The 72,089-nt window shown below is 45.5% G+C and overlaps 1 protein-coding gene across 4 annotated transcripts; it reads right to left on the bottom strand.

Moving 5' to 3' along the window:
• Positions 1–41,368: 41,368 nt before the first annotated feature.
• Positions 41,369–63,441, bottom strand: LOC143940612 (uncharacterized). Of its 4 annotated transcripts, XM_077462184.1 has the most exons (6): positions 62,060–63,439; positions 56,241–56,447; positions 55,201–55,398; positions 54,157–54,354; positions 51,106–51,183; positions 41,369–41,652 (listed from the first exon to the last, which is right to left on the bottom strand). In XM_077462184.1, the coding sequence occupies exons 1-6, from the start codon at positions 63,087–63,089 to the stop codon at positions 41,642–41,644; spliced, it is 1,722 nt and encodes a 573-aa protein (XP_077318310.1). In that variant the 5' UTR covers positions 63,090–63,439; the 3' UTR covers positions 41,369–41,641. The 4 variants fall into 4 exon arrangements, with proteins under 4 accessions (XP_077318310.1, XP_077318318.1, XP_077318292.1 ...); XM_077462192.1 differs by lacking the exon at positions 51,106–51,183 and having other exon boundaries at positions 62,060–63,441; XM_077462166.1 differs by lacking the exon at positions 41,369–41,652 and having other exon boundaries at positions 49,980–51,183; positions 62,060–63,425.
• Between the last annotated feature and the right edge of the window lie 8,648 nt (positions 63,442–72,089).

Below are 72,089 nucleotides of genomic sequence, written 5' to 3'. Positions count from 1 at the left end.
AGAGGACAGGGGTCACCACTGGAAGGAGAGAGGACAGGGGTCACCGCTGGAAAAAGAGAGGACAGGGGTCACCGCTGGAAGGAGAGAGGACAGGGGTCACCACTGGAAGGAGAGAGGACAGGGGTCACCGCTGGAAAGAGAGAGAACAGGGGTCACCGCTGGAAGGAGAGAGGACAGGGGTGACTGCTGGCAGGGCACTTAGCATAGCTAAGCCAGTGGCTCCCTGCTGCTTGTTAAGAGGCTGAACCTGCTGCCAGTCCAGGCATGGGTAGATCTGGGTAGATCGTGGTGGAAAAGGTGGGATCTTTCCCCAGCCTGTATCAGCTGAAAAACGGGTCGCAGAAGTGCAGAATAAACTGCACTACTGTGATACATTGGAGAAGTACAGCCAAAAAAGCTATACTTCTCCTTTAATGTAAAACACTGCTTTAATGTCAAATTTTCTGATTGTTTTACAACTGTTGGCATTTTAACATATACTATACAGCTGTGATTTTTACTAGCCACTCTTTGCCCCTATTTAAACTTTTTATAGGTTCATTGCTCCCTCAACAGGTATGTAGGTGGGGGTGCAGTATGGTGGAGTGGAAATAACACAAGTGCAATTAAAGTGCGATTAAAAAACTTTTATTGAAATAATGCAAGGACAGTTCACAATTAACCCAGTGGGAAGGCAACCCACCTGGGAACATTCACAGATCAACAGCATGCAGAGAGCAGGTTTCAGCCAAACTGACAATGCCTGTTGAGAGGGGAAGAATGCGGCCTGGCCATCTTGTATCCAACCAGGATGATGTCCAGAGAAGTTGCGAGCCCAATGCGTTTCCTCCTCATCAGGAACCTTTCCCTGCCGCTAGTTCTGTCCCTACTAGGCGGGTAGCTGTCCCTACTCTACCCACTTGCAAAATGTGCACCAAACTTGGAAATCATGGCCCTAAAAGGGCTCTGCCTGAGCCAAGATGGCTACTAGAGTCACATGGGATGGCAGCATCCAATGGGATAGCTTCCCCAGTGACCCAAGAAACCATAGAGGAACCATGTTCCACTTGACTTCCTCTCCAACTGCAGTGCAGCTGCAGAAGAGTGTCACCTGCAGTGGACTGTTTATATATAAAAATATATCATTTTATTAGAAAGATCACAAATATGTAAAAAGAAAGTTAAGAACATTCAAATAGGTTGGCCACCCAGGTGCGTTTTCTGGTCTTAAGATCCGTTTGTTCTGGACCAACGCATTTTGTGGGAGAGTCCCACTTCATCAGGGCCTTGGATCTTATTATGGAACAACGTGAGTGACTCAGTGGTAAAAAGCCTGCCAGGTCCTTTGGGAGGCCAACTAAAACTCCTTAAAATGCTCCACATCCAGGGTAGGGAATGTAGATGTAGTAAATATTTCCAAAGCTTCCTAAATGGGGGGGGGGGGGGGGTTGTCAGCCCTTCCTTTTGTGAAATGCTTGACACGGCAGAAAGAGAATCATAAAACTTAGGCTTGGGCTTTCACATTAATCTCCTTGACCATACATCTTTTTGTTGGACACAAGAGAATAAAAAAAAAAAATTAGGAAGCTTTGGAAATATATATTTAATATTCACTACCCTGGGTGTGGAGCATTTTAAGGGGTTATAGTTGGTCTGCTCACGGACCTGGCAGGCTTTTCACCACCGAGTGACTCCCGTTATTTCAAATAAAGATACAAGACCCTGATGAAGTGGGATTGCCCCGTAAAACACATTGGCCTGAACAAAGGGATCTTAAGACCAGAAAGCGCACTATCCTGGATGGCCAACCTATTTGGTTGTTTTTAACTTTCTTTTTTAATATTTGTGATTTTTCTAATAAGATTGTATATTTTTATTTATAAATAGTCTGTTTTTGCCTGTATTATACCCAAGGAGGTGCACGCAAAGTCCTATATAATCTTCATGTCATTGCATGCAATATTTTAGGGATTGTACCTCCTAAGGGTTAAGATTCCATAACATCTCACCCCCACATACAAATGTATGTTCTGCAGTAGGGATGAGCCGAACGCCCCCTGGTTCGGTTCGCACCAGAACCTTCGAATGGACCAAAAATTCGTATGAACTTTAAAACCCTATTAAAGTCTATGGAACTCGAACGTTCAAAATCAAAAGTGCTAATTTTAAAGGCTAATATGCAAGATATGCAACAGACAACACCAGCAATACTGTGCTGGAGGCACACAACACCCACTAACTCCTGCAGATGCCTGTATTAGAGAACACCAGCATAAAAGGGTAGATACAGGTGTATACTGTGCTGGAGGCACACAACACCCACTAACTCCTGCAGATGCCTGTATTAGAGAACACCAGCAAAAAAGGGTAGATACAGGTGTATAATGTGCTGGAAGGCACACACCACCCACTAACTCCTGCAGATGCCTGTATTAGAGAACACCAGCATTAAAGGGTAGATACAGGTATATACTGTGCTGGAGGCACACAACACCCACTTTAACTCCTGCAGATGCCTGAGAAAAGAACACTGTCCCTGCCTATCTTGCTCTTTCCCGGCACGCTGGAACACACTACACAAGGCCGCCACGCTGGCGGCCTTATATAGTGTGGGGCGTGTACTAAACCCCCTGAGCTATAATTGGCCACAGGCGGTGGCGTAGTGCATTGTGGGCCGTTCGTGCCACATGAATTTGGTGCGAACGATCCACAAAGTTCTGAATTCGCCAAACAGACGAACGGCCAATGTTCGAGTCAAACACTGAGCTCATCCCTATTCTGCAGTGGAGAAAGTAGACTGCATATACTCCCCCCCCCCCCTTTTAACAGATGCTGTGCTCTGCATCACAACAACATGGAAACAACAATAACACTGGTGATAAAAACACAATCCGAGTGTACAGTAGTTAAGGCAGAACAATATACAAACAATTTCAAACAACATAGAATATCTTGCAGGGGGCTGCCTGTGGTTAGACCACAAAGGGCGGTGGTGCTCTTGATTCTCTGTAGAGTCTCTTGGTAAAGGTTTAGCTTCAGACAGTGACTCAAGGGCCTCAGGTGGTAGGGGATCAGGTGCGTCACCTATTTTCTCTTCACACGAGCCCAGGATTGATTCCTCGGTTTAATCCACATAGTCTGTGATACTGTATGGGTGGATGGGCCTTCTTGGCTCCCAACTCCAACGTCACCAGGCTCAGAACTGAGATAGGCCGGAGACTCAAGAATGAGGGGTAGAAGGAACCAGTCAGTTGGAGCTTCACGCACCAGGGAAATATCCACACGCCAAACACCTCCTGAAACATCTGCAGGTTTCCTGGAGCAGTCTTTACCCAGCACACAATGTCTCAGCATATATTGGTATAATTGCTTCTTTACTGGGTCAGGCCCCTCCGAGACCAGATCATGAATGAATGAATGAAATACTTGTATAGCGCACAATGCGAACTGAATCGCCTCTAGGCGCTGTGGCGAGCTTTGATCATCTGCTAAAAGAGGAAGGTCTTGAGTTTTTTCCTAAAAGCCAGGTGATTTTCTTCCAGGCGGATGTTGATTGGTAGAGCATTCCATAGCCGAGGCCCTTGGACAGCGAATCTCCGATCCCCTTTGGATTTATACCGGGCTTTGGGCACGAGGAGGAGGTTTTTGTTGGCTGATCGAAGACTGCGGTTTGGTGTGTAATGATTTATTTTCTCCATTAGGTATTGCGGAGCTTCTCTATGCACGCATTTGTGGGTGAGGCAAAGGGTCTTGAACGTGATCCGATTTTTTACGGTTAGCCAATGTAAGCTCCTCAGCGAAGGAGAGATGGATTCCCAGGGTTTTTTTCCTGTTATCAGCCTTGCCGCCGTGTTTTGGATCAGTTGTAATCGCGCAAGTGGATATTGTGGTAATCCTATGTAAAGCGAGTTTGCGTAGTCCAGTCGTGAATTAATGACTGTTCCAACTACCACTGCTTTGTCATTCTTTGGGATAAAGGGGATGAGTCTGCGAAGCATGCGCAGCAGATGGTGAGATCCACTGACTACTGCTCCTATTTGCACATCCATTGACATTTGTGCGTCTAAAATAACCCCGAGACTCTTGGCTTTGGTCTTTGGGGAGATAGTCTGCCCAAAGACGGTTGGTGGAGACCAGGAGGTTTTGGTTTAGGGATTATGATTTGGGTGTAAGATAAGAAGCTCTGTCTTTGATTCATTCAGCTGGAGGGAGTTAGTGGTCATCCAGTCCTCTATTGATTTGAGGCAGTTTTCAAGTTGTTGTTGGTGATCTTTTTTTCCATTGATCCGGAATTAAAGTTGCGTGTCGTCAGCGTAAGAGTGGAAGCAGAGATCTGAGCATCTGATGATTTGAAGGAGTGGACGAATGTAAATGTTGAAGAGAATGGGTGACAAAGGAGAGCCTTGAGGGACTCCGCATGTGACTGCCCGAGTTTCGGAGAGGAATTTTCCTAGTTTCACTGTCTGTGACCGATTTCCTAGGAAGGACGCGAATCATTGGAGATCTATGTCTTGGACACCGGCTACTTCTGTGAGGCGGACGAGTAGAGTATTGTGATCTACTGTATCAAATGCTGCACTTAGGTATAGCAGTACGAGGAGACACGGCTCTCCGTCATCTGCTGCTTCGAGGGCGTCATCCCAAATCTTGAGGAGTGCTGTTGTTTACACAGCATTTCCTCCATTCGGCCGCTCCGTGAGACGATCGCGGGGATGCCCGCGGCGATCGAGTCCGCGGGTCCCGCGACCGGACTCACGGGGGTCCCGACCAGCGCGGGAGTGCCCCGCCGCCGGCGCGCTCCCGATGGCAGGGCGGCATTGAATATTGGACGTACCTGTACGCCAATATGCCTGCCCGTGCCATTCTGTCGACGTACATCGTCGTGCGCTGGTCGGGAAGTGGTTAATGATGTTTTTTGCGGTGTCTACGGTAATTGTGGATAGTGAAAATGTTGGCGGTTGCGGTATGTTGATGCAGACATCCTCTTTATGTATTTGCTGGCTGAGGTCGGATATTTTCTTCTGACAAATTGTTTCTCTGATGGTTTTTACTTTATCAATGGAAAAATCCGACAGTTTGTCGCAGTAATCCTAAGATTCCCTTTCTGGGGGTTCTAGGCACACCGGATTTATTGATTGATTGACTAGTTTAAACAGTTCCCGCGGTTGGTGTGCGGCCATTGAGATTGTATATGAGAAGTGGTCCTTTTTGGCTTTGAAGATTGCTTTCCGATAATTCTCTGTGAGACCTTTGTAGTTAAAGTGGTTTTCCTCCGTGGGATTTCTTCTCCATGTTCTTTGCGCTCTTCTGTGTTCTTGCTTTAGTACGGCGAGGAAGCTATTAAACCATCCAGAGTTTTTTTCCCTGATGAGAGCCCTGCGTTTTGGTGCTACCGAATCTGCTGATTGCAGCAATGCCCTGTTTAGGGAGTTGAGTGTTTCATAGACAGGGGTAGGAGAGATTGGCTGCTCCACCACCCGGTACGGGGCCCGCTCCCACTTGTTATCTAGCTTGCTTCCTCGGGTGTGCTTGGCATTCTTTACCAACACCCAGTCCAGATGTTTAACAAGTTCTTCAAATGTCTTGGAAAAGATGATATTGTTGAGGTAAACTAACACAGTCTCAAAATTGAAGTCTCCAAGACATCTTTCCATTAAGCGCTGGAAGGTGCTAGGGGCGTTACTGAGGCTGAAGGGCATGCGAAAAGTTTCAAGGGCATGATGAAGGCTGTCTTCTCTCAGTCTTGATCCTGCACCATTTCATTCCAGGAGGCTATACCTGCCTGTCGAGGGGCACAGATCACTTCCACCCCTGGTTGGGACTCATAAATACAGTAAGAAGGTACTGCGTAGAGATCAGCCAAGATGGGGGTGTCTGCGCAGCAGCGCAGCGATATTGCCATGGTTTCCAGGTTGGAAAGTTGCACCAAGACTCTTCTTCAATGGACCCTGGATAGGGTACAGCCCACCAGCCACTCTCCTGACGTCACTGGATCCTTATGGGGTTCGACCATAACTTCGTATGAACCACTCCTACTGTACTTACTCCAGTTGCTTCTTGGTTGACCTGCGCTGGGCTTTGCAGGCCTGGAGTACTCGGAGCTACACAGCCCACAGGCCACAGCCATGCTCCCGCTGGCCCGAATGTTCATATTTGGCCAACAGGCAGGGTAAGTCCAGGTCTTTCAAGACATTTATGCTCAGCATGACAGGCACTGCTGAGTTGACTGGGGCACCACTACCCCTACCCGTTCCACCACCTGATCTTCAATTTGAATCATTACCCAGATCATGCCTTCGACTATGATGGGTTGATTATTGGCCGCTCTGAGCGATAGCCAGCAGGGGTCTAACTGTTCTCCTGCTCATAATTTCTGCACATAGAAATCATACTACATGACTGTGACCTCAGGCATAGGACTTCTTGCCCATCAGCTAAGGCAGCTACGACTGGGCTTGGTGTGACCATGTTCTCTGACTTGCTGGGGCTTTGGGTTGTTGGTCTTGGAGGTCTTTCCTCTGCCCTGGGAGTCAGTAGTTTAAAGATGGCCAGGAGGCGTTCCTGAATACAGACAGGCCACAGTTCTTGGATATATGTGAATAGCGGCCACACCACCAACATATTTCCACTTCCACTTCAGGGTCCCTGCACAGCGGGTTCTTGCCCCATGGGGTTGGGCCAGTCCTTTTTAGAGGGGGCTACCTCCTGTTTCAAGGTGTCCACATTCTGAGTAAGGATGAGCCGAACACCCCCTGTTCGGTTCGCACCAGAACCTGCGAACAGACCTAAATTTCATGTGAACTTTAGAACCCTATTAAAGTCTATAGGACTCGAAAGTTCAATATCTAAAGTGCTCATTTTAAACGCTAATATGCAAGTTATCTCTCAGAAGGTGAAAAAAGCAAAACTAACACTCACAATGCAAAAATCACCTTGTGGCGCTACAAAGAATAAACACTGTTAAATAGCAGTGTACTGCAATGCCCAAAACTGCGCAGCGTGAAAATTATAAACACATGTGCATAAATAAGTACAATAAACAATAAAGTAAATTGTGATTAAATAGCAAAAAAAATCGCAATCAAAAAATCGCATAAAAGTGATACAGTGAATATATGACAAAACATAAATAAAGCAAATAAACACAATAATTTTTATACTACAAATAGTGCTCTAATGGAAATGTGCAGTTCCAAAATAAATTTAAAGATTGATCTTCAATCAGACACAATTATTGAGGAGCAATAACTGTGATGGTAGCAATAGTTCAAAAACTCCTTTTCAAGTGAAAAGGAGTTTTTGAACTATTGCTACCATCACAGTTATTGCTCCTCAATAATTGTGTCTGATTGAAGATCAATCTTTAAATTTATTTTGGAACTGCACATTTCCATTAGAGCACTATTTGTAGTATAAAAATTATTGTGTTTATTTGCTTTATTTATGTTTTGTCATATATTCACTGTATCACTTTTATGCGATTTTTTGATTGCGATTTTTTTTGCTATTTAATCACAATTTACTTTATTGTTTATTGTACTTATTTATGCACATGTGTTTATAATTTTCACGCTGCGCAGTTTTGGGCATTGCAGTACACTGCTATTTAACAGTGTTTATTCTTTGTAGCGCCACAAGGTGATTTTTGCATTGTGAGTGTTAGTTTTGCTTTTTTCACCTTCTGAGAGATATATTAAATTTTTTAAGTGGCAGCTGGGGGGAGGGGGGGTTTGAGCGCTGTGATGATATACTAGACGGGAGGCCATTAATAGTGTATCTAGAGTTTTTTCTAATATGCAAGTTACTGTCCTAAAAAGTGTTTGGGGACCTGGGTCCTGCCCCAGGGGACATGGATCAATGCAAAAAAAAGTTTTAAAAACGGACGTTTTTTCGGGAGCAGTGATTTTAATAATGATTAAAGTTAAACAATGAAAGTGTAATATTCCTTTAAATTTCGTACCTGGGGGGGGGGGGGGGGGGTGTCTATAGTATGCCTGTGAAGGGGCGCATGTTTCCTGTGCTTAGAACTGTCCCTGCACAAAGTGTAATTTCTGCAGAAAAAAAAGTCTTTTAAAACGACTCGCGGCTATAATGAATTGTCGGCTCCTGTAATACAGAGAACACTCATTGAAAGTCATTGATAAAAAAAAATAAAAAAGTGGGGTTCCCCAAAATTCAATTACCAGGCCCTTCAGGTCTGGTATGGATATTAAGGGCAACCCCGCGTCAAATGTAAAAAAAAATTGACGTGGGGGTCCCCCTAAAAATCCATACCAGACCCTTTATCCGAGCACGCAACCTGGCAGGCCGCAGGAAAAGAGGGCGGATGAGAGAGCGGCCCCCCTCCCTCCTGAACCGTACCAGGCCACATGCCCTCGACATTGGGAGGATGCTTTGGGGGTCTGTGACCAATCAAAGCACCATGTCCCCATGTTGATGGGGACAAGGGCCTCATCCCCACAACCCTGGCCAGTGGTTGTGGGGGGCTTATCAGAATCTGGAAGCCCCCTTTAACCAGGGGACCCCCAGATCCCGGCCCTCCCTGTTTGAAATGGTAAGGGAGTACAAAAGTACCCCTACCATTTCACATAGAAAGTGTAAAAAATAGTTAAATAAGACAAACACACTTTTGAAAAATTCCTTTTTTAAAAATAAAAAAAATAAAAAAAAGATTCCAGCGGTGGTAATCCACTCTTGCTATCCAGCGATGGATGATCATCTCTCCGGGGTCCAGCGATGGCTGATCTGATCTAGCGACGGGTGATTTCTCAGTCCAGCGCAGTCCATCCATGCATCCATCTTCTGTCTCCACTGTCGGAGACACTGCGGAATGCCAGCGCCTGACGTTTCTTATATGAGGAGGGCGGGGCCACCCGTCACCTGACCCCGCCCCCCTCTGACGCTAGTGAGGGAAGCCGTGCTTCTCCAATGATATATGGGTGACCCCGTCCCCCTCTGATGTAACGGAAACCTGCGTTTTTTTTTTATTTGACGCAGGGTTCCCCTTAATATCCATACCAGACCTGAAGGGCCTTGTAATGGAATTTGGAGGAACCCCACGCTTTTTTTCTTTTTATCAATGACTTTCAATGAGTGTTCTCTGTATTACAGGAGCAGACAATTCATTATAGCGAGTGATTTTAAAAGACTTTTTTTCCTGCAGAAATGGTACTTTGTGCAGGGACAGTTCTAAGCACAGGAAACATGCGCCCCTTCACAGGCATACTATAGACACCCCCCAGGTACGAAATTTAAAGGAATATTACACTTTTATTGTTTCACTTTAATCATTATTAAAATCAACGCTCCTGAAAAAACTTCAGTTTTTAAAACTTTATTTTGCATTGATCCATGTCCCCTGGGGCAGGACCCAGGTCCCTAAACACTTTTTAGGACAATAACTTGCATATTAGCCTTTAAAATTAGCACTTTAGATTTCTCCCATAGACTTGTACAGGGTGTTCCCGGCTTTTCGAATTTGCCGCGAACAGCCCAAATTGTTCACTGTTTGCCGAAGCTCATCCCTAATTCTGAGTTAGTTTCTTCAGCACGGTTTGCATGGTTGATAGGAGTGAAGGTGCCAGGGCCTCCTCTTTGAAGTATGCAGGCTCAAATGTGCCCACAGCATCCAATGGGGCTGCAGCATCCAATAGGATAGCTTTCCCAGTGACCCAGGAAAACAATGAGGAACCATGTTCCTATGGACTTTCTCTCCAACTACAGTGCCACTGCAGAAGAGCACCACTGCAGTATACATAGTTACATTGGTCTGAGTTGTGTAAAAATATACCAGGCCTGGAAATCTTCAATAACTCATAGGCTACATGTACACTAGCCTACCCTGACCATGGCCATGGGAAAAATCCAAACGCAGAGAAAAATCAAAACGCGGAGAAAAATCAAAACGCGTTTTTGCTGTGTCAAAATGTTCCTATCCTGAACACGATTCTCCTGCATTCAGGAGAGGAAGATTTACCTTACCTAATCGCAGCAGCTCCTAAACTCTGCTAAAAGCCTCCTCTGTACATGGAGTCGCGATAGGCAGCAGACCAGGGTATTTACATGTCGTCATTGTGACGCTTTGCCTCGGCAAAATCTACCCAATGGGTAGTAATCAGTTGGCAGCAAGCCCACTGATTGCTAAACATTTCAGTGAACGGGGAAGGACTGCAAACACCCATGGTGCATTTGTCAGAAAAAAGAGGGTAAAAGCAAGCAGTGAATAGGTGTTAAATCGCCTCTTCACTGCCTGTCAATCCCCTCTGAAGCCCAATCCAAAATTGGATCGGCCTTCAGAAGAGAAGTAAATTTAGACGCACTTCTAAATCTACCCTTATTGTATGAATTTTGTTTGATCATCTCAGCCAGTAATGTTTTCTAAACACATCTCAATATGCTGTAGATGCCATAGGGGAGTTTATGATGCATTCGCAGGACGTTTACATTGTCATCCATTGAAGTATTTGGGCAGTGACAAAGTCTGGCAAACACATGTCTGGTCAATTTTGATGCGAGGCAACATAATGCAACTTGACGTCACAATGACGCAATCGTGTAAACAACACTGGGACCTGCAATTCACACAATTTGGACAGGCATTTGTGGAGCTTCAAATGCACTCATGAAAAGCCTACTTTTGAAGCTAGTGTATACTTAGCCTAAAGACAGTGAAAGAAAACCCAAACACTTATCTGAATACTAGTTCCAGATCAGTGACTCAACCTACTGAAGCAAGACGATCAGTATGACATCTAGACATCTACCTTTTTTAAAGTAGAGCTCACCAATAGTCACCTCCTAGGTTACTTTCATGCCAGGTTCCCTTAAACATCTATGGAATTACGAGGGTGGCTGGACAGACATGGTAGCCTTGGAGGTGCTCAGTAATGCAGCTTAAACAGATGGTCATCAGTGACAAGCCAGACACTCCAGTCAATTAGCAGTGGGAAAGAATGTTAGAAAAGTTCCAGTTCCAGAAGACTTCCCATTTTCAGATATACTAAATGGGGCATTATAGTGTTTTATCTTCTAGTATTCTGTGGATTGATTTACGAGTGAACTGTTTATTTAGCCTAACAGATAAAGTAAAACTAGGTTTACTTTGACTACACAATCCTGTCCTAGGGAAATGAAAAAAAAAAAGTTTTACTTGCAAGTTTGGATGATTGAAGTGAGCCCAGCTTCACGGTAAATAAAACCTGTTCCATGGCTGCTTGCTTCCTATAGTCTTACCGATCCTTCACTTCCCACTGCTGTATTTAATGGCAGGAGCTGAAGGAAATTCCTGGTACTTGGGTATTGGGGAACATGCCACTTAGGCCTGTTCACACGATGAGAATATCAGACCAAAAAAATCTGATAATATGATCATTAGTAGACAGTTTTCGAGAGCCGATCACGACAAACACAAAACAAATTCTTGCACGATAACAGAACAAATGATTTTCGTGTAAATAGTATAGTATTTAAAAAAAATTGTGTGATTAAGACCACACATGCTCAGAAACGAAAGAGTACATTACAATACACCATATTACATCACTTCCGAAGTTGTGTTCTGTCTTACGGGAATTTTTGTAACTAGTAACCTATTGGTTTTCCATACGAGACTAGCATGCAAAAGAAAAAACAAAATAACGGACAATCATTCATCCAATATTCTCATTGTGTGAGAACATTGGACCCATGAGCACTGGTGGCATGAGAGGAGGACTGGGAACCTTTGGCGTGAGATACAAACACAATCAAGTGGCCCTTTCATGGTAGAGACAATTTTTTGTGGGCTATAAATAGTGTTTCATGAAAAGTGTGCTGTGGTGCATTGTGGAAGGTGGTGGACACAAGCTTTCCACAGCTTGTAGCATCGGCTTCATTTGTGGATCCCAGAATTTGGTCACATGACATCTCATAGCCACAAAGGAAGCTGTTGCTGGAAGAATTCCCTCCGCTAGGATAATAGGTAGTTAATGTCATAATCATTAATTGTGACTGACTGTAGGATCAATGTCTAAATTTTGAAACATCTCCCCCCCAGGACCACCAGTACCAACATATCTTATTTGCATTGGCCTAAGAGGCAAATGCCCTCAAAGCAGTTTTCTGTCTTCCCCACTGCTCCATGCGGTGCCAGGAGCTGAAGAAAATACCTGGCACTTTAGGGTATAGAGGAACATGTACCTAACTACTTGTGACGGCATTGGATCCATCAGTGCTGTCAAGGGGAGGACTGGGAACCTTTGGCCTGAGGGGCAAACATAACTAAGTAACCCTTTCATTGTAGAAACTGTTTCCTGTGGGGTATAAAAAGTGTACCAGGAAAAGTGTGCTGTGATGTATTGTGAAACATGAGTGTACCTGAAGCATCGGCTTCATTTGTGGATCCCAGAATTTGGTCACATGACATCTCATAGTTACAAAGGAAGCTGTTGCTGGAAGAAATCCCTAAGCTAAGATAATAGGTAGCAAACTTCATAATCAGTATTTGTTACTGACTGTAGGATCAATGTCTAAATGCTGAAGCATCTCCTCCCAGGGCCACCGGTACCAACATATTTATTTGCATTAGCCTAAGAGACAAATGCACCCAAGGCAGGTTTCCTACTTTCCCACTGTTCCATTCAGCGGCAGGAGCTGAATGAAATACATTGTAATTCAGGAGGAACATGTAACTACTGTAACTCATTGTGACAGCATTAAACCCATCAGCATTGTTAAAGGGATAAATTGGAACCTTTGGCCTGGGAGACATAACTAATTGGCCCTCTCAAGGTAGGGGTGGTTTCCTATGAGTTAAAAAAAACTGTACCATGCAAAATTTGCCATGGTGCCACATTGATTGATGGGCATAGTGAAAGTTGGGTGTTCCTAAAGAACATGGTTTCTTGTGATACAACCTTTTCACAACTTGATGTATTGGCTTGTGGTTATTGGCATTTAGTTACATGACATTTTAGAGGTGCAAAAGAAGTTCTTGCTGGAAGACTTGTCTCTGCCAGGATAATAGTTAGGTAAATTCATATTGATCAATATTTATTACTGACTGCAGGATCAATGTCTAAATGTTCAAGTCATATCAGTACCATTACTTTTTTTGCATTGACCCTTTAGGCAAATTCCCCCCATAGCAGACTACTGTTCAAATCAGTGCCAGGAACTGAAGGAAATACCTGGTACTTCAGGAAAAACATGTAAATAACTCCTTGTGACAGCATTGGGCCCATCAGCACTGTCAAGGGGAGAACTTGAAACCTTTGGCCTGGGGGGGCAAACGTAACCAATTGGCACTTTCAAGGTAGGCGTGGTTTCCCGTGGGCTAGAAAAGTGTACCATGCAAAATGTGCCATGGTACTGCATTGATTAATGGGCATAGTGAAAGTCGGAAGACTACCCTCTGCTAGGATAATAGGTAGGTTACTTCATATTGATCAGTATTTGTTACTGACTGTAGGAGCGATATCTGAATGTTGAAGCATCTCCACTCGTGGGCACCAGAATCATATCTTATTTGCATTGGCCCAAGAGGCAAATGCCCCCAATCCAATCCTCTCTGAACAATGACCCATGGGGAGCCCATAGCTCTGTGTAGGGTATGACTCCATAGTTATACGGCTCTTTCCTTTCCATACCAGTGGCTGAAGAAGGTGTGGAGAAGCATAAGAAAGGTGATGCTGAGGAGGCCTACAGTAATGTGAACCTGTTGCTTTCCCAGCATGGATGAAGCATACCTTGATGTTAAGTGAACATTCCCTTCACAAAGTGAAATTTATTTCCATCCTCTAAGAGTTTATCATCAAAATAGGTTTGGAGCAACGTCCCATGCTATTGAAAGTACGTCGTTGTTTGTTAACAAGCACATTTGCAGCAAAGATCCAGAACCTTCACCAGTTCTTCCTCCATCCAGGAAGTTACCAAGTGATCTCTGACATGTGAAAGGTTGAGAACCACTGATCTGTGTGACGCCTTTAGATATTGTGTTAAACACACCCAGAATTAGCCTGACCCAGAGACCTGGTATTACACTATACGGCTAATATATATAATCTCCTCAAACCCAAGGGGATCGTGGCCAACTGCACTTCCCTTCAATCTGTGTGTGAGTGCTATTTAATATTTTAACAGGTCAATTAGTGCAATTACTACCCTCCCATCCCCGTGTTGCAGCTATACGATTGTGCCTCTCAATATGCTAGCTTTTGCATCTGATATCGACGCCAGATGTAAGGAGGAGGGGAGGAGTGTGAAAGCAGCACCCGGCTTTTCTCTGCTTAGCTCCTTTACATCTTTTCTGCCATAGGAAAAGAGTTGTGCCTCCTTTTGTCCAAGGCCAGTTTTCCACATGGACTGATTCATTCATACTCTGTGCTCTGGCAGCTGTCTAGAATCCATTTGTCAGTTCCTTTGGCTGAAGGTTGTATTTGATCCTCAGGTTAAGCAGTAGTTATTGGATAGAGAGCTAAGTAGGACATGTGATACGCTCTACTTTTGCGAACAATGAGGATGACATGTAGCTGCAGACGGTGAGAACATAATGAATTACGGAATTATAATATGCCCATCTCATTCAAAAGTTAAATACTTTATTGGAAGGAAAAGGGGTGCAAGTCCTTAAAAATATCCAACCCCAAATTATTTTTTTCGGGAAAAACTGCAATGAAAGGAAGATGCAATAAAATGCATCTAAACCCAAAAACAAAAACAATATTGTGTCTTATAAGTCCATAGATGTTATGGTTGTATTCGTTTTTTTTTTTAAGTTAGGCACTTTTTTGCAAGCACCTGTTGATCTTGCCAAAATTCTGGTGATGAATTCCAGTAGTGTCCTCAGCACTAAACTGATCTTTAAACAATGTTATCAGCTTTTCCAACTATCCTCTGTAAACTTCAAAACACCCCACACTATGTAGTAGAGATTAGATTGCGAGTGAGGGTTTGTGCAAAAAAGGGCGAAGTGCTGGTGTCATGGAAGTCAGCTAAAACATTGTTATATTAATGCAGGTGAACAACAGTCATAAAAGCCAACGTGTTTCAGTCATCAGGCCTTAATCATAGCGATGATTAAGGCCTGTTGGCCAAAACACGTTGGCTTTTTTTGTATGTTGCGCCAGGGCTCGAGTCCTGCGGGAACGCGTGGGAACGGCGTCCCCGCACTTTTTTCACAGCAGGAACGCCGTTCCCTTTGCAGGACCAGAGCCGCCCGAGGCTCTAGCACAGTCTGCTAGCTGCGTTGTCTTCACAGAGCTGACATCGGAAGAGCAGCACAGTGATGCACGGAGGGCAGGGGCTGGCTCAGTTAACTGATTGGTTAATAGAACTGCTCTGCATTCTATCAACCAATCAGTTAACTGGGGCAGGTCCCGCCCTCTGTCCATCCCTTTGCTGCACTTCCGATGTCATCTGCTGTGTCCTGTGTAAGGTAAGACAGGGAAGAGGGGGCTGTTATGAAGGAGGGAGGGGGAAAGTATCAGAAACTGAAAGGAATGAGGAGAGGTGATATAAAAGGGAGGCAGGGCAGGAATGTGAAGGGGGGTTCTACAAAGGGGGTGAGGACAGGAATGTAAAGGAGGTGCCATAAAGGGGCTGAGGACAGGTTTAAATTTTAAAACTAGCTACTTGGTCATCTTCCGTACTATGTCGCATTCGCAGTCTGGTCATCTCCTGTAGTCGCATTCACAGTCTGGTCATCTCCTGTAGTCGCATTCGCAGTCTGGTCATCTCCTGTAGTCGCATTCGCAGTCTGGTCATCTCCTGTAGTCGCATTTGCAGTCTGGTCATCTCCTGTAGTCGCATTCGCAGTCTGATCATCTCCTGTAGTCGCATTCGCGGTCTGGTCATCTCCTGTAGTCGCATTCGCGGTCTGGTCATCTCCTGTAGTCGCATTCGCACTCTGGTCATCTCCTGTAGTCGCATTCGCAGTCTGATCATCTCCTGTAGTCGCATTCGCACTCTGGTCATCTCCTGTAGTCGCATTCGCAGTCTGATCATCTCCTGTAGTCGCATTCGCAGTCTGATCATCTCCTGTAGTCCCATTCGCAGTCTGATCATCTCCTGTAGTCGCATTCGCAGTCTGATCATCTCCTGTAGTCGCATTCGCAGTCTGGTCATCTCCTGTAGTCGCATTCGCAGTCTGGTCATCTCCTGTAGTCGCATTCGCAGTCTGGTCATCTCCTGTAGTCGCATTCGCACTCTGGTCATCTCCTGTAGTCGCATTCGCAGTCTGATCATCTCCTGTAGTCTCATTCCCGGTCTGGTCATCTCCTGTACTATGTCGCATTCGCAGTCTGGTCATCTCCTGTAGTCGCATTCTCAGTCTGATCATCTCCTGTAGTCGCATTCGCAGTCTGATCATCTCCTGTAGTCGCATTCGCAGTCTGATCATCTCCTGTAGTCGCATTCGCAGTCTGATCATCTCCTGTAGTCGCATTCGCAGTCTGGTCATCTCCTGTAGTCGCATTCGCAGTCTGGTCATCTCCTGTAGTCGCATTCGCAGTCTGATCATCTCCTGTAGTCGCATTCGCAGTCTGGTCATCTCCTGTAGTCGCATTCGCAGTCTGGTCATCTCCTGTAGTCGCATTCGCAGTCTGGTCATCTCCTGTAGTCGCATTCGCACTCTGGTCATCTCCTGTAGTCGCATTCGCAGTCTGATCATCTCCTGTAGTCTCATTCCCGGTCTGGTCATCTCCTGTACTATGTCGCATTCGCAGTCTGGTCATCTCCTGTAGTCGCATTCTCAGTCTGATCATCTCCTGTAGTCGCATTCGCAGTCTGATCATCTCCTGTAGTCGCATTCGCAGTCTGATCATCTCCTGTAGTCGCATTCGCAGTCTGGTCATCTCCTGTAGTCGCATTCGCAGTCTGGTCATCTCCTGTAGTCGCATTCGCAGTCTGGTCATCTCTTGTAGCATGTCGCATTTGCAGTCACTGTATTTTATGTGAAATATATATATATGCATATGAGCGTATCTTTTTTTTTTTTTTTTGGTGGGGGAGTGGATCTTGGGTGGGAGTTCCCACACTTTTTTCCCCAGGACTTGACCCCTGTGTTGCGCCCATGCATTAATAAAACACTGTTTTAGCCGACTTTGATGGCACCAGCCTTTCTCCCTTTTTTGCATGAATTGCACATGGAGGTTTGCAGAGACTTCCCAGGTAGTGATGGACGAACGTTTCGCCCGGCGGTCGTTTCGCGGCGAATTTCCGACATTCGCGGTCCGCACGTTCGAACGCCTTTTTCCGTCGTTCGCCGCGGCGGACTTACGTGTTTAATGTATACAAGAACTTTAACCTTTGGTGACACGTTTATCATGTGATACAGGACAGCCAATTGAGACATGACAGCACATGGACACTTGGACATTCCCCCTAACCTATAAATACACCCGATCCGGTGGCCATTTTACATTCTTTCTTCTGTTACGATAGGGACAGGTTCCTGTGTGGAGTAGGGAGAGATAAACCACTAGCTATTTGGTACACAAAAGTTCTTTTCAGGACTGGTATAGGTGTTAGGTGTTGATAGGTTTGCTGTGCTGCTGATTCTTGCAGCAGCCTGAGTGTCTTTTGTTAGTTTAGAGAAAGGGAAAGGACGGTGTATGCTACAGGGACAGCCAGATTAGTCTTTCATCATCATCATCATCATCATCATCATTAGCTGTTACTATCAAGGTCCACAAAAGAGCTGTTCCAGTAACCACTAATCGTTCTCTTTTTTTGCCAATTTGTATAGGGACAGGAAGGAAGCAGTGTTGTCAGGCAGTGAGGGTAATTTTAAAGACTTGCTGTTATTATTAGTTCCACAAAGGTTCTTTTCAGGACTGGTATCAGTGGTACAGTAATAGGCTTGTACATGTATAATATTCTTTCTTCCAAATATAGAAAGGATATTATACTTGACTGCTGCCCTTCTGCTGCAGTCTGCTAAACATTCACAACTCACTTGTTCCACAAAAGTTCTTATAAGGACTGGTAACTTGGTATAGGGTGCTACGGTACATAGGCTTGAGTGCGGTACAGTCTGCTGTTCTGTAAGGACCGCTATCGGTCCACAATAGATAGGGTTGACGTGCACCACTGCTGACCGCTGCCCTATACTGCAGCAGTCCTTCAGCGGTATAGGGACTGACGTACAGTCTGCTCACTTCCTTGACCCAAAAAAGCACACCGTACTATATGCCCCTACCCTCCTCTTTGAAGAGGTTGAGCGGTGTCATATTTCTACTGGGGCTGCTTATGATATCCCTGTGCTGTGCTGACTTCCTCCTGGGGGTTCTTATTATGAAGGGATCACACTATCCCTGTGCTGTGCTGACTTCCTCCTGGGGGTTCTTATTATGAGGGGATCACACCATCCCTGTGCTGTGCTGACTTCCTCCTGGGGCTGCTTACGGTGCTGCTGTCAGTGCTGTATGTCACGGTGCTGCTGTCAGCGCTGTATGTCACGGTGCTGCTGTCAGCGCTGTATGTCACGGTGCTGCTGTCAGCGCTGTATGTCACGGTGCTGCTGTCAGCGCTGTATGTCACGGTGCTGCTGTCAGCGCTGTATGTCACGGTGCTGCTGTCAGTGCTCTGTATTACGGTGCTGCTGTCAGATGCCTCTATCACGGTGCATGTGTCATTCCGGTATGTCACGCTGCTGGTGATCATCTCCTGCACCCTCTTCTTTGCCTACCCTGGTCCCTGACCTTCCCTCTCCTCCATTGCCTTCATTAGCTCCATAGTCCTGAATTGTTAGAACAATTTCCCAAATAAAATAAAAATGCTTGTAGTTATCGATCCCAAATTCACCTCATACATGTATTATGTCATTGTCCAGATGGTGGGACTACGTTTTACCCCCTAATAATTACCACGTGGCCGCAAATTCGACATGAAGGTTTGCAAAGTTCGCCTCCCATTGAAGTCAATGGGGCCCGCGGCGAACGTTCGGTTTCGCGAACGTTTGGGTCCGTTCGCATTTCGCTTTCGCGAAACGTCCCGTCGGAAGTTCGTCCATCACTATTCCCAGGCATTACACAGGAGGTAGTAGCTCAGATGCACCTGTTCCACGGTTAGGGTGTGTAGTTCAATTCAGAAGAACAGTCAAGGGTGACAATATTGCTTTACCATAAGTACATTACAGTAACAGTCTTGTCACTTCAGGACCAAAAGTATGTTGCTGGCAGAATCAACACGTCAAAATGTAGGGGAAGAAGCCTGACAAAGGAAAACCAATGCAACTGCCACATTTAAAGACTGATAAGCTGCAATATATTACATTTTTGCTTTTTGGTTTAGACATGTTTTGAAGCAGATTTATACCCCGACTAATTGACTTACTATTTCCCAAGTTTTTGTTTCTCTCACATGAGCAGGTCCCAGTGGCCAGCTTCAGAGGCGAGGAGGGACAGCTGACAACGGATGCTCCATAGTAAGCCTATGAGTGACATCACAGCCCAGGCATTCAATCCGTCATTGGAGTTCTTTCCTCTCACCTGAAGCTGCCCGCTGGGGAGATCACGTGACTGGACCTGAGTGCCCTTAGAATAGGTAAGTATAAGCATTTTCCTTCTACAGTACATGTGTCAAACACAAGGCTCGGGGGCTGAATCTGGCCCACCAGGTCATTTCAAATGGCCCTCGTACCCAGGGCTTTTTCTGCTCTGCCACCTCCGGCCACCTCTGGCTCTCACTCTCCGCTTCCCCCTCACCACTGTCACTTGTAAATACAAAAGCCTTCTGTATAAGGATAGATTTCCTCTTGGCGACTCTCACAGATCCCTGCCTGCCCTGCACTCACGGCAGGGACAAGGGAGATGCAGATGCAGGTGCTGAACCCTGCACACTGTATGTAGAGCACTCCTCAGCTCTGCACCCAGTACATAGGACACCCCTGATCTCTGCACCCAGTACATAGGGCACCCCTGATCTTTGCACCCAGTACATAGGGCTCCCCCAAACTCATAGCTCCCAACTGTCCCTGATTTTGAGGGACTGTCCCTGATTTGGAACACAGTCCCTCTGTCCCTCTTTCCTCCTTATTTGTCTCTCATTTTCATCTAATCTATATAGTTATATACAAAATGCACTTTTTGCCTTTCAAAAAGTTGTTCCCCAGTGCTAATCCTTTCATCCAATTTCTAAATGGCTGCATTTGTAAATTTAAAAAGCCAATATAGGAATAGTAGTGGTAAAAAAACACTTGTGGGTTTAACCAATCATATTTTTGTATAATTATCCTTTAAGGAGGTGTGGCGGGGGGGGGTGTCATATGTCTACATACCATTGCTAATTGGTGTCCCTTGTTCCCATTTCAAAAAGTTGGGAGGTATGCTGAACTCAGCACCCGGTACATAGGGCACAGCTGACCTCTGCACCCAGTACATAGGGCACCCCTAAACTCTGCACCCTTTACACAGGGTACCCCTGAACTCCACACATAACGCACTCATGGTATTTATTGCTCTTTATGATTCTCCCACTGTAATTTGGCCATACCCACCGCTCAATGCTGTTTCGGGGGGGGGGGGGGGGGCATGGTTGAGTTCTTGCACCTATTCTCTGAGAATAAAAAGCCCTGGATAAATGTATATAGTCTTACAGATACAACTGACCCTTTGAGGGCAACCATAATACTCATGCAGCCCGCAATGAAATTGAGTTTAACCCCTAGTTAGAATAAGCATTAGACTGGAGGAGGGAGCAGTTTTAGGCTTAGTTAGATCTAGGCTTGAATTTCCTTTTAAACAATATAGCCCTGACAGTGGACATATTGAAGCTGTTCTTGAGCCCAAGGCTACTTTGTCATTCATTCTGCAGCACTGTGACTGCTAAGAGGCCGCCATATTGGTGGAGGTACAAGCTTTATCAGGCAGCTCCCCTTGTTCCCAGGCCCAGCCTCTCAATGGCTGAATTTGTGCTATCCAGTAATCAGAGCTAGGGATAGGTGGGATTTGCCTCTCGTGGTGCAAAACTCAAGAGAGGCTCCTGTAGCGCTAGAAGAACAGAGAGTGCCTAGGCTCTTCTACATGTAAAGCTCTGCTGCTTCTAAATAGGAATTATATAAAACGGGACATTATTTTACAGATTTTTTATTTGTTTTTTTATAAAACACTGTGCTAATGGATAGTTAATCCTCGTTTAAAAAAACAAAAAACAAACATGTCATACTTACCTCCACTGTGCAGTTTGTTTTGCATGTTTTGCATGGAGTGGCCCCGGTCCTTCTCTTCTGGGGTCCCTCAGTGGCGCTGGTGGCTCCTCCCTGAATTTAGTGTCCACGTTGGAGAAGCGCTCAAGAGTCCCGCATCTGTGTCCATTCACACAAAATGCAGGACTCGGCCCCACACCCCGGAGTCACTTCATTTCGATTTGATTGACAGCAGCGGGAGCCAATGGCTGCGCTGCTATCAATCTATCCAATCAGGACGCGAGACACCAGCTAGAGCTGGTGTGCTCTTTCCCGGCTGGAGAAAGATTGGGGTCAGGTAAGTAAAATGCGGCCTTGGGGGGGGGGGGGGGGGCTGCAGCACCACAGAAGATTTTTCAACTTAATGTGGAGAATGCATTAAGGTGAAAAGCCATGAGGGTTTACAACCCCTTTAAGGTAAAGAGAGGGATCACCGCTCCAGGCAGGTCGACCGGAACAAAAGCTTTTCCTCTAGAACAGTAGAGCCCCAGGTGCTGGCTAATGCGTATAGCAAATGAAGATAAACTGAAAATTTTGCACAGCCGCACTCCAAAGAAAATTTCTTGTGCCTTTATTAAAAAAAAGTAAGCACTTTCCGTAGTGTGAAACGTGTCAGTTCCTGTTTGTTGTATCGCTTTGCTGTGGCTTGTACAGTGTGATCCCGATTTTTCAACAAAGGCCCAAGAAATTTTCTTTGGAGTGCGGCTGTCCAGAATTTTCCGTTCATCTTCAATTTAAGGTAAAGTCTACTCTAAAGTGTATCTAAACACAGAAACAAAAATGTTACATACTGCAGCTTAAAATTTTAGAATGTAGTGGATGCATTTGTTTTCTTTATTGTAGGCTTTTTCCAATTTATTTTTAACTAGTCAACCTATCAATATAAGGGAAATGAGACCTCCAATGATGGAGGGGCTCTTGACTAGATATGTGCAATTTGTTTCGTTCCAAATTAGTTTTTTTGACGAAATTCGACAAATTCGTAAATTCGGAAATATTAGAATTAACAAACTAGTTTAACAAATCTTTCCGAAAATTCGGAAATTTGAAAATTCGGATATTCGAAAATTCGAAAATCCAAAAATAAGAATGAAAATACAAAAATTCAAAAGAACAAAAATCAGAAAAAAAGAAGAACAACAATTTGAAAATCTGAAATAATAACTAATAATTACTATTACTATTAAATTATAAAACAGAAAAGCGCCTCTATGTGCAATATTTATTAAGTGCCCGTAGGCACGTGACGTCACCAGGGTAAGGAGTGAGAACCACAATACGTTTCAGAGCATGTCCAAAGCTTGTATGGTTCCTTTCTCAAGTGAACACGTGTAGGTGTAGGTGTCAGCCCTTCCTTCTCAAAGCTGGCCACTCAGCTGTCAGCTAATTGCCAGCTCCTATCTCTCCACAGTGACTCACCTACTGATGGTATCCTGCTCGTCAGTCCTGCCTACCTAAGCCGTCCAGTCCAGATGATCTCTGCCTTCGCCTCCTGTGTTCCTGTTAAAGACTTGCTTGGCTGACATTCCTTCTGGCTTCAGATCCTGCTTGCTGTTCTACTACGCTCATCTCTGGCTGCCTGACATTTTGACTTGTCTGACTATCCTTTCTGGTTCCTGAACTCTGGCTATGTTTTGACTACGTTTTGTCTGTTTACCTATTTTATTATTAAACAAGTGTGATTTAATTGTACTTCTGTCTCAGTCTGATTCATGTTTTCTGACAGTGGGACTCTTCCCGGCGGGTTTGTTTCGCCAGATGAGCAAATTTTTCTCAACCTTGATGTGAGTGTTCATTTGACTCCTTGCAATTGTATATAATAAATATTGCACTTGTTGCAATATGTTTTCCTTTCAAGTTTTACCTCAGAGCTGGCTTCACTCCAGAGTAAAGCTTTGCCCGTGTCCTTCATTCAAGAAACATCATAAGACTTGCCATCCACTTGCCCATAGACCTTAACCCCCCCACCATTTCCTTGTCTTGGACTTTTTAGACCTCTTTGCCATTTATTGTAGTCAAGTCAAGTCAAGCTTTATTGTCCTTCTACTACATGCGGGGACATACGGTAGAAAGAAATGTTGTATCTCACAGGGCTATGGTGCTGCATACAAATTAAACATAATTATAAATAAATATTCAAAGAATAAAAACACAGCGAAGAACTAAAAATATATATATATATATATATTATAAACCTATGCACATATGGGAACTACCTAACTGTACATATACTGTATATAAAAGTCTTTGTAGAAGCAGGTTTTTTTAAAAAAAAAAGTGTCTAGTGCATATTTAAGAGTAAAAAGGAGGGGAAGTGGACGTTCCTGGTCACAATATATAGGTTGTAGAAGAGGTTTCAAAGAGGATTGGAGTTGAGGGCTCTCACAGCCTAGGGGAAAAAACTGTTCAGCAGTCTGACAGTCTTGCTTTTGATGCTCCGGTACCTTCTACCTGATGGCAAGAGCTGGAAGAGACTGTGGGAGTGATGGGTAGGATCCTTCATGATACTGTTAGCTTTGATGGAGCATTGTGTATGGAAAATGTCCAGGATGGAGGGGAGAGAGACACCAATAATCTTTTTGGCCTTCTTCACTAGCCACTCAGGGTCTTGCGGTCAGCAGAACTGCAGTTCCCATACCAGAAAATGATGCAGCTGGTCAGTACGCTTTCAATGGCTCCCCTATGGAATGTAGTAAGGATGGGTGGAGAGAGACTGGCTTTTTTAAGGCAGTGGAGAAAATATAGGAGCTTTTGTGGTTTCTTGGTTAGTGACGTGATGTTGGTTGTCCAGGTAAGATCCTCCGAGATGTGCACTCCCAGGATTTGAATAACTCTCTCCACAGTCAAGCTGTCGATGGTCGGTGGGGGGTGATCAACAAAATTTCTCCTGAAATCCATCACAACCTCCTTTGTTTTGCTTACATTAAGGAACAGGTTGTTTTGTACTACACCATTTAACCAGTTGTGCAACTTCCTCTCTGTAGAGTGTTTCATCATTGTTGCTGATGAGACCCACCACAGTTGTGTCATCCACAAATTTGATGATATGGTTGGAACTGAACTTGGCAGTACAGTCGTGGGTCAGCAGTGTGAAGAGCAGCGTGCTGAGCACACATCCCTGTGGGGCACCCATGCCCAGTGTGGTAGTGTTCGAGGTGCTGCAGCCAACACGGACTGACTCAGGTCTTCCGGTTAAAAAGTCCAGTATCCAATTACAGAGAGGCAGGTTGAGGCCCAGCGAGTTCAATTTAGTGATAAGTTGCTAAGGAGTTATTGTATTAAATGCTGAGCTAAAGACTCGGGGTAGCCTCTGCTTCTAACCGCACCGCCATCTGTAGCTGGAGGTGATACACACACTGCAGAGACACAGACTGGATTGTAAGGCTTGTAGCTGGAGGTGATGAACACACTGCAGAGACAAAAATGTATGTAATTTATGTAATTATCCTGTGCACTGGCATTATTTTTATATTTTTTCAACTATTAACCACTTGTCGACCAGCCGCCGCAGTTAGACTGCGGCAGAATGGCACGGCTGGGCAAAGCGACATTATGTAACGTTGCTTCTCCCTGTGGCCACTAGGGGCGCAAGCACGCCACCGGAGGTGTGCGCCCACTGCTCACCCCCGAAACCGATGCGAGTGCCCGGCGGTCACGATCACCGCCAGGCTGCAGCGATCGCTGCTGACACACGGAGAACCGCGATCTGTGTGTGTAAACACAGTTTCTGGTTCTCTGAAGTATGAACAGCAAAGTATGAACAGCGATCTGTCATCTGCCATACACAGTCCCCTCCCCCCTTCAGTTAGAACACACACTAGGGAACCCCTTCCCTGCCAGTGACATTTTTACAGTAATCAGTACCTTTTTATAGCACTGATTGCTGTATAAAAATGGTCCTAAAAATGTGTCAAAAGTGTCTGGGTTCATAGCGCAAAAAATAAAAACTGCAGAGGTAATCAAATACCAAAAGAAAGCACTATTTGTGGGAAACAAAGCACGTCAATTTTGTTCAGGTGCAACGTCACACAACCGCGCAATTTTTAGTTAAATCGACGCAGTGCCGAATCGCAAAAAGTGCTCTGGTCAGGAAGGGGTAAAATCTTCCAGGACTGAAGTGGTTAAATTATAGGTATTGGAATGTCCTTTGAAATTTGGCAGTTAGTGAACGTAACAATTACGAATTTATCCGAAGTTACGAAATATCTGAAATAACAAATGCCGCATCCAAACGAATGGGACGCAACTTATTAATAATACACAATAATAATAATAATAATAATAACAACTTTTTATTATTATTAATTATAATTATTACATTTCATTCATTTAGATGCAGCATTCTTTATTTTGGATAATTCGTAACTTCGGATAAATTTGTACACTTTAATAAACAGCCTAATTTGAAAGGAAATTCCAATACCTATAATTTAATAGTTATTATTAGTGATTATTATTGATGATTTTTGAATTTTGGGATTTTCGAATTTCCAAATTTCTGAATTCCTGAATTTTCGAATTTACGAAAGCCGCATCTAAATGAATGCAAAATAACGAATTTTGATCATAAAGAATGACTCGAAAAATGAAAAAAAAACAACAAAAACAAATGAAATGCAAATTAACTAATTTTTCGGCAGTGCACATATCTACTCTTGACACCTGATATAAGGGGGTAGGGTTCTCCAGACATCTAGTCTTATAGATACAACTGCCCTTTGATGGCAACCATAATGCTGATGCAGACCACAATGAGACGGAGTTTGAGACCTCTGCTCTAGAAGATAAGGGTTTCTTGAGTTGTAGCTGATTGACTTCCAATCTGGTGGTGCCTGCATGGTTCCAGGACTAACGCCAATTGGTAAAGCCAGCTGCAGGAAACTGTTGAATTTTTTATCTGTCTGTAAATGGCTTGCTGAACATCAATGTAAGGGCATTTTTCCGACCCCCCCCCCCCCCCCAATGAATTGCTTTTTAGCAAAAGGTCCTTGAAATTTATTTCAAGGTTTCTTCTGCAGTTACAAACTTGAAGAACGCTGCTTTAGACCCTTCTAATGTCAATGAGCTATGACATCGTAGTGTCATCATTACAATGCCGAGGCTGTCAGTTGCCGGTAATAATATAGCAGTGACAGGGGTGTGCTCTGATTAGCTATTTGAGTAACTAGTCTGATCCAGTGACATTATCACATGTGGGTGTTTGGCATCGGTTTGATGTTCTACTGGTTTTTCCCCCTGTGGGTACCTTCTCTGTTTAAATATTGTCATTTGTATGTCAACAGATATCTTTCCGGCCCTTCAAGGCATCAGGCTTGTCCTGCAACATTACCATTTGCATTCTTTGAACTGATACAATGTACATGCCCCACCAGTACAAAGGCTCAGCCACCTCAAGCAGTTTTTAGTGATTCTAAAAAGAAGATTGAATTCAAAGAATGTTTGATGGAAACATGGAAACGTTACATGGTGTTCTCATTTAATGTTTTGAAACTTGTGAATGAATTATAAGTTTTGACAATTGATTTCAGATAGGTGAATCTAACATAGAACATTCAACCTGGGGTTTTACTGGTCCCCTTGAAAATGCCATTCATGCAGAATAATAAGTCTTGAAGAAGTGTATTTAAAATTACAAAGCTGTTTGTCCTATACATTTGTTCTGTGTGAGTGGATCAAATATAACATTCTCCATCTATTTCCTCTACAGGTTAACTGTTATTCATTTTTTTACAAACAGAGTGGTTTGGTAGAATACTGCATTATCGCCACTAGAAAGAGGTTAGAATCATAAAAAATAGATACTTATTTCTTATGTAGCACTAACCCCCGAAGGAGCTGCTGGTTATTTTTGGGCTTACATGTCTAGGGGATGCCCCGTGGTAGATGGCCCAGTAAATTGAGACTGACAATAGATCCACTTGAATGGATTTTATTTGCAAACTAAAACCATTGAACAGACTTTCAACTTGGGATCAGAGGGTTAGAAAGGAAGTTCAGGTACTCGCAATGTCAATGTCCAAAAAACGTTAAGGAACTTGCTTACTTTGACTGCATCCAGATAATAGCCATTTGTACCTGGATGATCACTCGAGTTGGACAGTCCATCTCTCACAAGGCCTAGAAACCAACAAGGTGCTTACTCAGGAACAAAGTCTTTATCACAGACGTTGTTGCAGAACATGTAGGGAATGTAAGCTTCAGCACACTTGTAGGATACCTGGATCTTTCAGCCAGCTTGACGATATCCACAAGACCGGATTCTTTCTGTTACTTCAGCCCTTCCAGGCTCTTGTTAAGAAAACCAACCCGTATGTGGTGTTCTTCTAAAGAGACCTTCCCTGGAATGCTCAAAGTGCACTGGGTCTCTCCTGAACCGAAGACGGCACCCAACCACCTCAGAATCCTCCTTTAGTTTCCTTGCCTTGGGCTAGCCAGCTCCAAGACATTAAAGTCGGGTGGATCCGCACCCCAGGCCATTGCCTTCCTGGGGGCTGGTCAGGAGGACCAGGACCATGTAATCAGCACATCATACTGGACCGGAATCCCGAAACACATGACGTCCGCATCTTAAATACCCTGTCCCAGAGGGCACAGCGAGAGGGCCACTCCCACTGACCTGGTTCCAAAAGAGAGTACCCAAGCACCTAACCAGACCATAGTTCCACGCCTGCCACAAGAGACAGTGCCCCCTGTGGCCAGGCTGAACATCTCACAATCTAGTCAGACCGATGCAGAGGTCCAATTTAGACAAATAAACCTAACCCAAACTGCAGTTTAGGTAAAGTTTAACTTTTAAAAATGCATAGCGCATGCTCTTCAGGAGCCACCGCTACACTTATGATCTTCAGCTCCATCTAGTGGCCATATTGTGGTGTTTTCCTGAGCCACTTTTTTAAGGATTTTCCGACAATATAATCTGAACTGACCTTTTCCGTCGGAATTTCCGACCATGCGTACAAGGCATAAGACTGATGTGTTTCTGTACCTAGCGTGGTTGGTAACAAATTGATGGGGTTTTTTTATGACTTTCCAAGATCTCATACACAATGGCTCCAATGTTTTAATTTTAGGTTCACATACACTTATTAAAGAGGAAGTAAACCCTGATGGGTTTACGTCCTCTTTGATTCCCTGCAAAGGTAAAGCATAATGGACTACTATGCATCACATAGTAGCCCATTATGTGTCACTTACCTGACACAGGAGCCAGCGAAGTCACCGCTGTCCCCTGTAGTTCCGAGCGTCCATCTTCTTAGTGGGTCTCGCTGCTCCGGCGCTGTGATTCGCCGGAGCAGCGATGATGTCACTCCCACGCATGCGCACGGGAGCCGACACTCGCGGCATATCGCCGCGATCTGCGGTTTACCCAGTGCGCCTGCGCGCCACTGTCTACGGCGCATGCTGCGTGGCTGTCTTCAGGTAAATATCTCCTAAACCTATACCTATATTTCTTGGACCTACAGGTAAGCCTGAATCTAGGCTTACCTGTAGGTCAAAGTGGTTTGTAAGGGTTTACAACCACTTTAACCACTTAACAACCGCCCTATAGCCGAATGACGGCTACAGGGCGGTTTCTTAACCCTGGGGTGCACACTCGAGGGCATCCGTGACCGCCGGGTCCATCACGGTAAACGGCCGCTCATCGTGGCCGTTTACCATGTGATCGCTCCGTCAAATGACGGAGTGATCACTTGTAAACACACCGGCGTCATATTATGACGCCGGTTCCTGCCTCCCCTCTCTGTACCGATTGGTACAGCGGAGGGGGAAGAGATCGGTGTCAGCAGCGCTGTGGGCTGCATCTGCAGTGCCCACATCGCTGCTCACCGAAATTTAACCCCTCAATTCCCTGCCAATACTCTGCAATACCTGCCAATACACTGCAATACCCCCCAATACTCTGCAATACCCCCCAATACTCTGCAATATCAGCCAATACTCTGCAATACCCCCCAATACTCTGCGATGCCTGCCAATACTCTGCAATACCCGCCAATACTCTGCAATACCTGCCAATACTCTGCAATACCCGCCAATACTCTGCAATACCCGCCAATACTCTGTAATACCAGCCAATACTCTGCAATACCAGCCAATACTCTGCAATACCCGCCAATACTCTGCAATACCCTGCCAATACTCTGCCATAAATTGCCATACCCAGCCATACTCGGAGATACCCAGCCATACTTGGAGATACTCTGCAATACTCAGCCATACTCTGTGATACCCTGCAATACCCAGCCATAGACGTCCCCCCACCCTCCGGTGCTTCTACCGACTCGTGAATACGATCAAAGCCAGAATCTTTTTATTTTATGTTTTTATTTCAGGCTTCCCAGCCTAGAGGTGACATGCGGGGTCTTATTGACCCCATATCTCACTGTAAAGAGGACCTGTCATGCCATATTCCTATTACAAGGGATGTTTACATTCCTTGTAATAGGAATAAAAGTGAGCAAAAAAAATATTTTTGGGGAAAAAAATTTCAAACTAAAATAAATAAAGTAAAATGAACAATAAAAAAAAATGATTTAAAGCGCCCCTGTCCCCATGTGCTCGCATGCAGAAGCGAACCCATACGTAAATCCCGCCCACATATGAAAACTGTCTTCAAACCACACATGTGAGGTATCACTGCGAACGTTAGAGCGAGAGCAATAATTCTAGCCCTAGACCTCCTCTGTAACTCAAAACATATAATCAGTAAAAAAAAGTGTCGCCTATGGGGATTTTTAAGTAGCGATGTTTGGCGCCATTCCACGGGCATGTGCAATTTTGAACAGTGACATGTTAGGTATCTATTTCATCTTTCACATTATGCAAAAATTGGGCTAACTTTACTGTTTTTTTTAAGCACAAAACTTGTTTTTTTTCCCAAAAAAACACATTCCAAAAATTGCTGCGCAAATACAGTGAGTGATAAAAAGTTGCAACAACCACCATTGTATTCTCTAGGGTCTTTGCTAAAAAAAACGTATATAATGTTTTGGGGCTCTATGTAATTTTCTAAAAAATAATGATTTTTACATGTAGGAGAGAAATGTCAGAATTGTCCTGGGTGCTCCAGAACGCCTGATGGCGCTCCCTGCATGTTGTGTAAAAATCTCACACATGTGGTATTGCCATACTCGGGAGTAATAGCAGAATGTGTTTTGGGCTGTAATTTGTGGTATGCATATGCTGTGTGTGTGAGAAATAAACTGATAATATGACAAAAAATCTTGATTTTGCAAAGAATTGTGGCAAAAAATGACAACTTCAAAAACCTCATCATGCCTCTTACTAAATACCTTGGAATGTCTTATTTCCAAAAAAGGGGTCATTTGGGGGGTATTTGTACTTTTCTGGCATGTTAGGGTCTCAAGAATTGAAATAGGCCGTTAGTACTTCAGGTGTGATCAATTTTCAGATATTGGCACCATAGCTTGTGGACTCTATAACTTTCACAAAGACCAAATAATATCCACCAATTTGTACTTATTTTTACCAAAGATATGTAGTGGTATAAATTTTGGCCAAAATTTATGAAGAAAAATTACTAATCTGCTAAATTGTATAACAGAAACAAAGAAAAATTCATTTTTTTACAGAATTTTCGGTATTTTTTCTTTTATAGCACAAAAAATTAAAAACCCAGCGGTGATTAAATACCACCAAAAGAAATCTCTATTTGTGTGAAAAAAAGGATAAAAATTTCATATGGGTACAGTGTTGCATGACTGAGTAATTGTCATTCAAAATGTGAGAGCACCGAAAGCTGAAAATTGGTCTGGTTATTAAGGGTGTTTAAGTGCCCAGTGGTCAAGTGGTTAAAGAAGAGCTGTCATACTTGACCATTACTGTCTTTTCCTTTTAAAAATGCCAGTTGCCTGTCTCTCGTACTTAATCTCTGGCATCAGTATTTGACTCCCAAACCAGGTATGAAGAATGTAAAATCTGATTTTCTAATCTGCATATTAAATCATGTTGCCTTTCAATAAGTGCTTTGAAAGAGTGTTCATACCCCTTGAAAATTTCCACAATTTGTCATGTTACAACCAAAAACATAAATGTATTTTATTGGGATTTTATGTGATAGACCAACACAAAGTTGCACATAATTGTGAAGTGGAAGGAAAATTATGAATGGTTTTCATAGTTTTTTACAAATAAATATCTGAATAGTGTGGTGTGCATTTGTATTCAGCCCCGGAGTCAATACTTTGTAGAACCGCCTTTTGCTGCAATTCTTTTTGGGGATGCCTCTACCAGCTTTACACATCTGGCGAGAGACATTTTTGCCCATTCTTCTTTGAAAAATAGCTCAAGCTCTGTCAGATTGGGTGGAGAGCGTCTGTGAACAGCAATTTTTAAGTCTTGCCACAGATTCTCAATTAGATTTAGGTCTGGACTTTGACAGGGCCATTCTAACACATGAATATGCTTTGATCTAAACCATTCTATTGTAGCTCTGGCTGTATGTTTAGGGTTGTTGTCCTGCAGGAAGATGAACCTCCACACAAAGCAAAACGCTATGTGTGGCGGAAAATGAACACTGCACATCACACTGAACACGCCACCGTGAAAATGGCGGTCGCAGCATCATGTGGTGGAGATGCTTTTCTTCAGCAGGGACAGGGAAGCTGGTCAGAGTTGATGGGGAGATGGATGGAGCCAATTACATGCAATCTTAGAAGGAAAACCTGTTAGAGTCTTCAAAAGATTTGAGACTGAAGCAAAGGTTCACCTTCCAGCAGGACAACAACCCTTAACATACAGCCAGAGCTACAATGGAATGGTTTAGATCAAAGCATGATGTGTTAGAATTGCCCAGTCAAAGTCCAGACCTAAATCCAATTGAGAATCTGTGGCAAGACGTTAAAATTGCTGTTAACAGACGCTCTCCATGCAATCTGACAGAGCTTGAGCTATTTTGCAAAGAATAGGCAAAAATTTCACTCCCTAGATCTACAAAGCTGGTAGAGACATCCCCAAAAAGATTTGTAGCTGTAATTACAACGAAAGGTGGTTCTACAAAGTATTGACTCAGGGGGGCTGAATACAAATGCACCCCACACTTTTCACATATTTATTGGTAAAAAAAAATTGAAAACCATTTATCATTTTCCTTCCACTTCACAATTATGTGCCACTTTGTGTTGGTCTATCACATAAAATCCCAATAAAATACATTTAAGATTTTGGTTGTAACATGACAAAGGCACTGTATAGACATCTTTCCTTTACAGGGTAGTTAGACTAGGCTTAGAATGGGGGTGGGGGTGGAGTAGGTTTAGGCTTAGTAAATTAATATTGACTGGAATTACACTTTAAGCAAAAAATAAAAAATCAGCCCAACTGCAGCTGCTTATGATATTTAATTTTGGGGAAAGAAATAAAACTTCTGAGAACTCTTCCTCCAACTCTAAATCCACCTAAACGTCCGCCAGAAGGTGTATGTACTTCGGCAGAATGTCAGGTGTGGGCAAAAGGTCGTACAGGTACGTCCCTTTAAGATGCGGCATTGTGGGCACAGGCGTGCCTGCAGCGTGCTCCGTGACCGCGGGTCCCGCGGACTCGATGTCCGCCGGGTGCCCGCGATTGTGTCATGAAACAGAAAAGAACGGTTAATTGCCTTTGTAAACAAGGCGTTTTCCTGTTCTGCCTGGTGACATGACAGATCACTGCTCCCTGTCATCGGAATCGGTGATCGCTGTCAAGTGAGTAGTAGCCCACCCCCCCCCCACAGTTAGAATCACTCCCTAGGACACACTTAACCCCTTGATCACCCCCTAGTGTTTAACCCCTTCCCTGCCAGTGTCATTTACACAGTAATCAGTGCATTTTATAGCACTGATCGCTGTATAAATGACAATGGTCCCAAAATAGTGTCAACAGTGTCCGCCATAGTCGCGCAGCCATGATAAAAATTGCAGATTGCCACCATTACTAAAAAAAAAAAAAATTCATAATAAAAATGCCATAAAACTATCCCCTATTTTGTAGACGCTATAAATTTTGCGCAAACCAATCAATATACGCTTATTGCGTTTTTTTTTTTTTTACCAAAAATATGTAGAAGAATACATATCGGCCTAAACTGAGGGAAAAAAATATATATATATATTTTTGGGGGATATTTATTATAGCAAAAAGTAAAAAAAAAACGTGTTTTTTTCAAAATTGTTGCTCTTTTTATGTTTATAGCCCAAAAAATAAAAACCGCAGAGGTGATCAAATACCACCAAATGAAAGCTCTATTTGTGAGGAAAAAAGGGCGTCAATTTTGTTTGGGTGCAATGCACACGACCGCACAATTGTCAGTTAAAGCGACCCAGTGCCAAATAGCAAAAAGTGCTCTGGTCAGGAAGGGGGTGAATCCTTCCGGGGCTGAAGTGGTTAACCTAGCCTGTATATTATCTTGCAGAAGGCAGTGACACTGGAGACAGAGATTTGCCCTGCGATTGCTGAGAAGTCTTGTGATCTCTTTATTTTTAGCAGACTGGCTGAGAGCCAGACTGATACCTGTACCTGACACAGAGAATAGAGGGCATCCATTCCGTTCAGCTTAACCCTTATTTCCCCTGCTTGGCTTAGATATATCTGTGTCCTCTACTTGTCCTTGAATGTATTGGTGCACCAAAGCCTCCTCTCCCGTGTGATAAAAGAGAACAAGTCTACTCATAGAAAGATTTTCCAACAAATCTAGGGAAGATGGTCATAATTTGCATAATTCCCCATGACTGGGGGATTCATGAATTTCATTCCCCACCAAGCCCCAATAAATACATGGACCACTCAACATTGACTGGAATTGGCCACTGCAGTCCTTTGTTAACCAAAGAAACAGTTAACAATTTGATAAATAACCAAAACAAATAAACCATACCCAATAAATAACATGACAACTGTTGGATTCTAAGGTGGGGTCTTTGGTGTCTGCTAACCTATTACTGTGATCCAACCCCGTTCTCAGTTGCTGTCACTATCTGTAGTCAGAATGGGAGACCAGTAGCGAGGCACCCACCAACCAGCGGATGACACAGGCTTACCTGAGGTCCTAACAGGTGTTCACCAGAGCTCCTGATGGTGGAGCTCCTGATGGTGGAGATGTGTTTTGCTACATGTTAGTACCAGGTCATGGTTCTTAGGTTGTGTGTTAGGTGAGCGGTTGCAGGTTGGGATCAAACAAAATTGGGATAAGCCAAATGGTCACTAACGGATGGCAGTGAAGATACAGACGGCAACAGAACTGAAAAGAGCAAGATTTTGGCTGGAGGTAGCACAGTAACTTGGCAAACAGGAAGTGCAAAGGCATGGCTTTAATAGAAAGTTCATGGGAGGAGCAAAGGGTTCAAGGTCCAAGACAAACAAGGTTCAAGGCAGGATCATTAAAGGAATTATCCAGGGAGTGAAGGGAATGTAGATTGTCTAGAGGTGTTTTTTCATGTCTTCACCCCTTCATGTCTGTCAAAGTGTGATGTTCAATCACCCACACAGGCCTGGGAGATTAGCCCATTGAGACAATGACACAAAACAACAAAGTCTCTCCGAGCATATCTAATCTTTATTCTTTGGTGTGAATATTTAAAGGAGGCTTTCAGAAAGTACCACCCTTTGAACGTGTCATACAGATTATCCAATCATATACAAGTGCAGCCTACAACAAAAGTGAAACTAGCAATTCCTCAAAATCATGTGCTTTCCAAGAAACGAAACAACTGAAAGAAGATAACAGTAACATGAAAAATTAAACTAGATTAGCAAAACTTGAGCATGTCTGTTTGTGAAGTGGATGTTAGAGAGACACAAAATGGAAACCAAATTTCTTAAAGAATGAAAGCGGTTACTCTAAATATCCCTTCAGGGAGCTGTCCAGAATTCCAGATGGCTCAATGAATGAATGAATGAATGAAATACTTGTATAGCGCACAATGCGAACTGAATCGCCTCTAGGCGCTGTGGCGAGCTTTGATCATCTGCTAAAAGAGGAAGGTCTTGAGTTTTTTCCTAAAAGCCAGGTGATTTTCTTCCTGGCGGATGTTGATTGGTAGAGCATTCCATAGCCGAGGCCCTTGGACAGCGAATCTCCGATCACCCTTGGATTTATACCGGGCTTTGGGCACGAGGAGGAGGTTTTTGTTGGCTGATCGAAGACTGCGGTTTGGTGTGTAATGATGTATTTTCTCCATTAGGTATTGCGGAGTGTCTCCATGCACGCATTTGTGGGTGAGGCAAAGGGTCTTGAACGTGATCCGATTTTTTTACGGTTAGCCAATGTAAGCTCCTCAGCGAAGGAGAGATGGATTCCCAAGTTTTTTTTCCTGTTATCAGCCGCGTTTTGGATCAGTTGTAATCGTGCAAGTTGATATTGTGGTAATCCTATGTAAAGCGAATTTGCGTAGTCCAGTCGTGAATTAATGACCTCACTAGACACAACAAAATTTGAAGGTTTAGATCCGGGTCCTGACTGTTGCACACCACTAGTTTAAGGACAACTTCAAATTGACCATTTTCTGCCTTCCCAAGGGACCAAGCCTCAGTAGAGGCAATTGAAACCAAAAGGGATAGCACCAGATGAGCCCCACATTCTGTAAAAGTTCTACTGTTCCACAGACCCCCTACCTGCCAAGTTGGTATGACAAGCACAAGCTATATTCATATTAAGGTGATCATTTGCATGAATTGGGCTGTAAATGGCAGGTAATCGTATGGCTATCTTTAGCACCTGTGTCGATGGGGTTTGCTTATGTAGCCCAAAACAATGAAAATAGTACCGCTTAAATGCCCCTCCCCCCCCCCCCCAAACCTGAATCAGCACGTGGATAGACTGGTGCAAGACAGACAGGATCGCCTTATCAGGCTACAGTAGACTTCAACAAAATAGTGGCCATCTGCACACAGACACTGGCTCCCTGTTGCATAAATGTGAATGAGATGGACAAAATGTGGCTTCAGCTCCTGTTTTCCACCTATAGAGAACTTCTCAGACACTTTCCGTCCTTTTCGGGTGGGTTTAACTGTAGTGGCCTCTGCAATTAAGCTCCGAAAAGGACAAAACGCATTTGTGAGGTTCTCTACAGGTAGAGAACAGGCGCTGAAGGCCACTGAAAAAGCCAGTGAATGAATATGTGATTGAGTGGGGCTTGGTTACCCCGATGTGCAGGATGAAACATGTCAGAACGTGTGGCTGGAGGCCACAGTCATTCGCATATTCATGCACTGGTTCAGTGAGCGGTGTTCCTTCCTTTCTCTGATGATGCGTCTAGATCCCTCAATGGTGCAAAGGCACTTGCACCCTTCACTGCAGCCCACAGAGATCTCAGCTTAGAGCAGCACTGCAAGTTATACCTGGATCATCTTTTACCCATCTTATTCACATTTATGCAACAGGGAGTCAGTGTCTGTGTGCACACAACCACTATTTTGATGGGGTTTGGTTGCTTCAAATGGGTTTTGCATTCTCATGTAAGGCTATAGGAATGCAAAAGTTGCTTGAAGCCAAACAATTGCAGAAGAAGGTCACTTTAAAGTCAGATGCACCTGTCAACGAATTCCGAAAGATTGCAGAAGCATCTAAATTGAATGTAATCGGCACAAGTCCGAGACCCATTGACTCAGGCCCTTAGGGCCAGTCTGTATGGAAGCAGCAGCGTTCGCATTGATCAGTACTGTAACTTTGTGCTGCTCTCTCCTTTTGCCAATCTCTTTTTTTTTTTTCAGGTTTACAGAACAGGCCAGCACTGAAGGTGTCAAAGGAGAGGTTTGCCAAATGTAAACAATCTCTACACTGTTCCTCTTCCCCCCGCATTGCATTTGTTGAAAGACATCCAGAGCAATTCCGTTTTCCCATGGGAAGGCAAAGAAACAATACCGCTTACCTTTGCATCTAACTCATCTCCAAGCCAGAGTAAACATTACAGCCATGAGAGGGGTATGAACAAAAAAAAAAAAGAGAAAGAGCTACACAAGTGGAGAATTACATGACATAACAAGCTTAATTACTGTAAAGGGAGTTCTGCATTTCTTGGCTGAGCTGTAGAAAGTGAGCTGCGACACGGTGCATTGTTTCAGGTGGGGAGGTCATTAGTAGCGCATTGTCCCGCTTATTGATCTTAGCGCCATGGCAAGGAATGAAAACAACAATATTTGGTCATCAACTATGAAGAACGTCCTCGATTTTGTACCATTACCACATTCTTGAGTCCACCCACGTACACTTTCTTCTCATCGTTAATCAGGGATGGGCCACCTTCGACTTTCCAGCTATCACTGCCTGTCGCTTTTCTGCCAGGTTGTTGCTAGTAAACTGCTGTAATTAACTGGCTGGTTCTTGTGGCTTTATGTCTACAGTGAATCGTAAGGAGAGCTGCCTTAAAGAGACCCAGTCAGGCAATCTTTTATTCCAGAAGGTCTCTGCAGTAGTAGACAGTGTATAATCACATCTCCAGTGGCCATTTCTCCTTCTCCCCTTCATATGGGCTATTGTACACAGGTATTATGTTGCCTCCTCATTGCCTGTTTTAATGCCTAATAACCTGCACCACCATGACACAACCACATGCATTGCAACTGCTCCTTTTTGTCTAGAGCAGGGGTCTCAAACTGGTGGCCCTCCAGCTGTTACGAAACTACGAGCCCCATCATGCCTCTGCCCGTGGCAGTCGTGCTTGCAACTGTCAGCCTTGCAATGCCTCATGGGAGTTGTAGTTTTGCAACAGCTGGAGGGCGGCCAGTTTGAGACAACGGGTCTAGAGGATTGGAGAATGGAGATATACTTACTTAATCCTTTGACTCTCCTTAAAACCAGTCCCTGTGGCTCCTGGACCACCACGTGTTTTTTTGTTTTTTTTATTCTTTTTATTGAAAAATTTCAATGTGGAGGTACAAAACAGGGCCATTGGGATAATGGCCAATTGGTGCATATAGCCATGTGCATAACAGCGTACAACTCACCGTGTATCTCAAAACGAAACATATCTAACTATGATTAAACTTACTAACAAGATATCTTACAATGGACCCCCATGGTTTGGCAGTCTTGTGCAGGAGACTGTTCCTGACATCATCATGCCCATAAATCTAGCTCTGGAAGAGAGGACATCAGGAACAGTCTACCCCTGAGTCGTGGGGGAGTGCCGTTTTCAAACGGAACAAAGGATTTTGAACGGGTGCAGCATGCCTCCAAATAAAACCATACTCTTGTGGTTGGATCTATAAGAAGAACTGGGCTAAACACACATAAGTATGTCATGGCCAAGATCTCCATGTCTTCCCATTGTCTACTGGACTCCGTTTATTAGATATGGGTAGGGGGACTCAGGGATGCAAGCTTGCATATTTTATGAAGCCGAACTCCAGTTAAAAATAACAAGATCAAATGAATAGTGTAAGCTCCTTGAGGTTAGGGACTGATGTGAATCTACAATGTATATGTAAAGCGCTGCGTAAATTGACAGCACTATACAAGTACCTGAAATTAAATAAATAATAATAGCCCATAAAAACATAAAATGATGTCAGCTTTTCATCTCTCTGTCACTCTGCTTTCTCCTCCTATTAACATGCCCCATTGTCAGTAAAGGAACTTTCCTCTAATAGCCGCACTCTGCTGTACAGGGAATCCAGTGACTGATATTGGGCCAAATTCAGGTATTTACTCCGCTTGCATTAAAAAATAATGCATGCAGCACTGTATGTATTAATGTGTCTTTTATACCTACATAGCTCCCAACTATCCCTGATTTGGAATAAAGTCCCCCTGTCCCTCATTTTGATCTGATCTATATAGTTGTATATAAAATGCACTACTTATCTTTCATTAAAAAAGTATTTTACAGTGCTAAACCTTTCATCCAATTTATAAATTGCTGAATTTGTGCCTACAATAGTGGTTCAAAAAAGCACTTGTGGGTTTAACCAATTATTTTAATTCTTCTTTAACCACTTCAGCCCCGGACCATTTGGCTGCCCAAAGACCAGATAGTTTTTTTGCGATTCGGCACTGCGTCTCTTTAACTGACAATTGTGCGGTCGTGCGACATGGCTCCCAAACAAAAATTATGTATTTTTTCCCCCCACAAATAGAGCTTTCTTTTGGAGGTATTTGATCACCCCTGCGGTTTTTATTTTTTGCGCTATAAACAAAAAAAAGAGCAACAATTTTGAAAAAAAACACAATATTTTTTACTTTTTGCTATAATAAATATCCCCAAAAAATACATTAAAAAAAATTTTTTCCCTCAGTTTAGGCCGATACGTATTCTTCTACATATTTTTGGTAAAAGAAAATTGCAATAAGCATTTATTGATTGGTTTGCGCAAAAGTTATAGCATCTACAAAATAGGGGATAGCTTTATGGCATTTTTATTAATAATTTTTTTTATTATTATTGGCAGCGATCTGCGATTTTTATTGTGACTGCGACATTATGGTGCATACATTGGACGCTTTTGGCACTATTTTGGGACCATTCACATTTATACAGCGATTAAAAATGCACTGATTACTGTGTAAATGTGACTGGCAGTGAAGGGGTTAACCACTAGGGGCGCTGCAGGGGTTAAGTGTGTCCTAGGGAGTGATTCTAACTGTGGGGGGGGGGGGTGGGCTACGTGTGACACAACACTGATCACCGGGAGCTGTGATCAGTGTCACTAGGCAGAACGGGGAAATGCTTGTTTACATTAGCATTTCCCCGTCCTTTCTGTGAGACGATCGCGGGTATCCCCGTGGACATCGAGTCCCACGATCACACTGACGGAGCTCGTGGCAGGGTCACGCGCAACCACATGGCGGTAAATGTTCATGCAGCAGTCGGCAAGCGGTTAAGGGGCGAGTGGCAGGGGGTGTGTCCTATGCTTACATACCTTTGCTAATAGGTGACCCTCATTCCCATCTCAGAAAGTTGGGTGGTATTTATTTAACTAGAGTTTCCCTTTTAAAGTGTATGTATAAGCAAACGCCTCCTGGGGAGACTTACACCTCTATTTGTTGTTGTGATCATTGTCAACAATTTCCCTCACTTTGGACTGGAATTTGGAATTTCTCTTCATTTTCTGTTGTGTCTCTGGGACAAGTGAAGAGAAATCTTCCCAATGGGGCATAGACAAAGCAAACCCATAACCTGGGGCAGGGCCAGTGCTACCATTAGGCAAACTAGGCAGCTCTCTAGGACGCACTGCTGCCTAGGGCGCCCGACCACTGGTGTCCCTACTCTCTTCTCTCTGCAGCGAGCAACTAAGTGTCAGCATCCGCTGCTCTGATCACACATAATGTCAGAGGCGCAGCGTCAGAGGGCTGCGTCTGTGTCCCGACACCCAAATGAATGGAAGCAAGCAAACATTAATTGATGGGCAATGGTAGGCTGCATCGATGGGCGCTGATGAGGCTTCATTTGATGGGTGCTGGTGAGGCTGCATTTGATGGGTGCTGGTGAGGCTTCATTTGATGGGCACTGGTGAGGCTGCATTTGATGGGCGCTGGTGAGGCTGCATTTGATGGGCACTGGTGAGGCTGAATTTGATGGGCGCTGGTGAGGGTTCATTTGATGGGTGCTGATGAGGCTTCATTTGATGGGCGCTGGTGAGGTTTCATTTGATGGGTGCTGGTGAGGCTGCATTTGATGGGCGCTGATGTGGCTTCATTTGATGAGCTCTGGTGAGGCTGCATTTGATGGGCGCTGGTGAGGCTGCATTTGATGGGCGCTGGTGAGGCTGCATTTGATGGGCGCTGGTGAGGCTGCGTTTGATGGGCGCTGGTGAGGCTGCGTTTGATGGGCGCTGGTGAGGCTTCCTTTGATGGGCGCTGGTGAGGCTTCATTTGATTGGCGCTGGTGAGGCTGCGTTTGATGGGTGCTTCATTAAAAAGGTGGGGTATACATGGGCAGGGCAAAGTGGTGGAGTTGGGGGGGGGGGGGGGGGAAGCCAATGGGGGCGGCAAAATTAGGTTTCGCCTAGGGTGACAAAAATCTTTGCACCAGCCCTGACCTGGGGTTTTATTGCTTGTTTGTCTATCCCAGGGATCCTCAAACTACGGCCCTCCAGCTGTTGCGAAACTACACATCCCATGAGGCATTGTAAAACTCTGACATTCACAGACATGACTAGGCATGATGGGAATTGTAGTTCCTGAACAACTGGAGGGCCATAGTTTGAAGACCCATGGTCTATCCAAAACTTATAGAAAACCTTATGTAAAATAAATAGATATATATATATATAAAAAAAAATAGTTCTGAGAAGAAAAAATTATAGAACTTTTATTCAGAAACACTGGAGCCATTGCTAAGAAAACCAGATCAAGGAGTAGAAGCAGACACTTAGTCGAAGGTGCAGAAGAAAAACATTCATGGTGGCGAAACAAGCGAGAATCCAATTGGTTGCCATGGCCAATACTGTTCTACCTCCAGAATCTTTCATCTTGGCTCAGACTGTGTACTATAGCCATTTCTGTCTTGTGACTGAGCCCGAGGTGAGCAAACTCCATTGACATTCATTTTGCGGAAGCCTTTATATCCTTCACAAGAATTCTATTAGCGACAAACAAATATAAATAAAGTCACACATGTGTGGGTTTGTGAGGTTTACTCACCAACATCAAACATCCTGTACAGTTGAACCGGTTATTTGTGAGACAAGCAAATCATGGGAAGTACACATAGAAGAGAATGTTCTAGCTGGTTCATTCTATCCAAGGAATAAAAACAACTAATAACAATAAAAAAAGCAGCTGTTAATAATATGAACTAAATAAGCTTGCAAGAATGAGTTTTTGATATATTAGCTATAAGTGCTAAGGGATCAGTGTTGGTCATTTTTTGAGCAAAAGGCACAGTGTCTAATGTCCTACCTTCACCACTTCAGCCCCGGACCATTTTCCAGCTAAAGGACCAAGCCCCTTTTTGTGATTCAGCACTGCGTCGTTTTAACTGACAATTGCGCGGTCATGCGATGTGGCTCCCAAACTAAATAGGTGATGTCCTTTTTTTCCCACAAATAGAGCTTTCTTTTGGTGGTATTTTATCCCCTCTGCGGTTTTAATTTTTTTGTGCTATAAACAAAAATAGAGCGACAATTTTGAAAAAAAATGCAATATGTTTTACTTTTTGCTATAATAAATATCCCCAAAAATATATAACAGAACATTTTTTTTCCTCAGTTTAGGCCGATACGTATTCTTCTACATATTTTTGCTAAAAAAAAAATCGCAATAAGCGTTTATTGATTGGTTTGCGCAAAAGTTATAGCGTCTACAAAATAGGGGATAGTTTTATGGCATTTTTATTAATAATTTTTTTTTTACTAGTAATGACGGCGATTTTTATTGTGACCGTGACATTATGGTGGACACGTCAGACACTTTTGACACATTTTTGGGACCATTGGCATTAATACAGCGATCAGCGCCATTAAAAATGCACTGATTACTGTAAAAATGTCACTGGCAGTGAAGGGGTTAACCACTAGGGGGCAGTGTAGGAGTTAAGTGTGAGTGCGTGTTTTTTTTTACTGTTGGGGGGGCGTGGCTTGGCATGTGACGTCACTGATCGTCTTTCCCTATGACAGGGAACAGACGATCAGTGACAGCCTCACTAGGAAGCACGAGGAGAGGTTTGTTTACATTTACCTCTCCTCGTTCTTCAGCTCTTCTACACCGGCGGTGATCGGATTCGCGGGTCCCACGGCCACAGAGCTAAGGATCGGGTCGCAAGTGCACCGCCGGCGGCGCGCACGCGACCCGCGGCTGGGCTCTTAAAGGGGAACGTACCTGTACGTGCCTGTGCCCAGCCGTGCCATTCTGCCGACGTACATCAGCGTGAGGCGGTCCTTAAGTGGTTAAAGCGGAGGTCCACCGACCATTCATTTTTTTTTTTTCAGCCATTTAGACACTTTCATATTTACAATGTAACACTCACTGTTTAGGTGTAATATCTCCCCCGAGATATTCGGATTCGCATTAAAAAAAAGATATTATAAAATTCTTGCTTTAATTTCCTGGATGCGGTGAATGCTGAGCTACCAGAATTCACCGCTCGCTCTGCACATGCTCAGTGTTAACGGCGCGGAGCGCCGTAAACTTCCAGGTTGCCATCACAACGGGTGGCGGCGGCGGGAGTTCCCGCCCCGTTGTGATGGCAACAAAAACAAATACCGTTTTGAGATCTCACGAGATTTTGTGGCGGCAATCCGCACTGACTCCTGGGAATGCTGGCGCTTAGCTCCCGGGGAAGAATAAGTTACAAGCCTACTCCTGCGGGGGTCAGAGACAGGAAGTACCCCCATAAAGATTGCTAGCAAGGTAAACAAACAAAAAAATATTTTTTTTTTCATTTGAACATCTGATCAGAGCAAAGAAGGGATTAAGATGAATTTATTAATTTGTGTGGACCTCCGCTTCAAGGTGCCCTCATTAGGGCCTGTTTCACACTGGCTTTAGCTTGTATTAGAGCAGTGTGAACATCAAGCTTTGCAAAGCATTTGCAGAGCTTTCATCAAGCTTTGTTGAAGCTTATAAAGTACCATTCCACTCCAGATTGTAAACATTGAACACAGATCCCTATGGGAGTGTTGATTGCCACTTTAAACAAGCTGCTAGCAGGCTTTAGCAGCTTTTCAGCAAGCTACAAGACATTCTGAAGCCTGTGTAGCACCCCCTAGGTAGGTAGGTAGGTGCTAGAGTAGGATTTTTTTGTGTCTTACGGTAGTCAAATTTAGGCAGGCCTGGCTGTTTTGATTTGGGCTGGGAGTGGCTCAGGTTAGCAGCTGATGACTCACAGGCAGCATCACTAAGACCTCCCTCTTCTTTCTAGAGCTTTCTGGAAGGTACTGGAAAGAGAAGAGGAGAGGTGGAGCTGCCTGGGGTATTCATTTCCACCTAGCGGATCGGTTCAGTACGGTACGCTATTTTGAGTGTTTCCATTATGAAAGCGGCCCATACAACCGAACCATACCGCACCATTCATGGTCCTGCTTCAGATGTGGGGCGGTTACGGTACAGTTAGGGCAGAGCTACGATACATTCCTCTGATTGGTGGACAGAAAAACATCTGCCAATCAGTGTAACGCCACACTAGGCTTTTTTTCTAAACACCGTATGGCAACTGGTGGTCCGACCTGCAGTGGAAACGCTCACCTGAATCCGCTCATTGGAAACGAGGCATAAGGGGCCCTGAGCAATCCCCAACTTGGATTGGCAGGGGGCAGGCCTCCTTAAGTACCCAGGGTCAGCCCAGATGGGGGAGGAGTTGGAGTTGTTCAGAGCTTGAAGATGTAATTTTAGGCTGTCGGGGTCTTTGAGGGAGCTCCCCGGTCTTGGGGGGGGGGGGACCTTGAGCCTAAGGCTTGGGTGAAAACGAGGCCCTTTAAAAACCATGGAGGCATCTTTGCCAGGAGGCACAGGAGGAGCAAAGAGGACAGCATGAGGGAGCATTGTATATGAGGCAAGTCTTCAAGGAGAGGAACAACTTGTCACAGCCAGGAGGGCTGGTGAGTGGCAAGCACAGTTGGGAGGACTGGGGAGGCATGCCTGAGAGGACTTGGAGCATGCAGTCTGGGATGGGTGCAGAACCAGTGGAGTGGACTGTGTTGTAAAGGGCAGTGGAGAAAGGCAGCTGCAGCCAGGAGTGCTGGCAGGGCCTAAAGATGAGTTACTGAGCTTAGTAACTAGAGATAAGACAGTGAGCACCACAAACGTTCTATCTGCTACACTACAAATGGACGTGGTCCCTGGCTGCAACAGGCTGTTGCTAAGGTCTGCCTAAGTCAGTCAGATCTAACCACATTGCGCTAGCTGTGCCTGGAAATTAAAGAGGAAGTGATGTGCAGGAGGAGAAATGGAGCAAACCATAGCCCTTGTACACACGGTCGGAGATTCCGACGGAATGTGTCCTATCGGACCGTTTTGTCGGATATTCCGACTGTGTGTGGTCTACAATCGGACTGTTTCCGTCTGAGTATCCGACGGACCAAGTTTTCCAACTTGTTGGTAAAATTTTCCGACAAAATGCTCCGATCGGACATACTCCGATCAAGTGTAGAGAATTCCGATCGGACAAAGTGCTACGCATGCTCAGATCAAATTCCTACAGCAAAGCTATTGGCTACTAGCCTGAACGTAGTCCCGTCGTAACAAAATAACGTCATCACGTCGGATTTTCCGACAACTTTGTCCGACCGCGTGTATGCAACAGTTTCGGACAAAATCCGTCTGACAAAATCCGACGGATTTGGTTGTCGGAATCTCCGACCGTGTGTACAGGGCTAAGAGAAGAAGTGATGTGCAGGAGGAGAAATGGAGTGAACCTACTGGACTGTACATAGTTGTCCCAAGCAAATTGCCATTATTTCTACTGGGCATCCCATACCCCATCCAAATTCAATTCCCTCAATAAAATACAAAAACAAAGCTGACGGACTATTCATTGCCCTGGAGTGTCTGGAAGTGAATGCCGGGCTTGGCAGGGTGACAGGTGGGCCACAACACTCAGCAGCCCCTAGGGGGGTACCGCTACACTTGTGAGTAGGTGTATGATAGCCTCAGCCCAGGCTCCAACCAGGTCACATCCACCAAATTTATTCTTGCTGGAGAAGGGGCACTTGAGAGGGGAAATTTTAGCAATTTACAAATAACGTAATGGTGATACCAGCATAGGAAAAAACCTATTCAATCTCAGGGAGTGTAAGAGGACACGGGGGGGGGGGGCACACAATGAGATTGGAGAAGCGGTTTAACCTTCAGGGTGATGTGGATGTGGAACTCTCTTCCACAATTGGTGGTGTCAGCAGGGAGTATTGATATTTTTTAAAAGACTCTTGAAAATGCATCTCAAAGAACAAAACATATAGGCATATGGGAAATGATTCCCATATCCCTGTCGGTGAATCGCGCATTAGGCGAGACGAGAGGTGCATGTTGGTTACCTAGCATGCACCTCTCCTACGCTTATCCAGGAAGAGTTAGCGATTGGGCTTCACACGCAATCATGATGGCACCCTGCTGAAAAAGAAATTGTATTTTTGCTGCCGTCATGCCATGAGGTACACAGCAGGAGTCCGGTGTGTCCCTGTTCACCATTTCAGGTCCTAATTTTTGGCTGGATTTGTACCTTAAACTGACCAGAAGATGCACCGGACTCTTCTGCAAACAGTTTCGCAGCTGTCGCGGAGCTGTGGGAACCGGCTTCATTGAGAGCCAGTCACAGCCCCTCGACATGCGAATTGGATGCATGGGAAACCCACATCCACATCCAGTTCGCAATAGTGTGGACCAGCCTTTGTTATACTCACCTTAGCTCGATCCTGCCATATGCACAAGACCAGAAATTCCCCTGGATTTCTCCTTCCCAAGCGGCTTGCTACGGGGGTACTGTTGTGCATCGGGAACCCGAGAAGAGTTAGCTCTGTGCAAAACCCCAGGTAAGTATAACATTTTTGTTATTTGAAGGGAAAAAAAAAGTGGCTGGCCTCAACTGATACATAGGGAAATTAATATATCCTACATGCATTTATCTGCAGTCTTCTCTACATCTGTTCAAAGGCCAGAAATATAAAGCTTGCCTGAGAGTTCAGATAACAGGGGGCGGAGAGCTGAAGTTACACACTGCAGAGAACAGCGAGAGCTCTGATTGGAGGGAAGGGACACACTCCCCTTCATACAGAAACAGAACCGAGGCTGTCAATCAGCTAGAGGTCCCTCCCGTCACCTTTGTTCCTCTTGGTGTCAGGAAAACTTGTGAGAAGTGACTCAGAAGAAGGAAGCAGCAGACAAAAATGACACTTAGTGCTCTGTGGGTAGCACACACACTATATAGGAGGGATATGCTTTGTTCATATTTCATGTCTGAGGTTTACAACCACTTTAATGTATTTTTTCTTTTCAATATTTTTTATTGAGTTTTAGCACAAACACAATACAGGAAAAAATCTGAAACAGGAAGTACATAAAAGATATCCAGTGTCTAACAAGCGTTACATGTAACATAAAACGGCTTCTCTCATTCTCCATAAGCACATTCGGGCGCTATCAGGGTTTAGTGACTAGTGAGAGGAGTATAAATCTGGGCCCCGCCGGTAGTTGAATGCAATCGGAGTACACAGGCGTTGAAATCAGACAATACTAAACCCTCAGACTATAGTACTTTGGCTGGAGAGGTAATAGAATGCCGAGGCTGGGTCACTCTCCACCCCAAGGGGAGCACACTGTGGAGAGGGCCAACCACCTCAGGCCCACCTCTGAGGACTATATGGATAGTCTTAGGGAAGCTGCATAAACCCAACAGGTAAATGATAAAATAATTTTGCTCAGTTATCATTCTGTGTAGTTGCCTGATGAGAACATAACCCGGTATATGTGGCATTGAGCGGAGAATCTAGGCGAATAACCATCGCGGTTGTGAGAAAACCCAGCTGCGCTGATAGGCCTATACTATCAGTCTAGTTCCGTTTATGAGGGCATTAGACACTGGGGGTATTCTTTCTCTGCTTGAGAAAAAAGAAAAAAAATAGGAAGGCGCAGGAAGAGAAGAGGATCCAGAAAGAGTTGGTGAGAGAGCAGACCCAAAGAAGGGGGGGGGTACGAGGAAAGGGAGAGAAGGTCACCGAGGGGAAGTGAGGAGCGACCCTAGTCATCCAAGTCCCTGGAATTATGGGGACTCCAATGTAGTTCGCCCATGGTTCCCAAATCAATTGGAATTTGTGGGTTTTGTCCATTAGCTTACAGACAATCTTTTCCTGGGCCATGATCCAGGAGATTTTCCGTTTCATGCCATTAAGGGGTACCATGGGCCTCTTCCAATTTTTGGCTATAGAGAACTTTAATGTATTTTTTATTAGGACAGAAATACAAGCACATTCCCCTCTTTTCTACTCCATTGCATAAAAACTAGGGGTTCAGCAGTCCACAGAGGTTACTGGAAACAATTTAAAATGAGAAGGATAAGCTCATAACTCGTGCATTGAGAAAAGACCCACAAAATTGCACACTTTCTTGCAATGGACAAAAACGGTCAGCCGACGTGGAGGCGATATGAATTCCTAATGGCACACCACGCATCTCGCTAATGTGCTCACGTCACACACACTAAGAAGGCAATTGACAAAGAACATTGCATTTTGGTGTGGCACGATTTTTGAAAAGGGTCATGCACGTTTCTTCCACGTACAGCAGCCCATTCAAATTGATAGACTAACCTAATCATGATGAATGGAAAGCAATAGATAGCAATCACAAAGCAAAACAATTAAAGAGGGATTCCACCAAAAAAAAAAAAAAAAAAATATTAAAAGCCAGCAGCTATAAATACTACAGCTGCTGACTTTTAATAAATGGACACTCACCTGTCCCGGGTTCCAGCGATGCCGGCAGCCGAGGCCGATCGATCGATCGCTCGGCTCTCGGCTGCTGCAGTCACCGTTCTAGGTGAGGGAATCAGGAAGTGAAGCTTCACTTCCCGGTTCTCTACTGCGCATGCACGAGCCGCGCCGCGCAATAGGAAATCTCTGTGCTGTCACTGGGACCCGTGTGTCCCAGCAGACAGCGCGGCAGGGCAGGAAATGGCGTAGACTCCCACGGGAGTCTATGCCCGGAAGTGGGTGAAAATACCTGTCTTTGACAGGTATCTCCGCCCCCCTCCCCCCTGAAAGGTGTCAATTGTGACACCGGAGGGGGGGAGGGATCCGATCAGCGGAGGTTCCACTTTAGGGTGGAATCCCGCTTTAACCAAAAAAAATAATAATTATCACATATAATGCCAAAGTCTTCACATGAAGTCACGTGAGCAGTGACACGACGTGTCAGGAGTCATCACTTCCTGTCACAGCCGAGACCAGAAAGTACTGTGTTCACTGCTGTTTTACTTATACTTTTAATGTAAGCATAAATATATTTTTTTACCTATTAAATTTGTTTTAAACTACTGCACAATGGGGATGCTTTTCTTCTTCACATGCCTTTACCTCATCTGCTGAGTTTGAAATTCCCCGCTAGAGATCCGTTGTGTGCTGTGACGATCAAAGGAGATTGATCGACTGCTGGCTTACCATTGCCTTCAGATTACAGGCTCATTCTGACCTTAGGGGTCTCCTTTGGAGGCAAGAGGCTGGGGGAAACATGTGACACTCCACGGATTTGCTGCTGATTGGAGGGATCTGAAATCGATCACTTTCTACACATGCATTTTACGTCTTCTATATGAACTGTTTGATGAAGATTCAGTATGTTCACGTTTGCACTTTAATGCACTGCTTGGACTGTGCACCTTTTCCTTTTTTTTCCATTGACTTATTATATTCCATTTCATGAGATTTATTGCACTTTAGCAATTCTTATGTAATTTATGGTTTTGTTTGCACCTTTATGCACTTTAGACCTTCCTATTGAATCCTTCTTGCACTTTATGCAACTTTTTTCACTTTATGATGATATTTTTTGGTTAATTGCTCCATTTCGTGATTGCTATCCACTCCTTGCACTTTATGTGAAGACTTTGGCATTATATGCGATTTTTTTTTCTTCACTTTATGTGATTTTTGGTTAATTGTTTTGCTTTGCGATCGCTATCCACACCTATGCATTTTTAGAGCTATTGGTTACATTTGATTATTATGGTTTTCTTTTATTGTATGGATTTAGTCAGTCTGGTGATGTTACACTGCTGTTTATTTTATTCAGCTTGACCACTCACTTTCCCTTACTGCAGTTAGCGCCACATATTTAATTTTTATTTGATTGCTTTTTGTGTGGGAACACTTTTTTATGTATTGCAGCTTCTGTTGGTTTGCGTGGATTTCTTTTGCGCATTAGTCTGCCTTTAAATACCACCTTACACACCTATTTAAATAATTGAGACCAGCCATACAGTTTTTGTGTTTAAACGGCCATAGCAGCCCTTTATTACAGTAACCAACCCTGAAAGATCAATTTATTACACAATATAAAGCGGTAATAAACAGAAAAACATAACCTCTCAGACTGAATGTAACTGCCTGTCTTAGGATTTTTGAAGGCACCCTTGACTGACCAACTAGCTGTATCTGGTGCCACCTGGCCTGTTATGAAACGCATCAACTATCTTGCCCCTGCTTCTGCCGTTACATAAACTGATGATTTTTTTTTTAATACAATAAAGGTGTATATTGGCGTGTGACTATCCATATTTTCCTTCTTCGTTATCGTTTGTGTTGAGCCTGCACCTATTACTTCCACATTGAGGAGGGCGTCATTCTAAGTCCCCCACCTGGAGCGGTTCAGCTTTTACCACCTTGCCTTTCCACGGCCCCTAGTTCCATTCAGGCACAATTGTTTGGCAAATTCTCCAGCCAACTGCCCCAACATGTACTACTTCTGAATTTATTAGGGCAGGTAAACCCATACCAGAGATGGGCCCAACCCATCGTTCTCCAAAAAACGTAACGATCCCAGCCTTCAAAAAACAAAGCAAAAACCCTACCACAGACGCCCAACGGGAAACCTTACGACTGGGCAGCACGCCACATCCTGAGGGCACGCTGGATTCCTTCCTGCAGACCCAAAGACCAAATGTCAATCCCCACCGTATTCAAATGAACCCCGTCCTCTTTCAGGAACAGCTGAGGTTCCTTTTCCAAGTCCCGATGGCGAATCGTCAAGCCACCATTACGGACAAAAAATTTTCCCACCTCCTTGTTTACTTTGATCCTAGCTTTGTTAAGCCGCTCCACAGACATCGCCAAATTCCAGGAAGTCCTAGCCACCATTTCAGACCACACGAAGATAGTGTTGGGGAACATGGACCGCAAGCACTGGAAATCAAATTTGATATCCCTACTCAAGTCAAGTGAGGTGCGAATCCCTAGGTCATCGCCTCCCACATGCAGCAGGAGCACATCCGGGGGCCTGTCAAGCCTTGAATAGTGCTGTACCTCACGCAAGACCCTGGACCATAACATCCCTGGGATCCCGATCCATCTGACCCTGACCTGTTCCCTGGGAAATCCCAACTGTTTACCTTCAGGCTTAACAGCAGCCTGTTCTGCCCCAAAAAGAACATGGGAATGGCCAAGGATCCACACCAACCTTTCTGAACCTGAAAAACAAAACATAAATCATAAAACCAACATGAATACAACCACAACACATAAAGACACAACTCAAACATAGAGAAAGACAAAAAACAGTGCTGCGCTACTTAACCCCTTTCCCGCCCACCATACAGGAAAAGTGGTTGCGATATCCTAACCGGATGTCATATGACGTGCCCAGGATAGCACAGCCGGTGCAGTGGGGCGATCGGAGGTGCTGTGTGTGTCAGTGACATACCGCAATTCTGATCGTGGTATGGTATGTCAGAGGCTTCTTATCACGTGATCAGCTGATCATCGCCTGAACTATGAAGTACTGGGAAATGGCTTTGCTCGAGAATTTTTCTTCTTCTCTTTTTGGAGGGGGAAATAGTGAAAATTGAGAAGGATGCTCTTATTTTTTGATAAATGTGAATATGTGATAAAGTTTGTTTTAACCACTTGCAAATCAGCTCCTGTACTTTGAAGTTGGATATCTCGGTAACGGCAACAGCTGCTGCCACAACCGAGTTATTCATCTTTTCAGGAGCCGGTCGTATTTACGATAAATGGTGGTCTCTGCGGCGGATGCGCAAGATCACCGTTATCGGCAGCAGGAGAGGGGCCCTCCCGTGCCCTCCATTGCTTACCAGAGCCGTTGGCAGCGGCGGAGGCGATCAAGTCCTCTCTGTGCCTGGATATGGAGACGAGTGAGGCTAAGATGGCCCCCACCCGTCTCCATACCACAAAGCGACGTCAAAAACTTAATTTCTGCCCACAGCTGTTAAAGGCACATTTTTTTCTAAGTAATTTTTTCAAATGACAAATTTTTTTTTTTATTTATTGCATTTTAGTCCCAATATGAGATCTGAGAACTTTTTGACCGCAGATCTCATATTTAAAGCGGAGGGCTGTTTAAAAAAAAAAAAAAAAAAAAAGTCAAAGTCAGCAGCTGCAAACACTGCAGCTGCTGACTTAATCAGCACACTTACCTGTCCAGGGCGCCCACGATGTCGGCCGCCCGACGAGCTCACGCGCAGAATTTGACGCTATTCCACAAGCGGGTGCAATTTTGAAGCGGCGTGTTGGGTATCAATTTACTTGGCGTAACATTAACTTTCACAATATAAAAAAAATAAAAAATAAATTGGGCTAACTTCACTGTTATTTTATTGTTAAAAAAAATGTACATTTTTTCCCCCCAAAAAAAAGTGTGCTTGCAAGACCGCTGCGCAAATACGGTATGAGAAAAAAGGGATGCACCAAAATTTCAGCCGCCGAAACATATCAGCCAAAAATGTAATTTTCTGCAATTTGCCGAAAGAGAAATGTTGCCAATAAGAGCACTGGATAAAGGGGCGGGGCCATCCTGCCGGGGGCTGCATGCGTTTCATCCCGACACACCCCTCAGAGTCTCCCCTCCCTCCTGTCATACACAGCTTCCCCAGTGCCTGGTAATGCATGTCACGCTGTGTGTAAGAGCTGGATTTGAATCGCCATGCAGCCGATGTCCCGCCTCCTAGACCACCTCTTGTGATAGACGGCACTCTGATCCAATGCTAGGAATCATTGTGCCATAGAAGGTGGGACATTGATTCAGATCCAGCTCTGACACACAGCATGACATGTATTACCAAGCACTGGGGAGGCTGTGTAGGACAGGTGGGGGAGGAGGAGGGGGGGGGGGGGGGGACATTGGGGGTGTGCCGGGATGAAACTGGCTGCACGGCGATTCAGATCTAGCTCCGACACACCACGACATGCATTTCCAGGCTGCACAACATGGGCACTAGCAGGCTGCTACATCTGATGGGCACGGGCATTGGTGAGGCTGCTACATATGGACACAGGCACTGGTGAGGCTGCATGACAGGCACAGACACTTGTGAGGCTGCAAGAAGGGCACAGACAGGCTGCTACAACTGACTGGTAGACTGCATCTGACAGGCACTGGTGAAGCTGTATTTCATGGACACTGGCAGGCTGCATTGATCTCCTGTACCATGTCCGCAGTCTGACCATCTCCTGTACCACATCCCCAGTTTGACCGTATTGCAATGACCGCCATTTTATTCTCTAGGGTGTTATATATATATATATATATATATATATATATATATATATAGTTTCGGGGGTTCCCAGTAATATTCTAGCAAAAAATAAAATAAAAAGGCTTTCCTCAGGTCACGCCAATCGGCAGCTCTACCTGTCCAGGGTGGGTCAGTGCTGATAATCAGCACAGCCCCCATCAAAAGGTGCTCATCAGCCAACAAGTGCCCAACACCTGCCAGTCTGTCCCCATAATAAACGCCTGTCAGAGTCCGCAACAGTGCCAATCAGTGCCCAAAAAAGAGCCAGTGCCCCATCAGTAATGCCTGTCAGTGACCCATCGAAGTGCCAAACAGTGCCACTCAGTAATGCCTGTCAGTAGCTCCTCATCAGTGCCACCCATCGTTTTTTTAATAGTCATGGGGAAGCAGTTAAAAATACTGCAGCTGCCGACTTTTAAAATAAGGACACTCACCTGTCCAGGGCACCCGCGATGTCCTCATCCGACCAGTCCCTCAGTTCCGGCATCTTAAGTGTCCTTACCACTGCTTCCTTACTGCGCGTGTGCGAGTTGCGCTGCACATTCTGACTGGTCCCTGCTGTCTTCTGGCACCAGTGTGTCTCCCAGAAGAAAGCAGGGGGGACGGAGGAAGGGCCGGACATGGCGTAGATCGCTGTAGAGTCTGTGGCGATCTTTCGCCAGAAGCAGGAGCAAATACTTGTATTAGACCGACCAGATTATCCATTGGAGGGGAAAATGAAAGGGCCCAACATCCTCCCCAAGACCACCTCCTTTGACAATTTCGCAGACACCTACAAAGGGTGGAGCCTCGCAGATTGTAAGTTAGTGGTGACTGGAGAAATGCTGGACAACACACACAGGATTGAGAAACCCTCATAAAAACCCTGAATAAGAAGACGACGCGCATCCACCTGGTTATGATACCTACTTGGGAAGGGAGCCAACTTTTCCACCTTCAGCGGAGTCCTCTCTCTTGCCTGCTCCTTGCCTTTTTTGGAGCACTTTGCGAGTGGATGGGAACCTTCGCAGCCCGAGCATTCATGGCGAAAACAACAGGTTTCCCCAAATCTGCAGGTGTCCTTATTGAATAGCCAACAGAAACCCTTAGGCTTTCCGGCCGAGGTTGCTGAAAATTAAAAACCGCAGAAACAATCAAGCACCACCAAAAGAAAGCTCTATTTGTGGGAAGAAAATTATAAAAATAAAAAATTTGGGTACAGTGTTGTATGACTGCGCAATTGTCAAAGTGCAATAGCACTGAAAGCTAAAAATTGTCCTGGGCAGGAAAGGGGGAAAGTGCCTTGTATGGAAGTGGTTAAAACCATGCATAATCCATGAACAATAAACCGTGTTCATAAAATGTATTTCAATGTTGCAGGAAGGGGTGTGAACTATATGTTCGGTCTGGGCAGCGGGATTGCTGGCTAACGAGCTGCGCACATCAGCAGCTACAAATACTGCAGCTGTCAACTTTTAAAATAAGGACACTCACCTGTCCAGGGCACCCGCGATGTCCTCACCCAAAACCACCAGTCCCTCAGTTCCGGCATCTTAAGTGTCCTTACCACTGCTTCCTTACTGCGCGTGTGCAAGTTGCGCTGCACATTCTGACTGGTCCCTGCTGTCTTCTGGCACCAGTGTGTCTCCCAGAAGAAAGCAGGGGGAACGGAGGAAGGGCTGGACATGGCGTAGATCGCCGTAGAGTCTGTGGCGACCTTTCGCCAGAAGCAGGAGCAAATACTTGTATTAGACCGACCAGATTATCCATTGGAGGGGAAAATGAAAGGGCCCACCATCCTCCCCAAGGCCACCTCCTTTGACAATTTCGCAGACACCTACAAAGGGTGGAGCCTCGCAGATTGTAAATTAGTGGTGACTGGAGAAATGCTGGACAACACACACAGGATTGAGAAACCCTCATAAAAACCCTGAATAAGAAGACGACGCGCATCCACCTGGTTAGGATACCTACTTGGGAAGGGAGCCAACTTTTCCACCTTCAGCGGAGTCCTCTCTCTTGCCTGCTCCTTGCCTTTTTTGGAGCACTTTGCGAGTGGATGGGAACCTTCGCAGCCCGAGCATTCATGGCGAAAACGACAGGTTTCCCCGAATCTGCAGGTGTCCTTATTGAATAGCCAACAGAAACCCTTAGGCTTTCCGGCCGAGGTTGCTGAAAATTAAAAACCGCAGAAACAATCAAGCACCACCAAAAGAAAGCTCTATTTGTGGGAAGAAAATTATAAAAATAAAAATTTGGGTACAGTGTTGTATGACTGCGCAATTGTCAAAGTGCAATAGCACTGAAAGCTAAAAATTGTCCTGGGCAGGAAAGGGGGAAAGTGCCTTGTATGGAAGTGGTTAAAACCATGCATAATCCATGAACAATAAACCGTGTTCATAAAATGTATTTCAATGTTGCAGGAAGGGGTGTGAACTATATGTTCGGTCTGGGCAGCGGGATTGCTGGCTAACGAGCTGCGCACATCAGCAGCTACAAATACTGCAGCTGTCAACTTTTAAAATAAGGACACTCACCTGTCCAGGGCACCCGCGATGTCCTCACCCAAAACCACCAGTCCCTCAGTTCCGGCATCTTAAGTGTCCTTACCACTGCTTCCTTACTGCGCGTGTGCAAGTTGCGCTGCACATTCTGACTGGTCCCTGCTGTCTTCTGGCACCAGTGTGTCTCCCAGAAGAAAGCAGAGAGGACGGAGGAAGGGCCAGACATGGCGTAGATTGCCGTAGATTCTGTGGCGATCTTTCGCCGGAAGTGGGAGCAAATACTTGTATTAGACCGACCAGATTATCCATTGGAGGGGAAAATGAAAGGGCCCACCATCCTCCCCAAGGCCACCTCCTTTGACAATTTGACACCTACAAAAGGGTGGAGCCTCACAGATTGTGAGCTAGTGGTGACTGGAGAAATGCTGGACAATACACACAGGATTGAGAAACCATCATAAAAACCCTGAATAAGAAGAAAAAGCGCAGCCACCTGGTTAGGATACCTACTTGGGAAGGGAGCCAACTTTTCCATCTTCTTCAGAGTCCTCCCTCTTGCCTGCCCCTTGCCTTTTTTGGAGCACTTTGTGAGTGGATGGGAACCTTTGCAGCCCGAGCATTCATGGCGAAAACGACAGGATTCCCCGAATCTGCAGGTCTCCTCATTGAATAGCCAACAGAAACCCTTAGACTTTTTGGCCGATCGTGACGAGGTTGCTGGAAATTAAAAACCGCAGAAGCATTCAAGCACCACCAAAAGAAAGCTCTATTTGTGAGAAGAAAATGATAAAAAAAAAAATTTGGGTACAGTGTTGTATGACTGCGCAATTGTCAAAGTGCAATAGCACTGAAAGCTAAAAATTGTCCTGGGCAGGAAAGGGGGAAGTGCCTGGTATGGATGTGGTTAAAACCATGCATAATCCATGAACAATAAACCGTGTTCATAAAATGTATTTCAATGTTACAGGAAGGGGTGTGCACTGTATGTCCGGTCTAGGCAGCGGGATTGCTAGCCAACGAGCTGCGCACGTGTGTAGGGAGGAACGAGGAGTATATAAGCCTGTGCAGTGAGGTTATGGCTCCACCCCTTACTGAAGAAGTCAATACCCCGACGATACGCGTCTAGGGGGGCGGAGCTTACGCACAGATGTTACAACCATAGCCATCTTGAGAATTGGATGTTTGCTATGCCCTGCAGCTTGCACAAGCTGATTGTGCTTTTCTTGTAAGTATACCCATTTACCTTTATGCTTTTAAAAGCTTTTGGAAAGGGAACGCATTAGACGTTATCTTTCTTTTACATATAACTACTCTACTGGGCAAGACTATCAGGTTCTTGGAACCCATTTAAAGAGCCATTTACCCAAAGGAGGTCTGATCTATAGTACGTCAGGCGTCATTTCCCCAGAGAGGATAACTGCTGATTTTTATCTGGTATGAGGTGAGCAGCCTGTGAAGATGGTGGTGGAGAGCACTCATCTTTGTTTGGTGAATTGATTTAGGGCAGGATCCTCTTCAATCAAATATTTTTCACACAGACTTTTTTTTTTTTTTTTTTAGATGCTTATACTTATGGATTTGAGTATTATTATATTTATTCAATAGTGCAACATTTAAATACATTTTATTTACACAGTTCATTGTTCATAGATTATGCATAGTTTTAACCACTTCAGCCCCGGGAAGATTTGGCTGCTCAATGACCAGGCCATTTTTTGCGATACAGCACGGTCATGCGACTCTGTACCCAAACAAAATTGAAGTCCTCCCCCCCCCACAATTTTTTTTTCCTTTTGCACTATAAACAAAAGAGCGACAATTTTTTTAAAAAAAAACACAATATATTTTTAAGTTTTGCTATAATAGCCCCACATTCCCCCCCCCCCAAATATTTTTTTCCCCCCCTGTTTAGGTCGATATGTATTCTTCTACAATTTTTTTTATAGCTAAAATATCACAATAAGCGTTATATATATATATATATATTTATTTTTTTCACTTTTATAAATGTCGCTGGCAGGGAAGGAGTTAACACTAGGGGGTGATCAAAGGGTTAACTGTGTTCCCTAGGTGTGTGTTCTAACTGTAGGAGTGAGAGAGATACATATTCAGCATGAACACACGATCTGTCTCTACCCCCCTGAAAAAATTGGGATCGCTCTGTCAAGAGTGATCACGGGTGCCCGGGGGTCAACCCACACAATGAAGCTGCTGACTTCTAATAAGCACTTACCTTTCTAGGCTGCCCGCGATGTCGGCCGTCTGAGGCCAACCCGTCCCTCGGCGCCGCCATTCAAAAGTAAGGGAAACAGGCAGTGGAGCCTTGCGGCTTCACTGCCAGTTTCCTACTGCGTGAGGAGGAGAAGACCGAAGATCACCGTGGAATAAGAAGAAGCAGATTAGGACGATCTGCCTAGCAACAGCCATTTCTAGTAAGTGAAAAAAAAACATTAATTTTTCTGGAGCCTTTTTATAGGGTGGACCTCCCCTTTAAAAATCTGATTCAAATTAAAACTTGGACAAGGCAGACCCATCCAGGTGTTTAAAGGGGTTGTAAACCCTCGTCTTTTTTCACCTTAATACATAGGATGCATTAAGGTGAAAAACTTATAACTGAGCAGACCGATACCCAAAGCCCCCCCCCCCCCCCCCCCACCTCCGGTTTTACTCACCTGAGCCTGTTCGTTCCCACACCAGAAATGCGCACACCCTCTCTGCCCATTGTCTTGGCTCTTGATTGGGTAGATTGATAGCAGCGCAGCCATTGGCTCCCGCTGCTGTTGATCAAATCCAACAACACGAGCGCCAGGGCCAAGACCAGTTTTGTGTCTATGGACGCAAAAGCTTGAGTCGGGAGCCTGCCCGCATGGGTACTCCCCAGGAGAGTGCTTCTCCTAGGTGGTTTCCCAATGTGGGGAGCTACTAGTGCCACTGGGGGACCCCAAAAGGAGGATCAGGGCTACTCTGCAGAACAAACTGCACAGTGGAGGCAAGTATGAAATATTTGTAAAAAAAAATATATAAAAATAAAAAAAAACACACACACACACACACACACACACACACACACACACACACACACATCACAAGGGTTTAGGAACCCTTTAAGAAAAGGCCCGGGCCCCGCCTCCCTGATCGCTAACCACTCCCATACCAGGCATGCAGGGGAGCTGCGAACATCACCCAATTACCCTTACCACGCTGGTCAGTTTTGGACCTTCTACTGAAAAGCAAAACCCCGTCACCCCTCACATCGGCCACATCCAAACTCCCACCTCTACGTTAAGATCTGCACACCGGGTCACTAACCCTCAACGCTCCAAAAAAGGCCAAGACAAAGGTCGTCTTAAAAAGCACAACTTCAAAAGCCGAAGAGCAAACACCCAGACTTCCCAAGATGGCCCACAGCATGACGAAGGAGACCAGGCGGCAAGTACCCGACATGACCGTGCCCCCGTTTGTAGCCCTGCAAAACCCTCTTCACCAAAAAAATTCTGTGCGACATCCCCAACAGCTGAAACCAAAAAGGCTAAGCTGGCCATTTTTTGACCCAACTTGGAAATTTGAGGCCCCATCCTCCACGCTCCTGCCAGTGGAATACAGTAACAAGCACAAACAATCATCGTCACAACTGCCTACCTGACCAGCACTTGCCATTTCCCCCAAACATTTTTGTGAGCGCTACAGGTGGCCGGGCACACCAAATTCTAAAGTAGCCCATCTACTGTTCTAAGGCGATGTCCCACAAGTGGTCCAGGCAAGACACCCCATGCTACTCCACTTCCGGTGCCAACATGTAGAATCTGTTCCACTGCAAGCGAGACAACACATCAGCCACATTGTTGTTCACACCTGCCAGGCGCATGCACTGCACAGACAAAACAATTCAACCAAACTCTGAAGCACCAGATGTCTAAGGAAACGCACTACCAGAGCAGAAGTGGAAACTTTGTTAATGGTCTGCACCACCCCCAGATTGATGCAATGAAAGCAAACCCTCTTTTTCCTAAATTCCCATTGCCAAAGCTCCACAGCCAGTACTATGGGAAACAATTCAAATAGTATCGGGACACCCAGAAAATCCACCTCACGCTACAAATCCAGCCATCTGCCTGCACTCTACACCCAAAAAAAGCGCCCTGTATCCTACTGCACCGGCCACATCTGTTAACAGCTTCAAATCACAATCTGAAACCATCCATCCCCAAGGAATGCCCATTGTACTTCTCCAGGTACAGCTGCCACACGGTCGTCAACCTAACATAATGGTGCAGTGCTCTGATCCGAGGTCACCAACCTCCTGCAAAAAATGCTCCCCATGGGCATGATTCGGCGTGCAAAATTGAGCTTGCCCAGCAGCAACTGCGGGGAACGCAACTATCTTTTTGCTGGCAAGGGCAAAGGACACAGCCGCCTGCAGGTCCTAATTTAGGAAGTGGGAGCCGACATTCCATTCCCTCTGTGTCAATCGCAAAATGCAGAAATTTTAATGCAGTGACCGGGCCCCTCCATCTTCTCAGCCGTCAGCGGAACACTGAACACCTTAAAGATATGCTGCAGGGTGGCCAGAGTATGGCACACCCTGCAACACGAAGGGCCGATCACAAAAAAAAAAAAAAAAATCCTCCAGGTAGTAAATTATGGAATGCAAGTCCAACAAATCCTTCACCACCCATTCCAAGAATGAGCTAAAAGCCTTGAACAAGTAACAGGAAACAGAGAATACCCCGTGGGCAGGCAGAGATCCACAAAATATTGACCCTCTCAGATGCAGCCCAACAAGCGGAAACTGAGGATGTACCGGCAGAAGGCAAAAAGCTGACTTGATGTCAGTCTTTGCCAACAGGAGCCCCCTTTCCAAACGTACCAACCCAGTCTACCGCCTTGTCAAAGGATGCATAAGAGACGGCACAAAACTCAGTCAATGGCATCTCATTAACCGAATCGCCTTTTGGGTGGGAAAGATGGAGGATCAGCCTGAAAAGAATTGGGTTCCTTCTCAGGAACCACTCCCAGCGGAGAGACGAGCAGATTATCTATTGGAGGGGGAAGCGAAAGAGCCCGCCATCCTCCAAGGCCACCTCCTTTGACAGTGTCGCAGACACCACCAAAGGGTGGAGCCTCACAGATCGCAAGTTAGTGGTGACTGGGGGGGGGGGGGGATGCTCGAAAACGCGCACAGGATCGAGAAACCCTCAGAAAAACCCTGGAAAAGAAAACCGCCACCCGGTTGGGATACCTACTTAGGAAGGGAGACAACTTTTCCACCTTCATCGGAGTCCTCCCTCTTGTCAGCCTCACAGGACTTACCCTTGTGTTGTTTGAAGCACTTTGTGAGTGGATGGGAACCTCCGCAGCCAGAGCATTCATGGTGAAAACGTCAGGATCCCCCGAATCTGCGGGTCTTCTTGTTGAATTGCCAACAGAAACCCTTAGGCTTTCCGCCCGATGGTGACGAGGTTGCTGGACCACCACCGGCCCCAGCGTTCTGGGCCCACGTCTGAGTCATGAGCTTCATCCACAAATATCTTTGTGGTCCCGCGAGTGCCTTCAGCTGTTTGAACTGTTTATCGTACCGCAACACCCCCATACACCCGCTGAGCCTTGCGGATAGAATCTAAATAGCAAAAAAGTGCAGAGCACTGCTCGGGAGACTTTTCCCCTATAAACACTGGCCAGAATATGAAGCACCTGAAGCCAATTACCAAACCTCCTGGGAATAAGCCGATAACGCAGTTTCTCCTCCTAGTCTTTATTCTCATCCAGCTTAACCTCATCTAGGATGCATTTTTCCAGGGGAAAGAGGGAGAATATCTTCACATACTCACCTTTCCAAATCCCGTCTCTCACCTATTTTAAATGAGTGCCTAGCGGTCCCTCGAAGCACACAATTCAAACGTATTCCAGCCGCACCCCCGTCAACTTCTTACCCTCCCTAGCTGCCTTGTCCTGTGCAAGCGGAGGGGGCCTCTGTGGGAGTAGTCGCTGCATTGTGCGAACCACACCCCAACTGAGAGGAAGTCGAAGCCTGGGCACCACGTCATCCTGCCCCGGGGCACCCAAGGGCGATCTGTCGCAACTGTCCATGCGGCCACCAGGGAAACCAACCCCGCTGAAACTCCACCCGGGTCACAATGAGCCAGACATAAACTAGACATAATTGCCCACAGTATGTTATTCATGCAACCCTCACGCCCCTGCGGCTGCCGTCACCACCTGCTGAGATATCCCTGTAGCAGAAACCCCCGGAGACTGACTTTGCAATCCACCCAGAGACAGTACACTGCACAGGAGACAAAACATTACTGAGGAGCACACAGATGACTTACCAGGCTGCCTTGCGACACTTGACAGCACAGCTGCTGATGTGGATCCCTGCAGCCCCGTGTTAGAACCTGGCAGAGGGTTGTCCTCAGCGTCCACTGTTCCCGCTTTTGATGGTGCCCGCTCCCCCTCCGAACTGTCTTTCTCCCAAGGCAGTTGGCTGAAGAAATCTTTGGTGTCCACCTCTGCCTCCGCTGATGCCGCCTGCTCCCCCTCCGACTCGTCTTCCTCCGAAGGCAGCCCGCAGGATTGCTGTCCAGGCATCTGGCTGAAGTCGTCACTGGCGTCCACCGCTCCCTCCTCCAATGTTGTCAGCTCGCCCTCGGACCGGTCTTTCTCCCAAGGCAGCCGGCTAAAGTAGTCTTTGGTGTCCACCGCTCCCTCCTCCTTTGATGTGGTCAGCTCGCCCTCGGTCCTGTCTACCTCCCAAGGCTGCTGGCTGAAGAAGTCACTGGCGACCGCCCTCCTCCCCCGCTGCGCTGTCTGCCTGGTAGAAGTGGCGAGCCGGTCCAACTCCGGCGTAGCCACGCCGGCACCCCCTCCAGTAGTACCACAGCTACTCCCGCTGGCAGACCCGGCCGTCCCACTCATCTGGTCAGCACCGGTAGAATTTGCTCCCCCTCGCCAGGCCACTCCAGCGGCGGGCAGGACACCCGCCGTGTAGGCCGCATGGTCCCGCTGATCCACAGATGGGGTTTGGGAGCTGGGGAGTGACCCACGCTCCTCCCCCGGGGGCCGCCCCTGAAGGGGATTCCTCCCAGCCCCACCAGACCACAGAGCAGGCTTTCTCTTGGCAGTGGAGGCTGAAGGGTCCAGGATTGGGCTCCCAGGGCGGCGACAACCCCTCGGGGGCGGTTCAGGGCTGGAACGCCCAGGAGGCCGAGACCTCCCAGCGTGTGCAAGTTCTGGGGCAGGTGTGCCAGTCACTGGCTCCAGCCCCGGCAGCAAGCCGGACAGCTGGGCCCTCAGCCACTGCGTCCCATTGACAAGCGCAGCCGATCGAATCTTGGCCAGCATGCTCTCCACATCCTCCATTGTCTAATCTCAGCAGGTCGTGCAGAACCTTCCCTGGTCCAAGTGCTGCTATAGAGAGGGCCGCCTCCCACCAAGGAACCCTTAGGACCACAGGGGCAGGGTGCCACCTTACACCCCAGGCCGTCAAAACTTCGCCCGCTGCCGATGTTTACTCAGAGGAAGTCGGACTGTGGCATTCTGGGACTTGTAGAGCACGCTTGCGCCCTTTGATTGGCCTAACGGGGGGTCATGCGCGGCCGCACGCTGCGGCATTCTGGGACTTGTAGCCCAACTAAGCGCCCTGTGATTGGCCGAACGGAGGTCAGGTGGGGCCGCAGGCTGTGGCATTCTGGGACTTGTAGTCCACGCGAGCGCCCTGCGATTGGCTCAGCCGAGCTGGTCACGAGTGGCAGGCGGGGCTGGTCTGTCGCGACCACGTGCTGCCGGTGTTTTGGCTGAGATCTCTCTTATTTACCCCGCCCCCTCTGTCACCCCCCCCCCGTCACATACCTCCCAACATTTTGAGAATGTTGATAAGTGATAAGTATGTAGTATAGGACACGCCTCCTGCCACGCCCCCTTAAAGAAGAATTATGCAAAAAAAAAAGGATTGGTTAAACCCACAAGTGCTTTTTTTTTTTTAACCAATACTATTCCTTTATATTGGCTTTTTACATGTACAAATACAGCGATTTACAAATCAGATGAAAGGTTTAGCAAAGGAAAACACTTTTTAACCACTACAATACAGGGCACTTTCCCAGCCCAATGTTCAGCCTTCATCGCTCTCGCACTTTCAGTGACAATTGCGCGGTCATGCTACACTGTACCCAAATGACATTTTTATCATTTTGTTCGCACAAATAGAGCTTTATTTTGGTGGTATTTATTCACGACTCAGTTTTTTATTTTTTTTGCGAAATAAGCGCAAAAACAGCGGAAATTTGGAAAAAAAAACAATATATATTCTTTCTTCTATTTTAAAAGAAATCCAATAAAATCAAATTTTGTCATAAATTTAAGCCAAAATGTATTCTGCTACATGTTTTTGGTAAAAAAAATTCTGTTAAGTGTATAATAATTGGTTTGTGTAATCACGGACATATGTACGCAAATGATCACGTACATGTGTGCAGATAATCATTGGAACATGTGATTTTAGTGGGACATATGTGGGGGACATGTGTTTTTTTATTTGGGGACATGTCTTTTTATTATTTGGGGACATGTGTGGTGACGTGTATTGTGGTGTCATGTGTGGTTACACTGTAGGTTTATACTAGACTAGTGATCAGTGAGTAAAAAGCTGTAAAAACAGCTCATACTCACTGATCACCAGCCGGCTGCAGCGTTCTGCTCTCCTCTCCTCAGCGACGACTTCCGTGTGAGGAGAGGAGAACCGATTGCCTAGCAACCGGCTGTTTGTTTACATCACATGATGGCCGTGATTGGACACGGCCGTCATGTGATCAGGAGGGCCAATCACAGAGCCCTCCTGCCGATCCGAGATGCGCCGTGTCTGGGTGACACGAGCGCATCGGGATCGCGCCGCTGCGCGGACACGAGCACGCGCGATCCCCCTCCTTCTGAAGGACGTTCCTGAACGTCCATTCAGAAGTAGGCGGCTCCCACCCGGCCGTATATGTACACTGGCCGGGTGGGAAGTGGTTAAAAGCTAAAAAGTGCACTTTATATAGGACTATATAGATCAGACCAAAATGAAGGACAGAGGGACATTGCTCCAAATCAGGGACAGCTGGGAGCTATGCTGTCTGCTCCCCTCTCTATCAGCCCACACAACAGTGTGCCAGCCAGCCACGATGACCCACCCACACCAGGGAGCCAGCCAGCCACAGCAGGGTGCCACAGAGGATGCGGGAGCCAGCCAGCCACAGAGGATGTGGGAGCCAGTCAGCCACAAAGGACATGGGAGCCAGCCAGCCACAGAGGACGTGAGAGCCAGCCAGCCACAGAGGACGTGGGAGCCAGCCAGCCACAGAGGACGTGAGAGCCAGCCAGCCACAGAGGACGTGAGAGCCAGTCAGCCACAAAGGACGTTGTGAGCCAGCTAGCCACAGAGGACGTGGGAGCCAGCCAGCCACAGAGGACGTGGGAGCCAGCCAGCCACAGAGGACGTGGGAGCCAGCCAGCCCAGTGGTGTAGCGTGGGGTGTGCAAAGGGGGGCTGTGGCCCCAGGCCCAACATTTTGTGGGGCGAAATCCAAAGCTAATGTGTGTCAGTCTGTCCGAATTCTGATATACTGTGTCCCTGCGCTCCGGCCGCCATGTTCATTCTCAGGCAAGACAGCCAGCACCCTGTGATTTTGGGAATGGGGTCATGTGCAGTGGCTGGGCTGGCCTGTCTGAGAGGTCAGGTGGCACACGTGCAAAGGTTGCTCCTGGAGACCCGCCTCCACCTTTATGTGACCCGCCTCCACCGTCTTTTCCTTGCCCTCCTCTCCTCCGGTCCTCCAATCATTTCCCCATTGTGGCAGCCAGTCTGTCAGTGTGGCAGAGCAAACCGATCATGGATAGAAGACAAAAAGCAGGTGAGACTCCCTCGTGAGAGATGAGTCATGTTGCTGGCCTACCCTGTTTCCCCTAAAATAAGACCTAGCGTGATTGTCGGTGATGGCTGCAATATAAGCCCTACCCCCCAAAATAAGCCCTAGTTAAAGTCCTTGTAGGTCTTATTTTCAGGGTAGGGTTTATTTTCAGGCAAACGGGGTAGGGCTTATATTGCAGCCATCACCGACAATCACGCTAGGTCTTATTTTCGGGGAAACAGGGTAGGGGGAGGGGACATGGTCTGGGGGAAAGAAGCAGCCAGCCAGAGAGAGACAGAGAGTAAACAAGCAGTTTGTGTCATGCTGTGTAGTTGTCAATATAGAAATACTATAGGTAGGTCATTGCAGTGTAGTGTGCACTGTAGTGGTTAGTGCACTGTAGTGGTTAGTACAGTGTAGTGGTTAGTGTAGTGGTCAGTGTAGTATAGTGGTCAGTACAGTGTAGTGTAGTGGACAGTGTAGTGTAGTTGATAGTGGTCAGGGTAGTGTAGTGTAGTGGACAGGTAGGTCAGTGTAGGAATCGGGTATGCCAGAATAGGAATCGGGTAGGTTAGTTTAGTGGTCAGGTAGGTCAGTGTAGGAATCAGGTAGGTTAGTGTAGTGGTCAGTGTAGGAATCAGGCTGGTCAGTACTATTGTAGGAAGGGAAAGGTGTGCTAAAAGTCCACAGGTTAGGGAGCGATAATTACTTGCCTTGCCCTGGGTGCTAACAACCCATGCTACACCACTGAGCCAGCCACAAAGGACGTGGGAGCCAGCCAGCCACAGAGGACATGGGAGCCAGCCAGCCACAAAGGACGTGGGAGTCAACCAGCCACATAGGACATGGGAGTCAGCCAGCCACAAAGGACTGAGTTAGCCAGCCACAAAGGACGTGGGAGCCAGCCAGCCACAAAGTACGTGGGAGCCAGCCAGCCATAAAGGACGTGGGAGTCAACCAGCCACATAGGATGTGGGAGTCAGCCAGCCACAGAGGATGCGGGATCCAGCCAGCCACAAAGTATGTGGGAGCCAGCAAGCCACAGAGGACATGGGAGCCAGCCAGCCACAGAGGACGCGGGAGCCAGCCAGCCACAAAGGACGTGGGAGTCAACCAGCCACATAGGACATAGGAGTCAGCTAGCCACAAAGGACGGTGCCAGCCAGCCACAAAGGACGTGGGAGTCAACCAGCCACATAGGACATAGGAGTCAGCCAGCCACAAAGGACGGTGCCAGCCAGCCACAAAGGATGTGGGAGCCAGCCAGCCACAAAGGACGTGGGCGTCAACCAGCCACAGAGGATGCAGGAGCTAGCCAGCCACAAAGGATGTGGGAGCCAGCCAGCCACAGAGGACGTGGGAGCCAGTCAGCCACAGAGGGCGCAAGAAATAAAAACTTCAGAGGTGATCAAACCAAAATAAAGCTCTATTTGTGGGGAAAATAGGATGTCAATTTTGTTTGGGTACAGCGTCGCACGACCGCGCAATTGTCAGTTAACCACTTGCCAAACGCCGATATAAGTCCTCACTTTGAGGACGTATATCTATGTTAGGGCAGCAGCTAGCTGCCATAACCCCAGTATCCCCGTGTTCGGTCAGCTACAAGATAAAAGTGGTCTCTGCAGCGGATTCACCGCAAAATCACTTTTATCGGCGGCATGAGAGAGCCCCCCCTCCTGTCGCGCTCTGGTGCCCTTCACAGCTTACCGGGGCTATCGGAAGCGGCGGAGGCGATCTAGTCCTCTCACTGGCTGTGCATGGAGACAAGTGAAGGGAAGATGACCCCCACCCGGCCCCCACCCGTCTCCATGACACTGCAGGGCAGAATTAATGGCAAAACGTCACTTCCGCCCATAGCTCTTAAAGGGCCATTTTTTAAAATCATTTTTTGAAGTGACAAATTTTTTAATTTATTTTTTTATTGCATTTGTAAATATGAGATGTGAGGTGTTTTTGACCCCAGATCTTATATTTAAGAGGACCTGTCATGCTTTTTTTCTATTACAAGGGATGTTTACATTCCTTGTAAAAGGTATAAAAGTGACTCAATTTTTTTTTTTTTAAAACAGTGTAAAAATAAAAAAAAATAAAAGGTAAAATAAATAAGAAAAAAAAAAGATTTTTAAATGCGCCCCGTCCTGCCGAGCTCGTGTGCAGAAGCAAACCCATACATGAGTAGTGCCCGCACATGAAAAGGGTGTTCAAACCACACATGTATTTCCCTTAATTTTGGCATGTCTCACTGTCTAAGTAAAGGTATCGCCGCGATCGGTAGAGTGAGAACAATAATTCTAGCCCTAGACCTCCTCTGTAACTCAAAACATGCATGAGATTTTTAACGGTAAAAGTTTGTCGCCGTTCCACAAGCGGGCGCAATTTTGAAGCGTTACATGTTGGGTATCAATTTACTCGGCGTAACATTATCTTTCACAAGATAAAAATAAATTGGGCTAACTTTACTATTGTCTTATTTTTTTAATTCAAAAAAGTTTATTTTTTCCAAAAAAAGTGCGCTTGTAAAGCCCCATACACACTATCAGATTTTCTGATGATTTTTTCCTTCAGATTCACCAAAGCCATGTAGTGCAATGGTCTTCCTGATTGCATACACATTGAAACTCCTAAGGTTTGACCTCATATTATATGGTGTTGGTAAATTTGAAGGAAAAAAATCTGCAGAAAATCTGATAGTGTGTATGGGGCTTAAGACTGCTGCGCAAATACGGTGTGACAGAAAGTATTGCAACAACCACCATTTTATTCTCTGGGGCATGGGTCTTCAAACTATGGCCCGCCAGTTGTTTAGGAACTACAATTCCCATCATGTCTAGTGATAACTGTGAATGTCAGAGTTTTACAATGCCTCATGGGATGTGTAGTTTCGCAACAGCTGGAGGGCCGTAGTTTGAGAATCCCTGCTCTAGGGTGTTCAAAAATATGTTTTTATAATGTTTGGGGGTTCTAAGTAATTTTCTAGCAAAAAAAATAGGGCTGTTACTGATTACAATTTTTATGTTTGATTAATCGATTTTTGTTTTTTTTCGACTAATTTCGATTAATTATAACGCACATACAGATCCAACTACTTTTAGCTGATCTCCTTCCATTGCAACTCTACATTAGTCAGTGGTAAATGTGGTATACACTATATACAATCACCCGACACTAGTTCGTTTCCACAATCCATGACTTAACTTCACAGTTCACACAAATCCGTTTTAAATTCAAACTGTAGCACTGACGTAAGTCATTTTTTTTCCACAGTAGCGTGACAATCCCTCCACCTCCGGTCTAACGAATCACTCTCACCTTATGGCATGGACCCCTGTGCAAACAGGTGGTCATGCAAATGGATATTAAAAGGATTAACATGGACCATAAACTTCTCTCACGTCTCCTTAGATCTCAGCAAGGACGCCAGGTCATGGGTAGAAAGAAAAGATCTAAGTGCTTAAGTCTAAGATTACATTTTTTTGTTCAAACACAAACTACTCACATAAAGATGATAAAAACACAGCATGTAAAGCCGGCAATCGTGTTAGTTCTGTAGGGCAGCAGCAGGTGACGTCATGCATAGCTCCTCTGTCGTACGCGTTACGTTCAATCAGAACTTCAACGTCCCCAAACTCCTCCCCCCTTCCCTTCATTAGCAGACGGAGGCACTGGGGGAAGGGGGGAGGAGTCCGGTGACATCGATGTCCGTGACGTCACCGGATCTCCGACGGAACTCCCTGAAGACCCGGAGGCCGGCGGAGAGGTGAGTACCGATCAAAAGAATTTTGATAGATCAAAAAAATTAATCGAGAAATTAATCTTTAATTTCCAAAAAAACTGTTCTTAACTTGTAAACAACAAATCTCAGAAAGAGGCCTGGTCCTTAAGTGGTTAAAGCAGCCTTTCTCAACCTTTTTAGCCCAGGGGAACCCTTAAAATTATTTTCAGGTCTCAGGGAACCCCTGATAAAACCCATTCATTGGGGGTCAGTGGGAATAATGCCCCTTACTATGGTGGTCAGTGTAAGAATAGCCCCTTACAGAGAGCTATAAAGATCATTGGTGTCACCACTGGCTCCTCCAAGTGCTCAGAACGCTGTAGGCACCATCAAACAGGAGGTAAATCAGCCACAGCTCAAGGAAACCCTAGCCACCTCTGGAGGAACCCTAGGGTTACACGGAACTCTAGTTGAGAATGGCTGGGTTAAAGGGCTGTATTGCAAAAAAGGGCCTGGTCATTAAGTGGGTAAATCCTTCCAGGGCTGTTTTAAGCTAATTTTACTTAGGCAGTGAGGCATGCCAAAATTAAGGGAAATTTTGACAAAATTTTAAGAAAAGTGAAATCAATGTTGTCAAATCAAAAGCAAGCTGCTGAAATCACTTATGCCTTGTACATGCGGTCGGACATTCCAACCACAAAATCCGTCTGATTTTTTCAGACGGATTTTGGCCGAAACTTGTGTTGCATACACACAGTCAGACAAAGTTGGTGGAAAATCTGATCCTTGCGAGATGAGGTGACGTCAAACATGTAGGTTGGGACTATAAACGGGCCAGTAGCCAATAGCTTTCATTTCTTAGTTTATTCTGAGCATGCATGGCATTTCGTTCGTCGGAATTGTCTACACACGATCGGAATTTATGCGATCGGATTTTGTTGTCGGAAAACTTTAGATCCTGCTCTCAAACTTTGCGCGTCGGAAAATCCAACAGAAAAAGTCCGATAGAGCCCACACACGGTCGGATTACGGTCGATGTGTGTACAGGGCATTACTCCTCCGTTGTCGTAATCGGTCTTATAAGGCATCCAGAAAATTCAGTAAAATAACTGGTGCCAAATGTTGAATAACGGACACAACCAATGGATGCAGCTGAGTTATTAAAGGAACTAAATGACATTTCTGGAAATGATTAGACGTCTCAAGTTGGAGATTTTGTACATTTTATATCAGAGGAAGCAGATGTCTCTGTACTTGGAAGAGATACCCATTTCCACATGTCGGGGGAAGGGACGGTCCCCTGGTTACCATTCTCCACTTCTCCATAATTGGTGATGACAAAAAGATGAAAACAACAGTGCACTCTAATGCGGGATATCCGCATTGAAGATGTCCCAGCTCTATTGTCACTAAATATGGCTCCAGTTATATGAAACCAGATAAGATTTGAAAGGAAATAATGAGCAGATATTACAAATTAGCACTACAATTTCACTAGCATTGGCTTATTTTTTATTAAAACATGTCTAAACCCAAAAACGAAAATGTCATATATTGGCACTTTCCCGTCCCTAGATAAGGTGGCTGCATTCGTTTTTAATTTTATTTTTTAGCCTTCTTCTCCTTTTACTTTTATCTGGGGATCTTGCTAGTAACACATTAATTTTCCTAGGGTGACAACACTAATGTACTGCATCTGTGAAGGAACAGCGTTGTCACCCTAGGACGCAAAGTATGTTAACTCCCTTATTTTCTCTAAAACATGGGGGGTGGGGGGTCCTGCATACCTGAAAACCTTTGAAAATGTTACTCCTGGGGAATAAGAGTGGAGTAAGGGGCGGCGTGGTGGGCAGTAAAAAATTGCACTAACAATGTGAGGGCTTAAAATTTAAGCCTATGCACAGAGTGCAGGTGGCAGGAGTATGTAATGTACAGAGTGCAGGGTTCCGGGGTTGGTAACATGCAGGGGTCAGGAATGTGTAATGTACAGAGTGTAAGGGTCAGGAGTAGGCGATGTACACAGTGCAGGGGTTATGTGTATGTAATGCACAACGTGTAGGAGTCAGGAGTAGGTAATGTACAGAGTGTAAGGGTCAGGAGTATGTAATGAACACAGTGCAGGAGTCAGAAGTATGTAATGTACAGAGTGCAGGGGTCTTGTGTATGTAATGCACACTGTGCAGGAGTATGAAATGTACAGAGTGCAGGGGTTATGTGTATGCAATGCACACAGTGCAGAAGTCAGGAGTATGTAATGTACAGAGTGTAGGGGTCAGGAGTATGAAATGAACAAAGTGCAGGCAGTGAAGAATTCGGGAGTATGTATGTATGTATGTATGTACAGAGCGCAGGGTTTCGGGTTTGGTAACATGCAGGGGTCAGGAGTGTGTAATGTACAGAGTGTAAGGGTCAGGAGTAGGCAATGTACAGAGTGCAGGGGCTATGTGTATGTAATGCACACTGTGCAGCAGTGTGTAATCTACAGAGTGCAGGGTTCTGGGGTTGGTAACATACAGGGGTCAGGAGTGAGCAATGTACAGAGTTCAGGTGTCCAGGGTGGGTTACATGCAGGGGTCAGGCGTGTGTAATGTACAGAGTGTGGGGGTCAGGAGTAGGCAATGTACAGAGTGCAGGAGTTATGTGTATGTAATGCACACCATGCAGGAGTGTGTAATGTACAGAATGCATGGTTCTGGGGTGGGTAACATACAGGGGTCAGGAGTGTATACAAAGTGTGAAGATCAGGTGTAAGCAATGTAGAGAG

This window comes from Lithobates pipiens, unplaced genomic scaffold, assembly GCF_037356315.1.
Source record: "Lithobates pipiens isolate NorthernLeopardFrog02 unplaced genomic scaffold, aLitPip1_a1.2 Scaffold_10, whole genome shotgun sequence".
Lineage (NCBI taxonomy): Eukaryota > Metazoa > Chordata > Amphibia > Anura > Ranidae > Lithobates > Lithobates pipiens.
The sequence above is the reverse complement of the archived record's forward strand: the minus strand, read 5'-3'. Positions and strand labels throughout refer to the sequence as shown.

Excerpts from the sequence above, each read along its gene's own strand:
- LOC143940612 (XM_077462166.1), bottom strand. The coding sequence starts at position 63,089 with ATGGAGGATGTGGAGAGCATGCTGGCCAAGATTCGATCGGCTGCGCTT. Across the intron at positions 56,448-62,059 it reads AAGTGTCGCAAGGCAGCCTG|CAACCTCGTCACGATCGGCC; the intron begins GTAAGTCATCTG and ends TTTAATTTCCAG. Across the intron at positions 51,184-54,156 it reads AAAGTTGGCTCCCTTCCCAA|GTTCAGAAAGGTTGGTGTGG; the intron begins GTAGGTATCATA and ends TTTGTTTTTCAG.